Source organism: Mytilus californianus, unplaced genomic scaffold (assembly GCF_021869535.1).
Source record: "Mytilus californianus isolate M0D057914Y unplaced genomic scaffold, xbMytCali1.0.p SCAF_7, whole genome shotgun sequence".
NCBI lineage: Eukaryota > Metazoa > Mollusca > Bivalvia > Mytilida > Mytilidae > Mytilus > Mytilus californianus.
In genome coordinates, this window is record NW_026262723.1 from 48,686,392 (window position 1) to 48,742,681 (window position 56,290).

A 56,290-nucleotide genomic window follows, 5' to 3' on the forward strand; every position below is an offset into this window, starting at 1 on the left:
AAGCGACATCTTGCGAAACAAAATTTATACGCAAGAAATAAAAGTGGCGGAAGAAGAAAAAAAAAAAATATATATAAATCAATTGTTTTAAAAACAATTGTTAAACGGTCTTTCCCCTCCGAAACATGATTGGTTGGTTGGTTGGTCGATTGATTGATTGATTGATTGATTGATTGATTGATTGAAAGTTTGCATGACACTCTCTCTATGGGAGGCATCGGACTTGACGTTCATATTCTGACGAGGCTGCGTACTTGTATATCCCGCACTCCCAAACGGACAGCTTCAGGATTTCCTAATAAATAAAAGTCCTAACATCTTCTTTTTTTTCTAATTTTCTCTATTTGCTACGAGAACTGATACTTCATGGTTTCTTTTATGTGTTGTGTGTACATTTTGTTTCAACTTGTAGGAAGAAAAAAAATGAGTAACATTTTGTCTTGGAAGTTTCACTTTCCATATTTGGATATGGATCTCGAATGTTTTATTCTAATTTTAGGTCTGCGCACATGATGTTTTAAAGTCACGTGACGCTCGAATATATATGTCTGGAGTTAGAATATTAATTTCTTTTCAGGGGAGACCGTTGAACAGAGCACATGTGTATTGATCAGAGAAACACGATAACTATTGTTTTTATTTTGTACGGGTCATTGATGTCGGATCACGCATACATATTACGTACACATGTTTACGGGAGCACAGATTTGTATTTTAATGCATGTTTAGAAATTTGATTGTAGGATTTCAGTAATACATTGATTTTAATTTCGCAATCAAGCGGACCGCACGTGTCTCATCGATTAATTTCAGAAAATACATGAATTGGAGCAGATTTTTGCAGGGATGGATTTCTATTTCAGAAAGAAATCTGTACATAAGAAGGATAAGCATTTTACAGTATAATGTACGGGACTTAAAGCGATCTTCTTTTCTTTGAAATGGGATAACTTAAAAAAAAATCAGTTGAAAAAAAGGGGGGGAGGAGTGTAGTGGTAGACTGTGGTTCATTATTGAGATAAGAAACATTTACAACATGATAGCTGCAAAGTTTGAAGTTTTGATAAGTAATTTGTTGATTCGACCATAACAGGGACATTGACCCTGCAATAAAATGACGCGTACCATTTCGACCAAAAATTTCTAGTAAACACATGTCGCGACAAACTTTTTGGTTAAATTGTTTTGTCGATATCTATAACTCTTTCTAGGAAGAAGCGATATGAACTTAATGTAAAAAATCACAACATGACCTTGACCTTTGACCTTGACCTAGTTTTCTATTCTTTAGGACCAAGGACCTCAAATCAACAGACCCTAGGTCTCTATCACTTATGGTTTACCAGTTACAAATGCATATCACTTATTTCAAATGCATTAGGGAAAATAACTCTCATATGGAGTCTTCGTATCGCTTCCGTCAAAATTGGACAAAAAATCCTGAGGATATAGCAAGCCATTTGGTAAAATAAATTTGTCGCTTTCTTTTACGGTTACGGAGGAGATGCAGTCACAAGGAAAACAGTGTTCAGGGAGATAACTCCTACAAAGAAAATTGTTCGGCTTAGAATGGGTGAAAATAAAAAGCGCATAAACTGTATGATACTATATAAGAAATATCTAAGCGACATCTTGCGAAACAAAAATTTTACGCGAGAACAAAATTAGGCGGAAGAAAAAAAAAATAATAATAATAATAATAATCAGAACAAATACAATAGGTCTTTCCACAGAAAAGTGGAAAGACCTAAAAAAATAATAATCAGAACAAATACAATAGGTCTTTCCACCGAAAAGTGGAAAGACCTAATAAGCAGAACAAATACAATAGGTCTTTCCACCGAAAAGTGGAAAGACCTAATAATGGCATAATCGTTTTATAATAGTGCAATATTATCATCTTATTAAGCATTAATTCTCATAAAATAACACAAGTTTACAATTATAATAATATCAACAGTTTAATTAAATTTGTTTAATATTATAAAGTAACACTATAATTAATAACGACATATTTGTTATATAATACTCCTATATTTTCATCTTTTAAGGCATTAATTATCGTAAAATAACACAAGTTTACATCGAAATTAATAATAACGCTTGACCGATAGACGCTTCTGTAGGTACCTCTATCAAAATATATGTGATTAAAATAAGTAATAAAATTGTATGTATTTATACAAATTATAAAATACATTTACACCATGATTACATTGGAAGTATAAGGATACCCTACATTTATCATGATAATCATGATCATCATAAACGTAGTCAAATTTCAGAATGACTACCTCCCCCTTTTAACCCCTGGTAAATTACTGAAATATATCGTTTTGCATTAATCATAAAATCATTGTGAAATTATATTAATTGTATGCTTAACTTCTATTAGTGGTGTCCAAACAATAATATTTTAAGAAAAAAAATAACCTAACAGTCATATAAGTTATTTTCCTGCTACATGTATAAGTTTAAATAATTTCATTTCACTATTTTTTTTTTAACTTTGCAAGATTAATAAATTATTGTTTTCCAAATTAATATATGTATTCAAAAATTTGTATAGTACGACTATACAAATCGTTGATATCTTCTTATTGTGAACTATAAAAAAGGCAAAATGTTCAACAGTGTATTCAAAAAAATACAAACCATTTAAATTATACTTTCCTGCGGTTTTACATAATTAATTTCTAGCTGTTATTTAACTTAACTTTATTAATAAAGTAACATGATATTAATTTTCAATTTAAAATCGGTTAATGTACAAAGGGAAGCAACTTTAGTTGTTCTACATGGGGCAAAAATTGGCAGGTTAATGGTGCAAAATCAGCAGGTGAGTGATTTAGACCCGTCTCGATTTCAGTGCATCAAGAACCTCTCTTTTAGAAATGTTAAAATCTAGTTCATTAAATTATATACATTTCTCTGTTTCAGCTAGTAATTTATCTAGATCCTGGTTATTTATGTTTTATGCGTTATTTAATTCCCTGAAATAGTTCAACCATTCTTCAGCTGATATCTTTGTCCGACTCTTGTGACTGTCCTCTAGAATCTCCCCCATCACTTAAAAATGTATTCAGAAGTTTCCAATAAGCTTTTAGATTATTATCTTTTAAAGTATCAAGCTGATTTACTAGATTTTGACTATAGAGTCGTATCGTGGTTTTCCGAGATTTTCTATAATGCTTTACTGTAAAGCACTAAAACAAGATGATCTTATATACACCTTATCGCTATTCCCGCTTGACCCGAGAATCTGTCCCGCTCGAACTTTTGACGTCATACAACAATCACTTTTCCATTGTGGCGTCAGACATTTTCTATTATGACGTCAAAATTTTACGGGAACTTGTGTGATGTCCAGTAATGGCGGACAAATAGCGATAAGGTGTATACAGTGATATATGGATCTTTATTTAATTTTTTAAAACAAATTTTCTTTATCAATAAGTTGCTTTTTAAGGACTGATAGAGATTGATTTTCCCAATTAGGTTTTTTTTTTTGTTATTTGATAAATCAAATCGTCTATTTTCAGGTCTATTCAGATCTACTTTCAGGTCTTTAGTGTAACCCAATGTCTAAAATAATGTATGCAAACTGTATCACGTCCACGTCTTTTGTTTGAATATTAGGAACCAGATTAGCTAAGTTTTTGTTAAAAATAATAAAAATGCCCGTAGAAATACTCTTGTATTTGGTGTTGCAAGAAGATCTGGCATACCTGCGTAAGAGAACAACATGTCTTCAATCATTATGTTATTTTAGTTTTCAAAATTTTTAAAACACTGAACCTTTAATATAATTTTCGATACTCCTCAAATAAGATTGCTACAATAATGAAAAGTCCAGAAAGATTAATCTTCCGATTACTGTTGTCATTATAAAGATACGCCCATTTTCGTCGTAGTTAGCCAATCAAGCTTTTGGTTTTTGCTGACGTTCACGTCAATTTCAATCATTACCCACACTCCCCTGTCATAACATCAACACAAACAACGGTAGAATCAAAACAAGTTGAAATTGGCCATGGATAACTTAAGAGAACATGTCATGGTGAATCATTTTGTATCAGCTACGGGTTGTCACGCAGAGCAAGCTAAACAATGTCTGGCAGCATCCAATTGGCAGTTTCAGGTACTTGTTATTGAAAAAAGTCAATTTATCAACATGGCGCATGTGTTTACTTTTCTGTTACCGGTGTGGTACAGTTCTGGTTTCGGTTTGTGAAATCGCTGACTGGAAGACTGTCGAATTAATGTATTAAACCATATTTATTTCTTTTTCAGACTGCCTTAAGTTTATTTTTTCAAGAATCATCAATACCCACATGTCGAACGTGCAATGGAAATCACACACAGAACGCAAACTATCCAGTAAGTTATCAGACCACCATTTTGATGACATCATTACCCATTTCTAATGTTTACCAAAATCAAAACAAAATTTTACGCGTTATATTTAATGATAAACAAAAAGACATCATCTGACTTGAATACGGAGAGTTTTATATTAGTTTCCTCTTTGATTTAATTATACGTACAGGTGAAAAATTGAACAATTATCCATATAATTTGTGTAATTGATTCTCAGGTCATACTGTTATTCAGTGATTGACCTACTTTCGGGAAATGGAAACTCCAACTAGAACAACAGTTTTTTCTATGACAACCCCATACTTTTAAGTTGTGTCAAATTTTTGAAATATATAATTGTTCAAGTTAATTTTGTCTAGAAAAGTAGAACACTGAAAGTCAAAAACAAATGATATTTTTTTTTTGTAAACAAATATTACATAATATTGTTTTAACTTTTACCTGAGCACACACCTACTCAGTGTTAATAATTTGCATTTTTAACAAACAAGGAAATATATTGAATAATTGAAGATTTTGTTCAGCAGTGATATGAATTTAACACATCATTCATGCTGTCAGGTATTTTTGAAAAGATGAATATAATTATAATTGTTTAAGGAATGACTGTCATGACTGTTATATTATTTCTGTCTATGAAGAAATTACATCAAAAATGTGGTGCACACTGGTTCTTTAAAAGTGTACACCAAATTTTTGAGGTTATTTCAGAAAAAAATATTACAGTCATTCCTTATAATTAGTCCCCTACCGACGAAGTCGAACGGGAATTTAGGTCTGTCCATCAGTCAGTCCGGCAAATCAGTTTTCCACAGTTTTTCTTCGTGCATAAAGATATTGATTTGACATTTGGTATATAGTTTTATCATGACAAGTTACAAATCAAGTTCGAATTTTGTTCTGGTCTGATGATTTTGTCCAGAGTTATGGTCCATGAACTTAGTAAATTCACTCAAATATTCAGTTTTCCGCACTTTTTTTCGTCATGCTTGTTTTGTGCAGAGTTATGGTCCTTGGACTTAATAATTCATGAAAATAATCAGTTTTCCACACTTTATTTGGTCATACTTGAAGATATTGACTTGATATTTGTTACATAGTTTACACCATGATAAGTTATAGATCAAGTTAGCATTTTGTTCCAGTACAATGAATTTTTAACTGGTAGGGGACTATGTATTGCCATTCAATACTCTCAGAATTCTTGTTTAATGTTACATGAACATTCCATTCTTAAGGAGTAAATCAGGAAAAAAAGTTGATAACGTCATGGTCACATGACAAAATTGTGTCTATGAGTTGATAGACAAAAAACTCAGCCAATCAGAAGACGTGTTACATCAAAAATTTAGTTATTTTAATATATATTGTATGTAGCTGCAATGGAATGTTTATTGGTACCAACAGTGTAAGACCCTCATTGGTAGTCAAGGTTGTAACCCCCCCCACCCCCCCCGCGTCGGAATGTTTATTGTTAGTAATTGATTTATTTAAGGAAAAAAAGCATATCCTTAATAAAAATAGATATTTTTATCAAAAAATCCTTTATGCTTATAATTATACTGTCCTTAAATAGATTAAAGTAAGTTTATGACATTCAATTTAGTAAATCCAATAAAGTAAGTTTATGACATTCAAATAAAATAACAATTACAAGTATGTGGTGTATGCACAAGTCAATAATAAAGAGTCCCCTGAATTCTGTTCTAATGATCTAGGATATGTTGTACTGGGTTTTAATTGCCTCTTTTCAAAAAAGCCTAATTTGCTTATTCTGGTGATAAATGTTTTACTTTAGTATGTTTGGTAAACTTTTTGTCTCACTTTGACGGAGTCAAAAAGTGAGACATAGGTATGCTGTTTCCTGCTTCAGCGGCGTCAACAATGTATTAGTTTGTGATTAGGTCTAGTTTAGCAAGAAATCTTCAATTGCATATAAATTCAAATCATACAACCAATTTCAAGTTCTTTGACTACATTTATTCTGTTTCAGAAACCTATAATGTGTCAAATATTTAATTACAATCCAAATTCAGACCTGCATCAAGCTTGAATATTGTGTCCATTTTTGCCCCAACTGTTCAGGGTTTGACCTCTGCGGTCGTATCCAGCCGTGCTCGGCGAAGCAGTTTATTGGCCTATATCTCTAAAACTAAAGCATTTAGAGCAAATCTGACATGGGATAAAAAATCTGACATGGGATAAAACGGCTGATATTTTTGTTCGAGCAAATTGTATTTGTTTAATTGTTTAACATTTCATACCGATATAACATGTTACTTTTATTATTCTTCCCTTAGTTTATTTATTATGTATTTACATTGTATCATAGGTCAAATTTATTTGTTCAGTGTATGTTCAATGGTGTTAATATGTCCTTTGATTGAGTTAAGCTATTTCAGTTGATATTTTATAGTGTGTCTTTCTGTGATGTGATGTTACACTATTGTTTCAGAAAAAGGGTGAAGGTTTGGTACCATTAAAACGTTTAAACCCGCTGCATTTGTTTGCACCTGTCCTAAGTCAGGAATCTTATGTTCAGTAGTTGTTGTTTGTTGATGTGGTTCATAAGTGTTTCTCGTTTCTCGTTTTTATACGCCCGTTTACGGGACGTATTATGGTATACCGTTGTCTGTCCGTCCGTCTGTCCGTCGTCAACATGTCGGACATTTACTCAAAAATGCTTTAACCAATTTGCATGAAACTTTGGTGAATTGTTTATATCTATTGACGTGAGCTCCCTTTCGTTTTTTATAAAATTTAGATTTTACGTTTCCAAGTTATGGGGTTTTATTCATTAAAAAAAGGTGGATTTTCCAGTTTTCGGACAATAAGTCAAGAATGCTTTCACCAACTTGCAAGAAATTGTGGTGAATTGTTTATATCTATTGACATGAGCTCCCTTTCGATTTTTATAAATTTAAGATTTTACGTTTCCGAGTAACAGGGTTTTATTCATAAAAAAAGGGGGGATTTTCCAGTTTTCGGACAAAAACTCAAAAATGCTTTCAGCAATTCTTATGAAACTTTGGTGAATTGTTTGTATGTATTGATGTAAGCTCCCTTTAGAATTTTATAAATTTTACATTTTACATTTCTCAGTTATGGGGTTTTATTCATTAAAAAAAGGGGTGATTTTCCAGTTTTCGGACAATAACTCAAAAATTCTGTCACCAATTCTCATGAAACTTTGGTGAATTGTTTATATCTATTGATGTAAGCTCCCTTTTTATTTTCATAAATTTCTAATATGACATTGAGAATTAATTGAACTTTATTTGTTTATAGTCTGACAACAGATTTACTAAGTATTGCACAACAGCAAGAAATCTTTAATTGAATATAAATTCAATTCATATAACCAATTTCAAGTTCTTTGACTACATTTATTCAGAAACCTATAATATGTCAAATATTTAATTACAATCCAAATTCAGACCTGAATCAAGCTTGAATATTGTGTCCATTTTTGCCCCAACTGTTCAGGGTTGGACCTTTGCGGGCGTGTCTAGCTGCGCTCAGCGAAGCAGTTTATTTATATAGATTAGACCATTGGTTTTTCCCGTTTGAATGGTTTTACACTAGTTATTTTGGGGACCCTTTATAGCTTACTGTTCGGTGTGAGCCAAGGCTCCATGTTGTGACCTATAATGGTTTACTTTTATAAATTTTGACTTGGATGGAGAGTTGTCTCATTGGCACTCATACCACATCTTCTTATATCTAATCATCAGTTGCCCTGAAACTTTCAGACGAAATCAGACAACCCGTTGTTGAGTTGCTGCCCCTGAATTGGTAATTTTAAGTAAAATTTTTTCAGTTTTTATACGACCGCAAAAAAAATTTTGTGGTCGTATATTGGTATGACGTTGGCGTCTTCGTCGTCGTCGTCCGAAGACACATTGGTTTTCGCACTCTAACTTTAGTTTAAGTGAATGGATCTCTATGAAATTTTACCACAAGGTTCAATACCACAAAAGGAAGGTTGGGATTGATTTTGGGGGTTATGGTACCAACAGTAAAGCAAAAAGGGGCCAAAAATAAGCATTTTTGTAACTTCCAGACATAACTTGTGTGTTAGTGTATGGATATCTCTGACATTGTACCACAAGGTTCCATATCACAAAAGGAATGCTGGGATTGATTTTGGGGTAATTGCCTCAAAATTTTAGGAAATAGGGGCCAAAAAAGGGGCAAAAAACAAGCATTTTTCTAGTTTCATGACAATAACTTGTGTGTAAGTGTATGGATCTTTCTGAAATTGTACTACAAGGTTCCATATCACAAAGGGAAAGCTGGAATTGAGTTTCGGGGTAATTGCCGAAACATTTTGGAATTTGGGGCCAAAAAAGGGGCCAAAAATAAGCATTTTTCTAGTTTCCAGACAATAACTTGTGTTCAAGTGTATGGATCTCTCTGAAATTGTACTGCAAGGTACCATACCACATAGGGAAGGCTGGGATTGATGATGGGGGTAATTGCCTCAATATGTTAGGAATTAGGGGCCAAAAAGGGGCAAAAAACAAGCATTTTTCTAGTTTCAGGACAATAACTTGTGTGTAAGTGTATGGATCTTTCTGAAATTGTACTACAAGGTTCCATATCACAAAGGGAAAGCTGGGTTTGAGTTTGGGGGTAATTGCCCTTAACGTTTAGGAATTTGGGGCCAAAAAGGGGCCAAAAAACACATTTTTCTAGTTTCCAGACAATAACTTGTGTTCAAGTGTATGGATCTCTCTGAAATTGTACTGCAAGGTACCATACCACAAAGGGAAGGCTGGGATTGAGTTTGGGGATGATGAATCATAAGGGGGTTCAAAAAATTTTGGGGGGTGATTTTTTTTTTTTTCCTTTTTTTTTCTTTTAAAATTTTCCATTTTAAGTTGGTTATTTCTGATTTATATTTAAAAGCAAATAATAATGATATGGTAGGAGATACACACCAAACAGGATGTGTAAATTATTATATAATAAGTATTGTGCAATAGCAAGAAATTTTCAATTGCACAGTATTGCACAATAGCAAGAAATCTTCAATTGCACAGTATTGCGCAATAGCAAGAAATCTTCAATTGCACAGTATTGCGCAATAGCAAGAAATCTCCAATAGCACAATATTGTGCAATAGCAAGAAATTGTCAATTGTACAGTATTGCGCAATAGCAAGAAATATTTAATTGCACAGTAATTGCTTATTTCTTGACCAATTTCAATGGGGTTTTATTCTTGAATTCTTGGGGTTCTTTAATATGCTGAATCTAACCGTGTATTTAGTTTTTGGATTTTGGGCCCCGTTTTTAAATTGGTCCACATTGAGGTCCAAAGGGTCCAAAATTAAACTTTGTTTGATTTCATCAAAAATTAAATTATTGGGGTTCTTTGATATGCCGAATCTAACCGTGTATTTAGATTCTTAATTTTTGGTTCCGTTTTCAAATTGGTCTACATTAAGGTCCAAAGGGTCCAAAATTAAACTTAATTTGATTTTAACAAAAATTGAATTCTTAGGGTTCTTTGATATGCTGAATCTAAACATGTATTTAGATTTTTGATTATGGGCCCAGTTTTCAAGTTGGTCCAAATCGGGGTCCAAAATTAAACTTTGTTTGATTTCAACAAAAATTGAATATATAGGGGTTCTTTGATATGCTGAATCTAACCATGTATTTTGATTTTTGGGCCCCGTTATCAACTTTGTCCACATTGAGGTCAAAAGGGTCCAAAATTAAACTTTGTTTGATTTCATCAAAAATTGAATTCTTGGGGTTCTTTGATATGCTGAATCTAACCATGTATTTAGATTTTGGATATTGGACCATAATAGGTGAATGTCCAATTTAAAATTTTTAAGTTCTTAGACCACATTCATTCTGTGTCAGAAACCTATGCTGTGTCAAATATTTAATCACAATCCAAATGCAAAGCTGTATCAAGCTTGAATGTTGTGTCCATACTTGCCCCAACTGTTCAGGGTTCGACCTCTGCGGTCGTATCAAGCTGCGCCCTGCGAAGCATTTTATTGGTTATTATCTTGAATATTATTATAGATAGAGATAAACTGTAAACAGCAATAATGTTCAGCAAAAGTAAGATCTACAAATAAGTCAAACATGACCAAAATTATCAATTGACCCCTTAAGGAGTTATTGCTATTTAAATTTATAGTCAATTTTTAACAATTTTTCGTAAATTTTTGTAATCTTTTACAAAAATCTTCTCCTTTGAAACTTCTTTGCCAAATTTAATCACACTTGGCCACAATCATCATTAGGGTATCTAGTTAAAAAAATGTGTCCGATGACCCCACCTGCCAACCAACATGCATATGGCCTACATGGCTAAAAATAGAACATAGGGGTAAAATGCAAGTTTTGTCTATTATTTTGAAAACCATTATAAAGAGAAAATCTGACTAGAGCAAAAATGTTTCGAATGTTGAGCTCTACCAATTGTCTGTACATGTCAAAACTGTCAGATGACTTCTTATAGGAGTTATTGCCTTTAAATGACAAATTTTACCATTTTTTGTCTCGCCTTGAAGGAGTCAAAAAGCGAGACATAGGTATGCTGTTTCTGGCATTAGCGGCGGTTACGCCAACAATGTATTAGTTTATGATTAGGTCTAGTTTATGGCGAACCACTAGTGGTAGGTCAATGATATTTGGTTATGCTGTTGTATTAGCATTGGCACATCTCATTATTTTTCATTTTTTATACGTTTATGGGTCGTATTATGGTATACTGTTGTCCGTCAGTCCGTCCGTTGTCCACATGTCGGACAATAACTCAAAAACGCTGTAACCAATTTGCATGAAACTTTGGTGAATTGTTTATATCTATTGACGTAAGCTCCCTTTCATTTTTTTTTTAATTTTAGATTTTACCTTTCCGAGTTATGGGGGTTTTATTCATTAAAAAAGGGGGATTTTCCAGTTTTCGGACAATAACTCAAAAACGCTTTCACCAATTTGCAAGAAACTTTGGTGAATTGTTTATAACTATTGACATGACCTCCCTTTTGATTTTTATAAATTGTAGATTTTATGTTTCGGAGTTATGAGGTTTTATTCTTAAAAAAAGGGGGGATTTTCCAGTTTTCGGACAATAATTCAAAAATACTTCACCAATTTGCAAGAAACTTAAATGAATTGTTTATAACTATTGACATGAGCTCCCTTTCAATTTTTATAAATTTTAGATTTTACGTTTCCAAGTTATCAGTCAGGGGATTTACTTAAATGAGTGATTTTCTTAATCACTGATTCAAGTAACATTATGTCCATAAAGGTTGGAAGTAAGAGTTGTCTTTCTTTAATAATCACCTATTTAAGTAGTACAAATTAATTACTAGACTAAGTGATTTAATTTTATTGTAGCTTTAAATATAGAATACTAATGATCCAGGGACTAATTATGTTCTTAAAATTATCAGAACCAACATCTGTGTTGATAGGATGACCGGGTCATGTCAGTTGATGACCTTGTACTAAATCTAGGATAATGACATAATATTAAACTGTTATCACAAAGATATGTCTAGCCTTTTTGTAATTTTGATAATGCAAATGTTGAAATTAAAATAGCAATACTTTAACATGTAAGTTATGCAAATATTCAAAGTCGATGAACCATGACCGAAGGTACATGGCTAAACAATCTCCATGGAATGAGACGTGCCAATGCTTATACAACTGCATACCAAATACCATTGACTTATCATAAGTCGTTCCCTTTAAACAAACCTAAACACAAACATTAACTTGTAAACTATGTAAAAGTTTCAAAGTCAATGAACCATGATCAGGGGTGGGGCTATATAATCTCCATGGAAACAATACTTGCAAATGCCAATAAATTTGCATACCAAATATCATTGACTTGACATTAGCAGTTCATCTTAAACTGATCTAATCACAAACTAATACATGTAAACTAAGCAAATATTTCGAAGTAAATAGACCATGACTGAGGGGGTGGGGCCAAATATTCTCCATGGAAATGAGATCTGCCAATGCTTATACAACTGCATACCAAATATCATTGACCTACCACTAGTGGTTCCCCATAAATTGACCTAATCACATACATGTAAACTATGAAAAGTTTCAAAGTCAATAGACCTTGACTGAGGGGGTGGGGCCAAATAATCTCCATGGTAATGAGATATGCTAATGTTAATACATCTGCATACCAAATATCATTGACATACCACTAGTGGTTCACCATGAACTAAACCTTATCACAAACTAATACATTGTTGCCGCCAAAGCCGGAAAAAGCATACCTATGTCTTGCTATTTGACTCCGTCAAGGCGAGACAAAAATCACTTGTTTAAGTATCATACCTCAATTTCCTTCCAAAAAATCACTTTTTTAAGTATCATTATTTTAATAACCCCTACTAATTTCAACACCCCCGTACAGTGAAATTTTGATCGCGAACAGTAGAATTTTATTACATAATCTATAAGATGAAACCTTGAATTTTGCAGGAAAAATACTCCCACTGCTGGGAAAAATCTGTTAAGAAAGTATCAGTTCATTATGTGAAGCCATTTTTATAGCATTTTTTCAACTAAAATAGAATTTGCAGCTAAATGATTGCATCAAAGGCATAAACCTTGCTGCTTAAAAGAAGCAAAAGTTCATTTTTTTCAATTTTGCTAATGAAAAGATATTATCTAAACTTATGTGTTTAAAATTTTGGTAAAACTTCAAAATCACAATTTGTGACAAAACTTCGAATTTGCTACTTAAATAAGTGATTTAAAAATCACTTATTTCAATAAGTCCCCTGACTGGTTATTGGGTTTTATTCATAAAAAGGAGTGATTTTCCAATTTTTAGACAATATCCTTAAAGTGCTTTGAGCAGTTTTCGTGAAACTTTGGTGACTGGTTTATATCTGATATAACTGGCGTCCACAAATATTCACTCTGTGGTTAAAGTTTTTGAAATTTTAATAACTTTCTTAAACTATCCTGGATTTCTACCAAACTTGGACAGAAGCTTGTTTATGATCATAAGATAGTATCCAGAAGTAAATTTTGTAAAAATAAAATTCCATTTTTTCCTTATTTTACTTATAAATGGACTTAGTTTTTCTGCCGGTAAATATTACATTCACTCTGTGGTTAAAGTTTTTAAAATTTTAATAACTTTCTTAAACTATCCTGGGTTTGTACCAAACTTGGACAGAAGCTTGTTTATGATCATAAGAGTTTCTAGAAGCAAATTTATTAAAAAGAAATTAATTTTTTTTCCTTATTTTACTTTAAAATGGACTTAGATTTTCTGCCAGGATACAACACATTCACTCTGTGGTTAAAGTTTTTAAAATTTCAATAACTTTCTTATACTATTTTGGATTTGTACCAAACTTGGACAGAAGCTTGTTTATGATCAAAAGCTAGTATCTAAAAGGAAATTTTGTAAAAAAATAAATCTATTTTTTCCGTATTTTACTTTTAAATGGACTTAGATTTTCTGCCAGGAAACAACATATTCACTCTGTGGTTAAAGTTTTTAAAATTTTAATAACTTTCTTATACTATTTTGGATTTGTACCAAACTTGGACAGAAGCTTGTTTATGATCAAATGCTAGTACCTAGAAGGAAATTTTGTTTTCTTCCAGTTAACATTACATTCAGTCTGCAGTTAAAGTTTTTAAACATTTATTAGATTCATAAACTATCCTGGAATTTTACCAAACTTGGACAGAAGCTTCTTACAATCAAAAGATAGTATCAAGAGGAATATTTTTATTGATTTACTTCCTCATTTTTGTTTAGCCTGCGATTAACAGAAAAAGTAGACGAGACACTGGGTTCCGCGGAACCCTTACGAATTTTTGGAGTTATTGCCCTTTAAAGACGATTTTTACTTTATTTTTTTTGCATTTTGCCATATATGATAGAAAATTATAATAGATAAAAATACACTTTAAATCACAAAAATTCGTAAGGGTTCCGCGGAACCCAGTGTCTCGCCTACTTTTTCTGTTAATCGCAGGCGCAACAAAAATGAGGAAGTAAATCAATAAATATATTCCTCTTGATACTATCTTTTGATTGTAAGAAGCTTCTGTCCAAGTTTGGTAAAAACCCAGGATAGTTTATGAATCTAATAAATGTTTAAAAACTTTAACTGCAGACTGAATGTAATGTTAACTGGAAGAAAACAAAATTTCCTTCTAGATACTAGCATTTGATCATAAACAAGCTTCTGACCAAGTTTGGTACAAATCCAAAATAGTATAAGAAAGTTATTAAAATTTTAAAAACTTTAACCACAGAGTGAATGTGTTGTTTCCTGGCAGAAAATCTAAGTCCATTAAAAGTAAAATACGGAAAAAATGGATTTATTTTTTTACAAAATTTCCTTCTAGATACTAGCTTTAGATCATTAACAAGCTTCTGTCCAAGTTTGGTACAAATCCAAAATAGTAAAAGAAAGTTATTAAAATTTTAAAAACTTTAACCACAGAGTGAATGTGTTGTTTCCTGGCAGAAAATCTAAGTCCATTTAAAAGTAAAATAAGGAAAAAATGGATTTTTTTTTTTACAAAATTTACTTCTGGATACTATCTTATGATCATAAACAAGCTTCTGTCCAAGTTTGGTAGAAACCCAGGATAGTTTAAGAAAGTTATTAAAATTTTAAAAACTTTAACCACAGAGTGAATGTAATATTTCTGGCAGAAAAACTAAGTCCATTTATAAGTAAAATACGGAAAAAATGGAATTTTATTTTTACAAAATTAACTTCTGGATACTATCTTATGATCATAAACAAGCTTCTGTCCACGTTTGGTAGAAATCCAGGATAGTTTAAGAAAGTTATTAAAATTTCAAAAACTTTAACCACAGAGTGAATATTTGTGGACGCCGCCGACGACGACGCCGACGGAATGTAGGATCGCTATGTCTCGCTTTTTCGACTAAAGTCGAAGGCTCGACAAAAATGATCAGCAAGTCAAGATCTACTAACAAGTCAAATATTCACTCTGTGGTTAAAGTTTTTAAAATTTTAATAACTTTCTTAAAATATCCGGGATTCTACCAAACTTGGACAGAAGCTTGTTTATGATCATAAGATAGTATCCAGAAGTAAATTTTGTAAAAAAAAAATCCTGTTTATCCGTATTTTACTTATATATGGACTTAGTTTTTCTACCAGTTAACATTATATTCACTCTGTGGTTAAAGTTTTAAAAATTTTAATTACTTTCTTAAACTATCCTGGATTTGTACCAAACTTGGACAGAAGCTTGTTTATGATCAATAGCTAGTATCTAGAAGGAAATTTTGTAAAAATTTATTTCCTGTTTTTCCGAATGTTACTTATAAATGGACTTAGTTTTTCTTCCAGTTAACAAATATATCGGTCTGCAGTTAAAAATTTTAAAACATTTATTAGATTCATAAACCATCCTGGATTTTTACCAAACTTGGACAGAACCTTCTTACAATCAAAAGATAGTATCAAGAGGAAAATTTTTAATAATTTTTTCCCCATTTTTGTTGAGCCTGCGACTTTTGTGACTGTCGCAAAAGCGAGACATAGCGATCCTACATTCCATCATCATCTGAATTAAGGGATAAATCATCAAGCAATGTAAAAATTATCCTCTTTATCATTTGTTCATTCATTATAAATTTATGTTTCAACTCTTTTATAAATCTATAGATTTGATTGCATACTGTATTCATTTTTTACAAGCACAACTTTTTTCATACATTTCAAACTTTTTTTTTGGATTAACTGTTAATCTATTATGTGCATTCCCCTATCACACTGAAAACATATACAACAGCAAAAGAAGGCAAGACACTGGGTTCTGCGGAACCATTACAAATTTTTATCCTCTTTTGTGTTTTGAGCAAAAACTAATGAAGATAGAGAGAAACTAAATAGGCTCAATTATCAGCCATACAATTCAACAAAACAGATTTTTTCATGAATTCTATTCCTGTCTACAATGTTGGAGAGTGTCCTTTGTTGAATATGCACAGAGACCAAGGTGAGCGACACAGGCTCTTTAGAGCCTTTAGTTTTAGTTATTGCCCTTGTACCTTAGATAGGTACAATATGTGCAAAGCGGGGGACATTGGAACCCTGTTCTTTTATTAATAATACATTTACAAAAAAAACCCGAAAATTTCATACTTAATAATTTGAGGTCGAGTACAAAATTTTGTGACATGTTTGTGCTTTAGATGTTTTTATATGACTGCAAAATTGTTGTATAATGTTATGACGTTGTCAGCATCGATTTCGTTGTTGTCCAAAAACATTTTGGTTTCAAGACAATAACTTGAGTATAAGTGTATGAATCTCTATGAAATTGTACTTCATGGTTCTCCAAAAGGAAGGTTGGGATTGATTTTGGGGGTAATTGTCCTAGCTGTTAAGGAATAAGGGGCCAAAAAACAAGCATTTTGGGGGGATTTTGGGCCCAGTTCTCAAGTTGGTCCAAATCGGGTCGAAAGTTAAACAAATGTGTGATTTCAACAAAAATGAATTTATGGGAATCTTTGATTTGCTGAATTTAACTGTGTTTAGATTTTGGATTTTTGGTCCCATTATCAATTTGGTCCACTTTGAATTCATCAAAAATTGAATTCTTGGGGTTCTTTGATATGCTGAATCTAACCATGTATTTAGATTTTGGATATTGGACCATAAAAGGTAAATGTCTAATTTTAAATTCTTAAGTTCTTAGACTACATTCATTCTGTGTAGGAAACCTACATGTATGCTACATGTGCTATGTCAAATATTTAATCAAAATCAAAATTCAGAGCTGTATTCCACAATAAATAGAAATTGTTAATTTGTTAGTAGATTCATAGTTAAAATATATATAGCATCAAATTCTGATTTTAGAAATTATGTTTAAATATAGTTTGAAATTACTGTTCATTATTATATGTATTAGATATTATGAAAAATGATTAAAAAGTACGTTTTATAGATTTTTTTTAAGACATTGTATTAGTGATGAATGATATTTTTATACGACCGCAAAAATTAATTTTTTTTTGGTCGTATATTGTTATCACGTTGTCGTCGTCGTCAGCTTCGTCCTAAGACAGATGGTTTCCGGATAATAACTTTAGTATAAGTAAATAGAAATCAATAAAATTTTAACACAAGGTTTATAACCACTAAAGGAAGGTTGGGATTGATTTTGGGGGTTATGGTCCTAACTGTTTAGGAATAAGGGGCCAAAAAAGGGGCCCAAATAAGCATTTTTGTAGTTTCCAGACAATAACTTGTGTTAAAGTGTATGAATCTCTCTGAAATTATACCACAAACTTCCATACAACAAAGGGATGGTTAGGATTGACTTTGGGGGGTTAATGCTCAAACCATTTAGTAATTAGGGGCAAAAGAAGGGGAAAAACAAGGGTTTTTTCTGGTTAAAGGACAATTGAGACAATTTAAAAGCAGTGTAAGGGAGGTAATCTAATTCAAATTAAAGAACACTGTTTATTACCTCCCTAACACTGCTTGTAAATTATGTATTAAGAAATGATGATTGTCTTGAGGTGATTAGCTGTCAATTTATTTTTAGCAGTTACTATTAATTAATATTAATTTTAGCCATGACTATGTATGTCATTTTATATTTTAAAACTTTTATGATGTATTTAAATGGGTAATTTTGGTTGCATACTGCATTAGAAATTTCAATTGAGATACTGACCATATCTTGAGGGAAAGAATTTTTTTGGGGAGTAAGGTAAAGGGGGGAGGTGAAAAAAATTGGAGGGGGGGACAATTTTTCTCATTTCAGATTTCAGAAATTAAAAGAAAATTTCTTCAAATATTTTTTTTTGGGGGTTAATATTCAACAGCATAGTGTATTGCACAAAAGCAAAAAACCGGGGTAAAATAAAAAAATTTTGGTAGGGGGGTGGGGGTCAATTCGCAACAGCATAGTGTATTGCACAAAAGCAATAAATTGAATATAAATTCAAATCATATAATATATTTTGAAGTTCTTTGACTACAGTTATTCTGTGTCAGAAACCTGTATTATGTGTCAAAAATTTAGTTACAATCCAAATTCAGACCTGTATGAAGCGTGAATATTGTGTCCATTTTGGCCCAACTTTTCAGGGTTGGACATCTGCGGTCGTATCCAGCTGCGCTCAGCGAAGCAATTTATTTTCATTTGTCACCCTAATTTTCATACCAAACATAGGGAAAAACAACAAAAGCAAAGTAAGATGTGGGGGACCTTATTCAACCTACAAAATGACAGACAGACATAATACCAAGTTTCAGCTTTATGTACTACAGTACACAGTACATTGGTTCTCCAAGGAGTTTGAGTTCATTTGCCGTAAAATAATATAATTATTTGTAATAAAGGTCATTTATTCAAAATACCATAAAATCATAATAATCTGAATAACATAATCAATTATGCAATTTATGCAATGATCAAAATCTGAATAAATTTCAAAAAAGTTGCAAAGGTGGCGAATAAAAACCTCTAGTACAAACATGACAAAGAAATTGAAAGAATACAATATATATATAATGAAAAATAAAAAAACAGCAACATACAAATATGATTAAAACCTTATTTTTGGAAGGTGTGGGAGATTGGGTTATTAAATTTTTGGCTTTCTTTCTTGAAATTACAAAATGGCAACTGTCAGCTTTCAAAACAAAATCATAAATGACCAAGCGTCTCCCTCCCATACATGATGCTATCATGCCCGTTTTCCTGATTGGTCAGTCTAAGTCTAAGTATATTAAGCCAATTGCAACTAATATGGACCATGATCATGAGATGACTATGCTGACCTTGACTGCATGTAATTAGGAAATTGCATAATCCCCAGACAGTGGGTGTGATCTTTTCCGCAAGTTTGTTGTTTGTTGTTTGGTAATAAATTAATAATAAGATCCATTTTGTAACATCTGGTGATCCGTTTATTTGGCAATCGCCAATGGCAGTCAGCAGGGTTTTAGAACATCAGTTGTTCGACCTGCTAGTCAAATGCATTTTGATAAAATATACTTTTTCACTTTTTTGGTCTTTTGGAAAATGTTGTTTGTGCTGTATTTAGACCCCTCTACCAAGAAATTTGTTTTGCATGCACACGTATAAAAATTGCGGTTTTTATCCAATGCAATCATAGGTTAGAACATTGTTTTCAATTTAGACTTGTATGTACATAATATATATATTTATTTTTTTGATGAAGTGAACCCCTTTAAAAACTAAGCTAATATTGTCCATTAATAAATCAATAATGACGACTTCAGTATGTATACTAAAGAAATTTATCCTGTTGAACATTAAATAAAGCTAAAATAAATTAAATAAAGCTAATACTAACAATGACCACTGCCCTTTCCTCGATCTTGATATCTATATCATTAATGGAAAGCTTAATACTAAAATATATGATAAAAGATGATTTTTCATTTCCCATCGTTAATTATCCCTTTTTAAATGGTGACGTTCCCTTGTCACCATCTTACGATGTTTATATATCTCAACTTGTACGATTCGCTTGTGTATGTAACAATGTTTTAGATTTTAACGAGAGAAATTTATGTATTACTGAAAAATTATTACACCAGGGTTTTCGATATCACAAACTAGTCAAAACATTTACTAAATTTTATCATCGGTATAAGGACATCATTCGTAAATATAGCTCAACATGCAGACTTCTTGTACGTTCAGGTATTTCACATCCAATTTTTTATGGAAATATTCTTTATAAAGCACAAAAATGTCAGTATTCACCTCTGAAGATAACAAAACCTTTAAATAGACTTATTAAGAAGGGATATAGTTACGATACTGTTGTCAGGTCATTAAAGATTGCATATTTTGGCGTTAATATTGATTCACTTATAGGGTCTTTGCATCGGCACTAAACACTTTTATTTTAAAAAAACCAGTTGTTGGCATGACATGGGTTATGTTCTTCTCATATATGTTATGATGGTATGATACTAAACCCCTAACGGGAAGGATTGTGCCTGATATTCATATGATGAAGACATTATCTTTCAATCAGTTTAATTGAAGTCTGGAGCTGGCATGTCAGTTAACTGCTAGTAGTCTGTTGTTATTTATGTATTATTGTCATTTTGTTTATTTTCTTTGAATACATCTTCTGACATCAGACTCGGACTTCTCTTGAACTGAATTTTAATGTGCGTATTGTTATGCATTTACTTTTCTACATTGGCTAGAGGTATAGGGGGAGGGTTGAGATCTCATAAACATGTTTAACCCCGCCGCATTTTTGCGCCTGTCCCAAGTCAGGAGCCTCTAGCCTTTGTTAGTCTTGTATTATTTTTAATTTTAGTTTCTTGTGTACAATTTGGAGTTTAGTATGGCGTTCATTATCACTGAACTAGTATATATATTTGTTTAGGGGCCAGCTGAAGGACGCCTCCGGGTGCGGGAATTTCTCGCTGCATTGAAGACCTGTTGGTGACCTTCTGCTGTTGTCTGTTCTATGGTCGAGTTGTTGTCTCTTTGACACATTCCCCATTTCCATTCTCAATTTTAAATATAAATCTAATTCTTAGTGTAATTGGATATGCTGAATCTAACCTGTATTTAGATATTGGATATTGGACCATTATAGGTAAAAGTCTAATTATACCCCACGCAACGAGTTGCGGAGGGTATAATCTTTTTGACCCGTCCGTCTGTCCGTCCGTCCGTCTGTCCGTCCGTCCGTCTGTCCGTCAGTTCTGTTTCTTGTCATCTCAACTCCTCTCAAACCACACAACAGAATTTCACGAAACCTTTTTAGATAATAAGGACATACTATGTAGTTGAGCATATCGACAGGAAGTTATGATTCAATTTTTATACGACCGCAAAAAATTTTTTGTGGTCGTATATTGGTATGACGTTGGCGTCGTCGTCGTCCGGCGTCGTCGTCGTCCGGCGTCGTCGTCGTCCGGCATCGGCGTCGTCTGGCGTCGTCCGAAGACACATTGGTTTTCGCACTCTAACTTTAGTTTAAGTGAATGGATCTTTATGAAATTTTACCACAAGGTTCAATACCACAAAAGGAAGGTTGGGATTGATTTATGGGGTTATGGTAATAACAGTAAAGGAATTAGGGGCCAAAAAGGGGCCAAAAATAAGCATTTTTGTAACTTCCAGACATAACTTGTGTGTTAGTGTATGGATCTCTCTGACATTGTACCACAAGGTTCCATATCACTAAAGGAATGCTGGGATTGATTTTGGGGGTAATTGCCTCCAAATTTTAGGAATTAGGGGCCAAAAAAGGGGCAAAAAACAAGCATTTTTCTAGTTTCATGACAATAACTTGTGTGTAAGTGTATGGATCTTTCTGAAATTGTACTACAAGGTTCCATATCACAAAGGGAAAGCTGGGTTTGAGTTTGGGGGTAATTGCCCTAAACGTTTAGGAATTTGGGGCCAAAAAGGGGCCAAAACACACATTTTTTTCTAGTTTCCAGACAATAACTTGTGTTCAAGTGTATGGATCTCTCTGAAATTGTACTGCAAGGTACCATACCACAAAGGGAAGGCTGGGATTGAGTTTGGGGGTGATGAATCATAATGGGGGTTCAAAAAATTTTGGGGGGGGATTTATTTTTTTTTCCTTTTTTTTCTTTTTTTCCTTTTTTGTTTCTTTTAAAATTTTCCATTTTAAGTTGGTTATTTCTGATTTATATTTAAAATCAAATAATAATGATATGGTAGGAGATACACACCAAACAGGATGTGTAAATTATTATATAATAAGTATTGTGCAATAGCAAGAAATTTTCAATTGCACAGTATTGCACAATAGCAAGAAATCTTCAATTGCACAGTATTGCGCAATAGCAAGAAATCTTCAATTGCACAGTATTGCGCAATAGCAAGAAATATCCAATAGCACAATATTGCGCAATAGCAAGAAATTGTCAGTTGTACAGTATTGCGCAATAGCAAGAAATATTTAATAGCACAGGATTGTGCAAAAGAAGATACTTCCTATAAATTGCTTATTTCTTGACCAATTTCAATGGGGTTTTATTCTTGATTTCATGGGGTTCTTTAATATGCTGAATCTAACCGTGTATTTAGTTTTTGGATTTTGGGCCCCGTTTTTAAATTGGTCCACATTGAGGTCCAAAGGGTCCAAAATTAAACTTTGTTTGATTTCATCAAAAATTGAATTATTGGGGTTCTTTGATATGCCGAATCTAACTGTGTATTTAGATTCTTAAATTTTGGTTCCGTTTTCAAATTGGTCTACATTAAGGTCCAAAGGGTCCAAAATTAAACTTAGTTTGATTTTAACAAAAATTGAATTCTTAGGGTTCTTTGATATGCTGAATCTAAACATGTATTTAGATTTTTGATTATGGGCCCAGTTTTCAAGTTGGTCCAAATCGGGGTCCAAAATTAAACTTTGTTTGATTTCAACAAAAATTGAATATATGGGGTTCTTTGATATGCTGAATCAAACCATGTATTTAGATTTTTGATTTTTGGGCCCCGTTATCAACTTTGTCCACATTGAGGTCAAAAGGGTCCAAAATTAAACTTTGTTTGATTTAATCAAAAATTGAATTATTGGGGTTCTTTGATATGCCGAATCTAACCGTGTATTTAGATTCTTAATTTTTGGTTCCGTTTTCAAATTGGTCTACATTAAGGTCCAAAGGGTCCAAAATTAAACTTAGTTTGATTTTAACAAAAATTGAATTCTTAGGGTTCTTTGATATGCTGAATCTAAACATGTATTTAGATTTTTGATTATGGGCCCAGTTTTCAAGTTGGTCCAAATCGGGGTCCAAAATTAAACTTTGTTTGATTTCAACAAAAATTGAATATATGGGGTTCTTTGATATGCTGAATCTAACCATGTATTTAGATTTTTGATTTTTGGGCCCCGTTATCAACTTTGTCCACATTGAGGTCAAAAGGGTCCAAAATTAAACTTTGTTTGATTTCATCAAAAATTGAATTATTGGGGTTCTTTGATATGCCGAATCTAACCGTTTATTTAGATTCTTAATTTTTGGTTCCGTTTTCAAATTGGTCTACATTAAGGTCCAAAGGGTCCAAAATTAAACTTAGTTTGATTTTAACAAAAATTGAATTCTTAGGGTTCTTTGATATGCTGAATCTAAACATGTATTTAGATTTTTGATTATGGGCCCAGTTTTCAAGTTGGTCCAAATCGGGGTCCAAAATTAAACTTTGTTTAATTTCAACAAAAATTGAATATATGGGGTTCTTTGATATGCTGAATCTAACCATGTATTTAGATTTTTGATTTTTGGGCCCTGTTATCAACTTTGTCCACATTGAGGTCAAAAGGGTCCAAAATTAAACTTTGTTTGATTTCATCAAAAATTGAATTATTGGGGTTCTTTGATATGCCGAATCTAACCGTGTATTTAGATTCTTAATTTTTGGTTCCGTTTTCAAATTGGTCTACATTAAGGTCCAAAGGGTCCAAAATTAAACTTAGTTTGATTTTAACAAAAATTGAATTCTTAGGGTTCTTTGATATGCTGAATCTAAACATGTATTTAGATTTTTGATTATGGGCCCAGTTTTCAAGTTGGTCCAAATCGGGGTCCAAAATTAAACTTTGTTTGATTTCAACAAAAATTGAATATATGGGGTTCTTTGATATGCTGAATCTAACCATGTATTTAGATTTTTGATTTTTGGGCCCCGTTATCAACTTTGTACACATTGTGGTCAAAAGGGTCCAAAATTAAACTTTGTTTGATTTCATCAAAAATTGAATTCTTGGGGTTCTTTGATATGCTGAATCTAACCATGTATTTAGATTTTGGATATTGGACCATAATAGGTGAATGTCCAATTTAAAATTTTTAAGTTCTTAGACCACATTCAATCTGTGTCAGAAACCTATGCTGTGTCAAATATTTAATCACAATCCAAATCCAAAGCTGTATCAAGCTTGAATGTTGTGTCCATACTTCCCCCAACTGTTCAGGGTTCGACCTCTGCGGTCGTATCAAGCTGCGCCCTGCGGAGCATTTTATTTTTCTAGGAGTTACGCCCCTTTGAACTTATTTACTTTAATGTACTACTGCAACAGTTTGTCATCTCAACTTCTCTGAAACCAAACAACAAAATTTCATGAAACTTTGTAGATAATAAGGACATACTATGTAGATGTGCATATCGACAGGAAATTACGATTCAGTTTTTTTTCCAGGAGTTACGCCCCTTTGAACTTATTTGCCCAATATACTACTGCAACCTTTTGTCATCGCAACTCCTCTCAAACCACACAATAGAATTTCATGAAACCTTTTCAGATAATAAGGACATACTACATAGATGTGCATATCGACAGGAAATTACGATTCAGTTTTTTTTCTAGGAGTTACGCCCCTTTGAACTTATTTGCTTCAATAAACCTCTGCAACAATTTGTCATCCCAACTCCTCTGAAACCACACAACAGAATTTCATGAAACTTTGTAGATAATAAGGACATACTAGGTAGATGTGCCTATCGACAGGAAATTATGATTTAATTTGTTTTTCTTACTGTTATTTTATTTCGCCAGTGACAATGTGGGGACGTGGGGTATGTGAGTGCGCTCACTAAGGTTCTTTAATTTCAAATTTTTCAGTTCTTTGACCACAATTATTCTGTGTCAGAAACCTATGCTGTGTCAAATATTTAATCACAATCCAAATTCAGAGCTGTATCAAGCTTGAATGTAGTGTCCATACTTGTATACTCCTAACTCTTCAGGGTTCACCCTTTGTGGTTAAATCAAGCTGCACCCGCGTAGTATTTTATTATAATTACCACAGCTGGCAGCAATTATTACAGATTTTCTTTTTTAAATACTAGTAAGACATCATGTTATAGTACACTAAAAATCCTTTTTTAAACAAAATTAACGGTTCAAAAAATACTATAGTCATACAAAATATTTGCAAGGGTTTTTAGTTTCAAAATTGATCTTATGAATGGATCTGCAACTGCAGATAATAAAAATAACACTTTATACATTTTGTGTGTCCAAAGCACCTTTCTTGATTTATCTTCATCAGCAACGCTCAAATCCTAGTGTTCTCCCTACAAATTAAAATTTCATATAGCATCCTGGAAAACGGGGAAATTTATAATACCATCTAATTTCTAATGCATAAAGAATCAATTTCTGATGCCCTTGTTTTTAGTCCCCTACTGACGAAGTCCGTCCGTACGTCCCAAAATTGGTTTCCGTTCTCTAACTTTAGTTTTCCTCAACCAAATGGTATTAAACATATATACACAATGCTTATTACAACAAGACACAGATCAAGTTTGAATTTTGGTGGCATCACTTTTACTGTTCTAGAGTTATGCCCCTTTATAAATTGAAAAATTGCTGAATTTTTTGTTTCAGTTCTCCAACTTTAGTTTGCCTCAACCAAATGTTATGTAACTTATACACAATGCTTATCACCACAAAACACAGATCAAGTTTGAATTTTGGTGGCATCACTTTTTCCATTCTAGAGTTATGCTCCTTTAACAATGGAAACATTGCTGAATTTTTCGTTTCCGTTCTCTTACTTAAGTTTGCCTCAACCAAATGTTGTGAAACTTATACACAATGCTTATTATCACAAAACACAGATCAAGTTTGAATTTTGGTGGAGTCACTTTAACCTTTTTAGAGTTATGCCCATTTACAAATGGAAAAATGCTTATTACCACAAGGCACAGATTGAGGTTGAATTTCGGTGGCGTCACGTCTACTGCTCTAGAGTGATGCCCCTTTACAAATGGAAAAATTGCCGGTTTCCGTTCTCTTACTTAAGTTTGCCTCAACCAAATGTTATGAAACTTATACATAATGGTTATTACCAGAAAACTCAGATCAAGTACAAATTTGGGTAGCGTCACTTTTACCGTTCTTGAGTTATGTCCCTTTAAACATTGTATGCAATTGGGGGCATCATCTGTGTCCATAGGGACACATTCCCGATTTATTTCTTTATGCTTGAAGGTATTGATTTGATATTTGGTGTATTGTTTTATCATCACAAGTTTCAGATCAAGTTCGAATTTTGTTCCGGTCTGATGATTTTGTGCAGAGTATCGTCCTTGGACTTAGAAATTTCCCTCAAATAATCAGTTTTCCACACTTTTTTTTGTCATGCTTGAAGATATTGATTTGATGATTGGTATATAGTTTATTCATGAAAAATTACAGATCAAGTTCGAATTTTGTTCCAGTCTGATGATTTTTTCCAGGAGTTACGCCCCTTTGAACTTATTTGCCCAATATACTACTGCAACCTTTTGTCATCGCAACTCCTCTCAAACCACACAATAGAATTTCATGAAACCTTTTCAGATAATAAGGACATACTACATAGATGTGCATATCGACAGGAAATTACGATTCAGTTTTTTTTCTAGGAGTTACGCCCCTTTGAACTTATTTGCTTCAATAAACCTCTGCATCAATTTGTCATCCCAACTCCTCTGAAACCACACAACAGAATTTCATGAAACTTTGTAGATAATAAGGACATACTAGGTAGATGTGCCTATCGACAGGAAATTATGATTTAATTTGTTTTTCTTACTGTTATTTTATTTCGCCAGTGACAATGTGGGGACGTGGGGTATGTGAGTGCGCTCACTAAGGTTCTTTAATTTCAAATTTTTCAGTTCTTTGACCACAATTATTCTGTGTCAGAAACCTATGCTGTGTCAAATATTTAATCACAATCCAAATTCAGAGCTGTATCAAGCTTGAATGTAGTGTCCATACTTGTATACTCCTAACTCTTCAGGGTTCACCCTTTGTGGTTAAATCAAGCTGCACCCGCGTAGTATTTTATTATAATTACCACAGCTGGCAGCAATTATTACAGATTTTCTTTTTTAAATACTAGTAAGACATCATGTTATAGTACACTAAAAATCCTTTTTTAAACAAAATTAACGGTTCAAAAAATACTATAGTCATACAAAATATTTGCAAGGGTTTTTAGTTTCAAAATTGATCTTATGAATGGATCTGCAACTGCAGATAATAAAAATAACACTTTATACATTTTGTGTGTCCAAAGCACCTTTCTTGATTTATCTTCATCAGCAACGCTCAAATCCTAGTGTTCTCCCTACAAATTAAAATTTCATATAGCATCCTGGAAAACGGGGAAATTTATAATACCATCTAATTTCTAATGCATAAAGAATCAATTTCTGATGCCCTTGTTTTTAGTCCCCTACTGACGAAGTCCGTCCGTACGTCCCAAAATTGGTTTCCGTTCTCTAACTTTAGTTTTCCTCAACCAAATGGTATTAAACATATATACACAATGCTTATTACAACAAGACACAGATCAAGTTTGAATTTTGGTGGCATCACTTTTACTGTTCTAGAGTTATGCCCCTTTATAGATTGAAAAATTGCTGAATTTTTTGTTTCAGTTCTCCAACTTTAGTTTGCCTCAACCAAATGTTATGTAACTTATACACAATGCTTATCACCACAAAACACAGATCAAGTTTGAATTTTGGTGGCATCACTTTTTCCATTCTAGAGTTATGCTCCTTTAACAATGGAAAAATTGCTGAATTTTTCGTTTCCGTTCTCTTACTTAAGTTTGCCTCAACCAAATGTTGTGAAACTTATACACAATGCTTATTATCACAAAACACAGATCAAGTTTGAATTTTGGTGGAGTCACTTTAACCTTTTTAGAGTTATGCCCATTTACAAATGGAAAAATGCTTATTACCACAAGGCACAGATTGAGGTTGAATTTCGGTGGCGTCACGTCTACTGCTCTAGAGTGATGCCCCTTTACAAATGGAAAAATTGCCGGTTTCCGTTCTCTTACTTAAGTTTGCCTCAACCAAATGTTATGAAACTTATACATAATGGTTATTACCAGAAAACTCAGATCAAGTACAAATTTGGGTAGCGTCACTTTTACCGTTCTTGAGTTATGTCCCTTTAAACATTGTATGCAATTGGGGGCATCATCTGTGTCCATAGGGACACATTCCCGATTTATTTCTTTATGCTTGAAGGTATTGATTTGATATTTGGTGTATTGTTTTATCATCACAAGTTTCAGATCAAGTTCGAATTTTGTTCCGGTCTGATGATTTTGTGCAGAGTATCATCCTTGGACTTAGAAATTTCCCTCAAATAATCAGTTTTCCACACTTTTTTTTGTCATGCTTGAAGATATTGATTTGATGATTGGTATATAGTTTATTCATGAAAAATTACAGATCAAGTTCGAATTTTGTTCCAGTCTGATGATTTTGTGCAGAGTTATGGCCCTTGGACTTAGAAAATTCACTCAAATAATTAGTTTTCCACACTTTTTTTTGTCATGCTTGAAGATATTGATTTAATAATTGGTATATAGTTTTATCATGACAAGTTACAGATCGAGTTCAAATTTTTTTCCAGTCTGATGATTTTGTGCAGAGTCACTTAAATAATCAAATAATGGTCCAAATTGGGGTCCAGAATTGAACTTTGTTTGATTTCATCAAGAATTTGATTGTTTGGGTTTGTTTAAAGGGAACGACTTACAATAAGTCAATGGTATTTGGAGATTGTTAAGCCATGTACCTTTAGTCATGGTTCATCAACTTTGAATATTTGCATAACTTACATGTCAAAATATTGCTATATTAATTTCAACATTTGCATTATCAAAATTACAAAAAGGCGAGACATATCTCTGTGATAACAGTTTATTTGTCTTGCAACAGTAAATTGTTTTTGTTACATATTGAGGCATGTTTGTCTTTTTTTGCAGTAGCAAATTACTGCATCATTTTGAGAATCTAAAATTGATTTAAACCTGGTAAGTAAAAAATGATTGTTTTTATACGACCGCAAAAAAATCGTATATTGGTATGACGTTGGCGTAGTCGTCGTCGTCCGACGTCATTGTTGTCCCAAGACACATTGGTTTTCGCACTCTTAACTTAAGTTTAAGTGAATGGATCTCTATGAAATTTTACCATAAGGTTCAATACCACATAAGGAAGGTTAAGATTGATTTTGGGGGTTAAGGTACCAACAGTTAAGGAATTAGGGGCCAAAAACAAGCATTTTTCTAGTTTCCAGACAATAACTTGTGTTCAAGTGTATGGATCTCTCTAAAATTGTACTGCAAGGTACCATACAACAAAGGGAATGTTGGGATTGATTTTGGGGGTAATTGCCTCAAAATTTAAGGAATTAGGGGCAAAAAAGGGGCAAAGAACAAGCATTTTTCTAGTTTCAGGACAATAACTTGTGTGTAACATGTGTAAGTGTATGGATCTTTATGAAATTGTACTACAAGGTTCCATTTCACAAAGGGAAAGCTGGGTTTGAATTTGGGGGTAATTGCCCTAAAGGTTTAGGAATTTGGGGCCAAAAGGGGGCCAAAAAAACAAGCATTTTTCTAGTTTCCAGACAATAACGTGTGTGTAAGTGTATGGATCTCTCTGAAATTGTAATGCAAGGTACCATACCACAAAGGGAAGGCTGGGATTGAGTTTTGGGGTGATGAATCATAAGGGGGTTCAAAAAATTTGGGGGATGGATTTTTTTCCCTTCTTTTTTCTTTAAAATTTTCCATTTTAAATTGGTTATTTCTGATTTATATATAAAAGCAAATAATAATGATATGGTTTGAATAGGTAAATAAAAAAATTTTAAGTTCTTAGACCACATTCATTCTGTGTCAGAAACCTATGCTGTGTCAAATATTTAATCACAATCCAAATTCAGTGCTGTATCAAGCTTGAATGTTGTGTCCATACTTGCCCCAACTGTTCAGGGTTCGACCTCTGCGGTACTATCAAGCGGGGTCAGCAGAGCATTTTATTTTATTATATTCAAATTTTTGTAAATAAAAAGTTTTACAATTTTCTATTGCAGTTATGTGCACCTGCCAATACTCCAGCAACACCTCCAAATTTCCCAGATGCATTATTGGCATTGTCCAAATTATCAACCAGTTCTTCACAGTATGCCACATCGCCCAAGCAAGTTGCCAATTCACCAAAAGGAATTGAAATGGAAGTTCAGCGATAAATCAGTTTTTTTGTCATTGCCAGTCTTTGGTGTCTGAGGAAAATATAATGGATGAAATGTTTATTGTGCATATAATATTATTATGACAAAGAATATTCTTGTCAAAACAATATGTGATTACTAGAGATGCTAAAGTTGGATAAATATGATTCATTGCAAATTTTTCCTCACCGAAGTCACAATCCTGTTTGAATGTTGTTTATCAAAGTGCTTTATTGTCTTAGTTTTTGGTGTATGTGGCCATTATGATAAGGACTATGATCTCTTATGTGGCTGTCCTGTGGTAGAGGCCAGGAATTTTGTTGCTTGACTTGAGATGCTATAGTTTAGTTTAGTATTTTTGTTATGTTAGATCTACATGTCTTTCTATCATCCCATAAACTTTATTTATGTAGAGTTATAGACAATTTTGCATTAATAATTAAGAATACTTTGAAATTTGTTTTAGTTGAGAATTCTGCTTATGCAAACGATCAAAGAACAACAACAAAAAACAATGGCTGCTCTTTTTTTTTTTCATGTTTATTTTTGTTTCTATTATGAAGAAGAGGTATAAAAAAAGTTGTGCTTAGATTTTATAATTTGGCATGTTGCTTCTTCAGAAAGAAAACACTCTCTTCAAATACTGCCACTATAGGAAGCATCATTATGTTGTAATAATGAATTAATTCAACTTATAGTCAAATTCATAGTTTTGTAAGATAACCTTGTTAATATTTGATATTGTCTCTCTTTCATCTTTTAATGTAACTATCTACCACAATTTTTCAGGAATAGTTGCATTTTCCATCCCCCACTATTTTTACACATTTTGCGTAAATATGACATTTTGTATATATACATACTTTTTGGTTTATTTTGTACAGTTATAGTATTGTAATAGTTGTGAGATGTTAATCTTGCAGCTCAAGTTCCAGGTAAATAAATTGTTGAATAAAGTCTTACTCAGGAACTTGATAAGAAAAACAATTGTATTCATTGCTTTCTTTTTTTGTCATGTGTGATGTGTTGCAGGGAACAAAGAAATACCAGACTGCACTCTTACAGTCTTGTCAGAATTTTGTCAAACTTTTATCAGCTAGAACTTGGACATATTCAGAAATCAGTGCCAATCAACTATTTATATACGACTGCAAAAAAATTTTTGGGATCGTATAATGGTATGATGTCATTGTCGTCTGCGTCGTCGTCCGAAGACACATTGGTTTCCAGACAATAACTTTAGTTTAAGTGAATGGATCTCTTTGAAATTTTTTAAGAAGATTCAATACCACAAAAGGAAGATTGGGATTGATTGGTTTCCGGACAATAACTTTAGTAAATGTTATTAGAAATCTATGAAATTTAAATACAAGGTTTATAACCACAAAAGAAAGGTTGAGATTGATTTTGGGGATGATGGTCCCAACTGTTTAGGAATAAGGGGCCCAAAAAAAGCATTTTTCTAGTTTCAGGATAATAACTATATGTATAAGTATTTCGATTGCTCTGAAATTGTACCACAATGTTTAATACCACAAGTAGAAGGTTGGGATTCATTTTAGGGGTTATGGGGCCAACAGTTTAGGAATTAAGGGCCAAAAACAAGCATTTTCTAGTTTCCAGACAATAACTTGTGTGTAAGTGTATGGATCCCTCTGACATTGTACCACACGGTTCCATATAACAAAGGGAAGGCTTTGATTGAGTTTGGGTTAAATTGCCCGAAACATGTAGGAATTAGGGGCCAAAAACAAGCATTTTTCTAGTTTCCAGACAATAACTTGTGTTTAAGTGTATGGATCTCTCTGAAATTGTACTACAATGTTCCATACTACAAAGGAAAGGCTGGGATTGAGTTTTGAATTTTTGAATAGTTTCAAGAAGAAATCTTCAATAGCACAGTATTGCGCAATAGATTTTTAAGATCTTTGACCACATTTATTTTGTGTCAGAAACCTATATTATGTCAAAAATTTGATCACAATCCAAATTCAGACAGTATCAAGCTTGAATATTGTGTCCAAATTTGCCCAAACTGTTCAGGGTTCGACCTCTGCGGTCAAATCGGGCTGCGCTCAGCGAAGCATTTTATTTTTAAAGTTATGCCTCTCTAACTGAACATATTAATTGTATGGAAAATTGCATTGTAAGCACTTTCACATGTACAACCTAGGGATTGCTTTTCCGGCGACAGCTGCGGCGGTGGCGTCAGCAATTGTCAAGTTTTCTGCTTAATTTAGTTTCATAGGAACTACTTGTGATAAATTATTGATATCTAATTGTCCCCCATGCAACGCATTGCAGGGGACATAGAAATACTGGGTGTCTGTCTGTTCCGTCCGGTCTTGTTAGCGCTATCATGTGTACAATTCTTGCCAGATTTTTTATGGAACTTATATCATAGGTTTATATCAGAATGTCTTATAAGAGTTCGAAAATCAGTCCTGATCAATTATTTTTTAAAGAGTTATGCCCCTTGGATACATTTATTATATAGAAAATTGCATCGTTTGTGCTCTCATTTGTTCAATTCTTGCCAGATTTTTATGAAACTTACAAATGAATATCATAGGTTCGTATTAGCAATGTCTTGGAAGAGTTCAAAAATCAGTCACAATCAATTATTTTTAAAAGACTTATGCCCTTGGAAACATTAGTTATATGGAAAATTTCACCATTAGAGCTTTGATTTGTTCAATTTTTGCCCGATTTTTATGCAACTTATATCATAGGTTTATATCAGCAATGTCTTGGATGAGTTCGAAAATCGGTCCTTATCCATTATTTTTATACGACCGCATAAATTTTGCGGTTGTATATTGGTATCATGTCAGCATCGTCCGAAGACATTTGGTTTCCGGATAATAACTTTAGTAAATATTTATAGAAATCTATGAAATTTAAATACAAGGTTTATAACCACAAAAGGAAGGTTAAGATTGATTTTGGAGGTTATGGTCCTAACAGTTCAGGAATTAGGGGCCAAAAAGGGCCAAAAACAAGCATTTTCTAGTTTCCAGACAACAACTTGTGTGTAAGTGTATGGATCTCTCTGACATTGTACCAAACGATTCCATATAACAAAGGGAAGGCTGTGATTGAGTTTGGGGTTAATTGCCCCAAACATGTAGGAATTAGGGGCCAAAAAATGGCCAAAAACAAGCTTTTTTCTAGTTTCCAGACAATAACTTGTGTGTAAGTGTATGGATCTCTCTGACATTGTACCACACGGTTCCATATAACAAAGGGAAGGCTGTGATTGGGTTTGGGTTTAATTGCCCCAAACATGTAGGAATAAGGGGCCAAAAACAAGCATTTTCTAGTTTCCAGACAATAACTTGTGTTTAAGTGTATGGATCTCTCTGAAATTGTACTGCAATGTTCCATACTACAAAGGAAAGGCTGGGATTGAGTTTTGGGGTTATTGCTCCTAGGGGGGTTCAAAAAGTTGGCGGGGGGATTTTTTTTAAGGGATTCATATTTTTTTTTTTTGAAAAGTTTCAAGAAGAGATCTTCAATAGCACAGTATTGGGCAATAGATGTTTGTCTCGCCTTGACGGAGTCAAAAAGCGAGACATAGGTATGCCGTTTTCTGGCGACAGTGGCGATGGCGTCAACAATGTATTAGTTTGTGATTAGGTCTAGTTCATGGTGATCCACTAGTGGTAGGTCAATGATATTTGGTATGCAGTTGTATTAGCCTGGCACATCTCATTACCATGGAGATTATTTGGCCCCGCCCCCCTCAGTCAAGGTCTGTTGACTTTGAAACTTTTCATAGTTTACATGTATTAGTTTGTGATTAGGTCAATTTATGGGGAACCACTAGTGGTAGGTCAGTGATATTTGGTATGCAGTTGTATTAGCATTGGCACATCTCATTACCATGGAGATTTTTTGGCCCCGCCCCCTCAGTCAAGGTCTATTGACTTTGAAACTTTTCATAGTTAACATGTATTAGTTTGTGATTAGGTCAATTTATGGGGAACCACTAGAGGTAGGTCAATGATATTTGGTATGCAGTTGTATAAGCATTGGCATATCTCATTTCCATGGAGATTATTTGGCTCCACCCCCTTAGTCATGGTCTATAGACTTTGAAAATTTTGCTAAGTTAACATGTATTAGTTTGTGATTAGGTCAGTTCAAGGGGAACCATTTGTGGAAGGCCAATGTTAATTTGTGTTCAGTTGTATCAGCATTAGCACATCTCATTTCCATGGAGAATATTTGGCCCCGCCCCATCAGTCATGGTCTATTGACTTTGAAACTTTTGCTTAGTTTACATGTATTAGTTTGTGATTAGATCAGTTTAAGATGAACTGCTAATGTTAAGTCAATGATATTTGGTATGCAAATGTATTGGCATTTGCAAATATCGTTTCCATGGAGATTATATAGCCCCACCCCTGATCATGATTCATTGACTTTGAAACTTTTACATAGTTTACAAGTTAATGTTTGTGTTTAGGTTTGTTTGAAGGGAACAACTTATAATAAGTCCGTGGTATTTGGTATGCAGTTGTATTAGCATTGGCACATCTCATTCCATGGAGATTGTTTAGCCATGTACCTTCAGTCATGGTTCATCGACTTTGAATATTTGCATAACTTACATGTTAAAGTATTGCTATTTTAATTTCAACATTTGCATTATCAAAATTACAAAAAGGCGAGACATATCTCTGTGATAACATTTTATTAAGATCTTTGACCACATTTATTTTGTGTCAGAAACCTATATTATGTCAAAAATTTGATCACAATCCAAATTCAGACAGTATCAAGCTTGAATATTGTGTCAAAATTTGCCCAAACTGTTCAGGGTTCGACCTCTGCGGTCATATCAGGCTGCGCTTAGCGAAGCATTTTATTTTTAAAGTTATGCCCCTCTAACTGGACATATCAATTATATGGAAAATTGCATTGTAAGCACTTTCACATGTACAACCTAGGGATTGCTTTTCCGGCGACAGCTGCGGCGGTTGCGTCAACAATTGTCAAGTTTTCTGCTTAATTTAGTTCATAGGAACTACTTGTGATAAATTATTGATATTTAATTGTCCCCCACGCAACGCATTGCAGGGGACATAGAAATACCGGGTGTCTGTCTGTTCCGTCCGGTCTTGTTAGCGCTATCATGTGTACAATTCTTGCCAGATTTTTTATGGAACTTATATCATAGATTTATATCAGAATGTCTTATAAGAGTTCGAAAATCAGTCCTGATCAATTATTTTTTAAAGAGTTATGCCCCTTGGATACATTAATTATATAGAAAATTGCATCGTTTGATTTCTCATTTGTTCAATTCTTGCCAGATTTTTATGAAACTTACAAATGTATATCATAGGTTCATATTAGCAATGTCTTGGAAGAGTTCAAAAATCAGTCACAATCAATTATTTTTAAAAGACTTATGACCTTGGAAACATTAGTTATATGGAAAATTTCACCGTTAGCGCTCTGATTTGTTCAATTTTTGCCCGATTTTTATGCAACTTATATCATAGGTTTATATCAGCAATGTCTTGGATGAGTTCGAAAATCGGTCCTTATCAATTATTTTTATACGACCGCATAAATTTTGCGGTTGTATATTGGTATCACGTCGTGGTCGTCGTCAGCATCGTCCGAAGACATTTGGTTTCCGGACAATAACTTTAGTAAATGTTTATAGAAATCTATGAAATTTAAATACAAGGTTTATAACCACAAAAGTTAGGTTGAGATAGATTTTGGGGGTTATGGTCCTTACAGTTCGGGAATTAGGGGCCCAAAAAGGGCCAAAAACAAGCATTTTCTAGTTACCAGACAATAACTTGTGTGTAAGTGTATGGATCTCTCTGACATTGTACCACACGATTCCATGTAACAAAGGGAAGGCTGTGATTGAGTTTGGGGTTAATTGCCCCAAACATGTAGGAATTAAGGGCCAAAAACAAGCATTTTTCTAGTTTCCAGACAATAACTTGTGTGTAAGTGTATGGATCTCTCTGACATTGTACCACACGGTTCCATATAACAAAGGGAAGGCTGTGATTGAGTTTGGGGTTAATTGCCCCAAACATGTAGGAATTAGGGGCCAAAAAAGGTCCAAAAACAAGCATTTTCTAGTTTCCAGACAATAATTTGTGTTTAAGTGTATGGATCTCTCTGAAATTGTACTACAAAAGAGGGACAGTCAAACTCATAGATCGAAAACAAACAATGCCATGGCCAAAAATAAAAAGACAAACAGACAAATAATAGTACAGATGACACAACATAGAAAACTAAAGACTAAGCAACACGAACCCCACCAAAAACTGGGGGTGATCTCAGGTGCTCCGGAAGTGTAAGCAGATCCTGCTCCACATGTGGCACCCGTCGTGTTGCTTATGTTTTTACAAATCCGGTAAATAGTCTAATTCGGTAAGTCACATTCGTGAAAAGGAAAGGGTATTGTAGTTAAGACATAAGGAACATATCCGATATCATCTTTGAAACGGTTATTCCATAACGGTCAACCAACTCGTGATGGCGTCCGTAAAATTTACGAAGGGATGATCTCAACTTCACCATTTGGAACTCTTGGCTTAATAGCTTCCTTGTGAGCAGCAATTCTCTATCAAGGAAATCATGATAGGAAACACAAGCCCGGGAATATCGTATCAATTGGGAGATATATACTCCGTATGCAGGCGCTGCTGGAATGTTGCTACATAGAAATGGAAAGTTCACAATTGGGAAGCTGAAATCATCTCTTTTGTCGTAAAGTTTTGTTTTCAACCGACCCTCATTGTCAATTTCTAGATGTAAGTCAAGATATGAGGCAGACTTAACTGTATCTGTAGTATCCTTTATCTCTAGTTCGATGGGATAGATTCGTTCAACATAGTCACCAAATAACAATGTTCCATACTACAAAGGAAAGGCTGGGATTGAGTTTTTGGGTTATTGCTCCAAGGGGGGTTTCAAAAAGTTGGGGGGAGGATTTTTTTTTCCATTTTTTTTAAGGGATTCATATTTTTTTTTCAAAATTTTTCAAATTTTAAATTTTTGAAAAGTTTCAAGAAGAGATCTTCAATAGCACAGTATTGCGCAATAGATTTTTAAGATCTTTGACCACATTTATTTTGTGTCAGAAACCTACTGTAAATTCAGAAATTATTGCGTGCATTTATTATTGCGATTTTGTCATTTTAGACTAAAATGCGATTTTAATTTTTGCGATATTGAGAAAAATCCTGTTTAATTCATACAAAAAATTTCAAAATGCGAGTTTTAATTATTGCGATTATAACCCTGTCGCATTTTGCGCAATAATAAAAACATCGCAATAATTTCTGAATTTACAGTATATTATGTCAAAAATTTGATCACAATCCAAATTGAGACAGTATAAAGCTTGAATATTGTGTCAAAATTTGCCCAAACTGTTCAGGGTTCGACCTCTGCGGTCGTATCAGGCTGCGCTCAGCGTAGCATTTTATTTTTAAAGTTATGCCCCTCTAACTGGACATATTAATTATATGGAAATTTGCATTGTAAGCACTTTCACATGTACAACCTAGGGTTTGCCTTTCCGGCGACAGCTGCGGCGGTGGCGTCAACAATTGTCAAGTTTTCTTCTTAATTTAGTTTCAAAGGAACTACTTGTGATAAATTAGTGATATTTAATTGTCCCCCACGCAACGCATTTCAGGGGACATAGAAATACCGGGTGTCTGTCTGTTCCGTCCGGTCTTGTTAGCGCTATCATGTGTACAATTCTTGCCAGATTTTTTATGGAACTTATATCATAGGTTTATATCAGAATGTCTTATAAGAGTTCGAAAATCAGTCCTGATCAATTATTTTTTAAAGAGTTATGCCCCTTGGATACATTAATTATATAAAAAAATGCATCGTTTGCTTTCTCATTTGTTCAATTCTTGCCAGATTTTTATGAAACTTACAAATGTATATCATAGGTTCATATTAGCAATGTCTTGGAAGAGTTCAAAAATCAGTCACAATCAATTATTTTTAAAAGACTTATGACCTTGGAAACATTAGTTATATGGAAAATTTCACCGTTAGCGCTCTGATTTGTTCAATTTTTGCCCGATTTTTATGCAACTTATATTATAGGTTTATATCAGCAATGTCTTGGATGAGTTCGAAAATCGGTCCTTATCAATTATTTTTTTACGACCGCATAAATTTTGCGGTTGTATATTGGTATCACGTCGTGGTCGTCGTCAGCATCGTCCGAAGACATTTGGTTTCCGGACAATAACTTAAGTAAAATTGAGAATGGAAATGGGGAATGTGTCAAAGAGACAACAACCCGACCACAGAACAGACAACAGCAGAAGGCCACCAACAGGTCTTCAATGCAGCGAGAAATTCCCGCACCCGGAGGCGTCCTTCAGCTGGCCCCTAAACAAATATATATACTAGTTCAGTGATAATGAACGCCATACTAAACTCCAAATTGTACACAAGAAACTAAAATTAAAAATAATACAAGACTAACAAAGGCTAGAGGCTCCTGACTTGGGACAGGCGCAAAAATGCGGCGGGGTTAAACATGTTTATGAGATCTCAACCCTCCCCCTATATCTCTAGCCAATGTAGAAAAGTAAACGCATAACAATACGCACATTAAAATTCAGTTCAAGAGAAGTCCGAGTCTGAAGTCAGAAGATGTAACCAAAGAAAATAAACAAAATGACAATAATACATAAATAACAACAGACTACTAGCAGTTAACTGACATGCCAGCTCCAGACTTCAATTAAACTGATTGAAAGATTATGTCTTCATCATATGAATATCAGGCACAATCCTTCCCGTTAGGGGTTTAGTATCATACCATCATAACATATATGAGAAGAACATAACCCGTGTCATGCCAACAACTGGTTTTTAAATAAATGTGTTTAGTGCCGATGCAAAGACCCTATAAGTGAATCAATATTAACGCCAAAATATGCAATCTTTAATGACCTGACAACAGTATCGTAACTATATCCCTTCTTAATAAGTCTATTTAAAGGTTTTGTTAGTTTCAGAGGAGAATACTGACATTTTTGTGCTTTATAAAGAATATTTCCATAAAAAATTGGATGTGAAATACCTGAACGTATAAGAAGTCTGCATGTTGAGCTATATTTACGAATGATGTCCTTATACCGATGATAAAATTTAGTAAATGTTTTGACTAGTTTGTGATATCGAAAACCCTGGTGTAATAATTTTTCAGTAATACATAAATTTCTCTCGTTAAAATCTAAAAAATTGTTACATACACGAGCGAATCGTACAAGTTGAGATATATAAACACCGTAAGATGGTGACAAGGGAACGTCACCATCTAAAAATGGATAATTAACGATAGGAAATGAAAAATCATCTCTTTTATCATATATTTTAGTATTAAGCTTTCCGTTAATGATATAGATATCAAGATCGAGGAAAGGGCAGTGGTCATTGTTAGTATTAGCTTTATTTAAAGTAAGTTCAACAGGATAAATTTCTTTAGTATACATACTGAAGTCGTCATTATTGAGAGCCAAAATATCATCCAAATATCTAAAAGTATTATTAAATTTGTGTATCAGATGTTGTTTCGATGGGTCTTTACTGATTTTTGTCATAAATTGTAACTCATAGCAATACAAAAAAAGGTCCGCAATAAGTGGTGCACAGTTAGTCCCCATTGGAATTCCGATAACCTGACGATATACGGAATCTCCAAAGCGAACAAAAATGTTATATAGTAAAAATTCAAGGGCATATATAGTATCAAAGCATGTCCAATTGACATAGTTTTTTTGTTTATTGCTACTAAAAAATGACCTAAAAGAGTTTGAACATATATATTCACATTCTGACTTTTTAAATGCCCATTTAATTAGGTGTGTGATTTTTTTCTTAATGAGAATGTGAGGCAATGTGGTATATAGGGTAGAAAAATCAAAACTTTGAACAGATTCAAAATCACCAATATATGCATGCAATTTATCAAGTACTTCCAACGAGTTCTTGACACTCCAAAAGTAATTAATTCCACTATTTTCGAAGGCCTTATTTGAACAATTTATTATCAGGTTTTTGATTGTACCAAGTGTACTGGTAAGAAGAATAGAAAATTTAGTAGTGGAACAATGGCTTGAAGACGAAATGAATCTATATTTGTAAGGTGTTTTGTGTAGCTTCGGAAGCCAATACATAGTTAAGACTTTCATTGTATTTGGTTCTTGCTTGTAAAGCGGTAGTTAAAAGTTTATGTTTGTTACAGATGTCGTTTTCTGAAAATGGAGTCAGTTGGAATGTTGGTGAATTGGTGATTTCTTTTTTCAGAACCTCAATGTAAAATTTACGTCAAACAGTAATAATATTATTAGCAGCTTTATCGGCCGGGACAAAAACAAATTCCTTGGCTAGTTCTTTTAGTTTATGTTTGATACGATAAATAGGTTTATTGTGGTTATTGTTAAGAGTAAAATGTTCTTTAAAATGTTGAATACGTATATCAACTATGTTCATTACTGATTTAAAAAAAGAGTCCAAAGATTTTTTGTCAGCTTTTTCCCGTTTTATCCATTTCAAACAGTAAGTATGGAGTGAGTCGTGGATGATATTACGACACTCATTCCAATTAATAATTGACGGGGGACGATATTTAGGTCCTTTACTGAGGAATGATTTTAACTCTCGGTCTTGAACGATGTTAAGATCTCCTGTTATAACATGGGAAATGGGTCCATAAATGTATTCGGAATTACTGCAATTACATGAAGTAGGTGTATTTTCACTGATATTAACATCTTTACACAATTGGCTATAATTAAACACAAATTTCCGGGTAGATTTATAGAAATCTATGAAATTTAAATACAAGGTTTATAACCACAAAAGTTAGGTTGAGATTGATTTTGGGGGTTATGGTCCTAACAGTTCAGGAATTAGGGGCCCAAAAAGGGCCAAAAACAAGCATTTTCTAGTTTCCAGACAACAACTTGTGTGTAAGTGTATGGATCTCTCTGACATTGTACCACACGATTCCATGTAACAAAGGGGAGGCTGTGATTGAGTTTTGGGTTAATTGTCCCAAACATGTAGGAATTAAGGGCCAAAAACAAGCATTTTTTCTAGTTTCCAGACAATAACTTGTGTGTAAGTGTATGGATCTCTCTGACATTGTACCACACGGTTCCATATAACAAAGGGAAGGCTGTGATTGAGTTTGGGGTTAATTGCCTCAAATATGTAGGAATTAGGGGCCAACAAAGGTCCAAAAACAAGCATTTTCTAGTTTCCAGACAATAACTTGTGTTTAAGTGTATGGATCTCTCTGAAATTGTACTACAATGTTCCATACTACAAAGGAAAGGCTGGGATTGAGTTTGAGGTTATTGCTCCAAGGGGGGTTTCAAAAAGTTTGGGGGGGGGAGGATTTTTTTTTCCATTTTTTTTAAGGGATTCATATATTTTTTTCAAAATTTTTCAAATTTTGAATTTTTGAAAAGTTTCAAGAAGAGATCTTCAATAGCACAGTATTGCGCAATAGATTTTTAAGATCTTTGACCACATTTATTTTGTGTCAGAAACCTATATTATGTCAAAAATTTGATCACAATCCAAATTCAGACAGTATCAAGCTTGAATATTGTGTCAAAATTTGCCCAAACTGTTCAGGGTTCGACCTCTGCGGTCGTATCAGGCTGCGCTCAGCGTAGCATTTTATTTTTAAAGTTATGCCCCTCTAACTGGACATATTAATTATATGGAAATTTGCGTTGTAAGCACTTTCACATGTACAACCTATAGGGTTTGCCTTTCCGGCGACAGCTGCGGCGGTGGCGTCAATAATTGTCAAGTTTTCTGCTGAATTTAGTTTCAAAGGAACTACTTGTGATAAATTATTGATATTTAATTGTCTCCCACGCAACGCATTGCAGGGGACATAGAAATACCGGGTGTCTGTCTGTTCCGTCCGGTCTTGTTAGCGCTATCATGTGTACAATTCTTGCCAGATTTTTTATGGAACTTATATCATAGGTTTATATCAGAATGTCTTATAAGAGTTCGAAAATCAGTCCTGATCAATTATTTTTTAAAGAGTTATGCCCCTTGGATACATTAATTATATAAAAAAATGCATCGTTTGCTTTCTCATTTGTTCAATTCTTGCCAGATTTTTATGAAACTTACAAATGTATATCATAGGTTCATATTAGCAATGTCTTGGAAGAGTTCAAAAATCAGTCACAATCAATTATTTTTAAAAAACTTATGACCTTGGAAACATTAGTTATATGGAAAATTTCACCGTTAGCGCTCTGATTTGTTCAATTTTTGCCCGATTTTTATGCAACTTATATTATAGGTTTATATCAGCAATGTCTTGGATGAGTTCGAAAATCGGTCCTTATCAATTATTTTTATACGACCGCATAAATTTTGCGGTTGTATATTGGTATCACGTCGTGGTCGTCGTCAGCATCGTCCGAAGATATTTGATTTCCGGACAATAACTTTAGTAAATGTTTATAGGGGTTATGGTCCTTACAGTTTATGAATAAGGGGCCAAAAAGGGGCCAAATAAACATTTTTCTAGTTTCCAGACAATAACTTGTGGAACGGTGTATGGATCTCTCTGAAATTATACCACAAGTTTCCATACCGCAAAGGGATATTTTGGATTGCCTTTGGGGGGTTATGGCTCAAACCGTTTAGGAATTAGGGGCAAAAAAGGGGGAAAAACAAGGGTTTCCTGGTTAATGGACGATTAAAAAAAGTACAATGTTATGTTTGGATTACCTCCCTTACACTGCTTGAAAATTATGTATAAAGAAATGTTGTATTGTCTTGAGGTAATTAGCTGTCAATTTATTTTTAGAAGTTACTATTAATTTTAGCCATAATTATGTATGTCATTTTCTATTTTAAGACTTTTATGATGTATTTAAATGGGTAATTATGGTTTCAAACTCCATTGGAAATTTGAATTGAGATTATGACCATATCTTGAAGGAAAGAATATTTTTTTGTGAAAAAGGGGTGTTTGGACAAAAGGGGGGGGGGAGGTGAAAAAATGGGGGGGGGGGGGGGACAATTTTTTCTCATTTCAGATTCAGAAATTAAAAAGAAAATTTCAAATATTTTTTTTTGGGGGGGGGGGGGGGTCAATTAGCAACAGCATAGTGTATTTCAGAAAAGCAAAAAAAGGGGGTTAATTTTTAATTTTTTTTGGGGGGGGGGGGGGGGGTCAATTCGCAACAGCATAGTGTATTGCACAAAAGCAAAAAATTGAATATAAATTCAAATCATATAACCAATTCTAAGTTCTTTGACTACAGTTATTCTGTGTCAGAAACCTATTATGTGTCAAATATTTAATTACAATCCAAATTCAGACATGTATCAAGCGCGAATATTGTGTCAATTGTTGCCCCAACTGTTTAGGGTTAGACCTGTGCGGTCGTATCCAGCTGCGCTCGGCGAAGCAATTTATTTATAGAGTTATGCCTCTTGGAATCATTAAGTATAAGGAAAATTGCATTGTTAGTGCTGTCATTTGTTCAATTCTTGCCAGATTTTTCTGAAACTTAAATCATAGGTTTATATCAGCAATGTCTTTGCAATGTCTTTGATGAGTATGAAAATCAGTGCCGATCAAAAATTATAAAAGAGTTACCCCCTTGGAAATATTACTTATACGGAAAATTGCCTTATGAACGCTCTAATATGTACAACTCTTGACAGATTTTTATGAAATTTACATTATAGGTTTATATCCTAATGTCTATGACGAGTTCGAAAATCAGTGCCGATCAATTATTTTTAAGAGTAAAATTGATTATACGGAAAATTGTATTGTTAGCGCTCTCACAAGTTCAATTCTTGCCAGAATTTATGAAACTTGTATCATAGGTTTATATCAGCAATGTCTTTGACTTTCGAAAATACGTTCTGATCAAATATTTTTAAGGAGTTAGGCACTTTATAATTGAAATCACATTGCATTTGCTCTGAAGCCTTCATTTCTCTAAGATATTAATAAAAAGTCTTAAAGAAAAAAAAGTGCTTTTTTGTCTCGCCTGCGTCGCAGTATGTGAGACATAGGTATTACTATTATCAGGTGGCAGCGGCGGCGTAAACTATTTGTATAAAGCTTTATATTTCAGAAGGTTTCTAGAAGACCTGGATGCTTCATACCTTGTATGCAGATAACTTATGTTACAAAGTTTCCGTCTGTCATATGCCCATTGTCCTTGACCTCGTTTTCATGTTTCAGTGACTGCTTGAAAAAAATTTTACAGTTTTCTTGTCATGTGAATTTCTCACTTATTATGAGTAATAGGATAACTATATTTGGTATATGGGTTCCTTGCAACGTCTACATGTCAATCAGACAGGGTAAGAGTTGTCTCATTGGCACTCATACCACATCTTCTTATATCTATTAACCTGACCTTGACCTCAATTCATGGATCTGATCAAGGTTAAAGTTACGCGATTAGGTCCGTTTCTCATATACTACAAGAGAAGGTCAACTATATGTGGTGTATGGAATGATTGTAAAGGATACATGTCAGACTGTCAGGTTTCACCTGACCTTGACCTCATTTTCATGGTTCATTGGTCATTGTTATTGTTTTGTGTTTTGGGCTGTTTTTCAAGTACTGTAAGCAATAGGTCAACTATATTTGGTGTATGGAATGATTGTAAGGTGTACATGTCTGACTAGCTGGTGTCATCTGACCTTGACCTAATTTTAATGGTTCATTGGTCAATGATATGTCTTTGTGTTTTGGTCTTTTTTTCAAGGACTAATAGCAATAAGTCAACTATATTTGGTGTATGGAATGATTGTAAGGTGTACATGTCTGTCTAGCCGTTGTCATCTGACCTTGACCTAATTTTCATGGTTCATTGGGCAATGTTAACTTTTTGTGTTTTGGTCTGTTTTTCAAATACTAATAGCAATGGGTCAACTATAATTGGTGTATGGAATGATTGTAAGGTGTACCTGTCTGTCTAGCCAGTATCATCTGACCTTGACCTCATTTCCATGGTTCATTGGTTAACATTAAGTTTATGTGGTTTGGTTTTTCAATGGGTCAACTTTATTTGGTGTATGGAATAATTGTTAGGTGTACATGTCTGTGTGGCAATTTTTTTATCTGACCTTGACCTCATTGTCATGGATCTTTAAAAATGTTAAGTTTATGTGATATGTGTAGTAAAATCTTTATCTTTAAGACTTTCAATATGAAATCAATGGTCAGTAAAACAGGCGAGACATTTCAGCGTGTGCACTCTTTTTTAGTTATTGCCCTTGTACCTTGGATAGATAAAATATGTGCAACGCGGGGAACATTGGAACTCTGTTCTTTTATATGAAGTTGCATTACTATCAGTACATATCAGTTTTACGACTATTTTGAGGCCCTGTCCCGTATATCATGGTCCAGTGACTTTGAATAAATAAGCACTTTTGAATGTTAAGTTTTCTGCTTAAGTTTAAGTTTGATAGGATCTTCTTGTTATAGATCAATGAGGCCCTGGGGCTCTTCACAAAAAACTTACGACTGAAATTGATCATAAGTTATACTGAAATGTTCATGACTTACAACTGTTTTACTGGTAAATTTTTTGTTCCCCATGCAATGCGCTGCGGGGGACATAGAAATACCGGGCGTCCATCGGTCCGTCTGTCTTTGCGTCTGTCCATCCGGTCTTGTCAGCGCTCTCACATGTACAATTTTTTGCAGATTTTTATGAAACTTATTTCATAGGTTTATATCAGCAATGTCTCAGACGAGTTTGAAAATCAGTGCCGACCAATTATTTTTAAAAGAGTTCTGCCCCTTAGAAACATTAATTATATGAAAAATACCATCGTTAGAGCTCTCATGTGTACAATTCTTGCCAGATTTTTTATGAAACTTATATTGTAGGTTTACATCAGCAATGTATCGGACAAGTTCGAAAATCAGGAACAATTAATTATTATTAAAAGAGTTATGCCCTCAGAAATATTAAGTATATGAAAAATTGCATCGTAAGCGCTCTCATGTGTATAATTATTGCCAGATTTTTATGAAACTTATATTGTAGGTTTATATCAGTAATGTCTCGGACAAGTTCGAAAATCAGTGCGGATCAATTATTTTTAAGAGTTATGCCCCTCGTAAACATTAATTATATGAACAATTGCATTTAGCGCTCTCATTTGTACAATTCTTGCCAGATTTTTATGAAACTTATATCATAGTTTTATATCAGCAACATCTTTGATGAGTTCGAAAATCAGTGCCGATCAATTATTTTTAAAAGAATTATGCCTTTGGAAACATTAATTATATGGAAAGGTGAATCGTAAGTGCTCTTATGTGTACAATTTTATACGGAAGCAAGAAAACTCGCCCTATTGTCAATTCGCCCCACTTTTTCACCAACTCGCCCCACTTTTTATAAAATCGCCCCACTTTCTAAAATATCGCTCCACTCTGGTTAACCAACTCGCCCCACTAATGAAAAAGGGTAATATCCCGATAATATATAATATAGGTCTGCCAAATTCGCCACACTTATCAAAACTTATCTACACAGAATTTAAAAAATCAATTGTGATACTAATAAAAATCGAAAATTTAATATATTGATTATGATCGAAAGTAAATGATGCTTCATTTCTTAAAATAAAATAGTAGATACATTATTTATTAAGTCTCCCAAACGAAGTTTGGGAAGACTTATTGTTTTTGCTCAGTTCTTATTATGTCACCCGATCGACAATGTCGGGTGACATATTGCTTTTCCTCTGTTTCTTTGTTATGTTACCCGATCGACAATGTCGGGTGACATATTGCTTTTCCTCTGTTTCTTTGTTATTATGTCACCCGATCGACAATATCGGGTGACATATTGCTTTTCCTCCGTTTCTTTTTTTTAATTTTTATTATTATGTCACCCGATCGACAATGTCGGGTGACATATTGCTTTTCCTCTGTTTCTTTTTCCCTATTATTATTATTATGTCACCCGATCGACAATGTCGAGTGACATATTGCTTTTCCTCTGTTTCTTTTTCCCTATTATTATGTCACCCTGACGGAGGTCGGGTGATATATTGTTATTGTACGATTCTTTTTTTATTTGTATTATGGCACCCTCAACAGAGTTTGGGTGACGTATTGTTATTCTACGTTTCTTTTTATGGCACCTTCAACGGAGTTGGGGTGACATATTGTTATTGTTCCGTTCTTTTTTTCTTATTTTTATTCTTCCACACTTTTTGTCCAAGCTTTTTCTCAGAGTTGCATGGACCAATCTTAATGGAACTACGATAATATACTTGCGCATCACGTGACGCCACGTTCTTCCTCGCGCGTGGGTCTATTTTTAGATTATAAAGAATTCCCAAACTATGTATAGAACTCAAACTTATTCTACGGGAAGAGAAAAGGGGGGGGGGGGGGGATTAAAGACATGCCAATTCCAGCATGTATAATAGATGTGCCATTTGACTTTGGTACACTCAAAATAGTTGCTGCTACTGTGACAATGTCCAGTACAAGGTGACATCCTCCGCTATTGCTTGCAATAGCAAATCTAGTTAAGTCGCCAAAACGGAGTTTTGGGGACTTTATGTTTTTGTCCCGTTTCTTATTATTATGTCACCCGATCGACAATGTCGGGTGACATATTGCTTTTCCTCTGTTTCTTTTTCCCTATTATTATTATTATTATTTTTCTTCCACCTAATTTTGTCCGCCCGCTTTCTAAGAGCCAAAGGAACCAATCTGAATGATGGTTCACTATAACAAGGAACCCTGACTTTCCAGTTGCAGTGCAACTTTGGAACTAAAAAATGGCTGCCATCACCATGGAAACTGAAAAATGGTGAAAAAATACAATTTTGGAGTTTGGTGATTTATTTTAGAATGCTTCAACCCTAAATTATTAGATTTTAATACAATGTAGGTGCCCACTATATACTGGTTTTGGATGATTTTGGCAATCATTGGAACTACTATGTTGTCATGGAAACAACACCAAAAATTTCAAAAATATCAAAATGCTCCAAATTTCTTGAAACTTCACAGTAACGATGAGCAACATTGGTAGATGTGGAATTTGGCGTTGGAATTTCGAAAATGTCTGCCGTTACCATGGAAACAATGCAAATATGGTCAAAATGCTTCAAAAACCTTAAAGTGGCATTTACTTTCTTAAAACGGTAGGTCAAATCCATTGAAACTTTGATGGTATGTTCCCTCCCATGTACCAATGTGGCATCTGTCATTAAAATTTGGGAATGGTCTCTGTTACCATAGGAACCATCACAAATATCAAAAAATTTAAAAAAAATCAAAATGCTCCAAAATTGATGAAACTTAATAAGATTATTGACTGCCAAGTCTGGATGAGACTTTTGACTTCGGAATTGCAAAATAGCCACCGTTGCCATGGAAACTTCAAAAATGTCAAAAAATTTTCAAAATGCTTTGAACGTCATGAAAATTGATATTTTTGTTAGCTGCCAAGTATAGATGAGACTTTTGACTTTGAAATTATCAAAATGGCTGCCGTTGCCATGGAAACGTTAAGAATGCGAAATTTTTTAAAATGCTCTGAATGTACTGAAAATTTACAGAAAGATGTATAGCCATGCATATATATGCATTCACTGTTAACATTTCTTGAAATGGCTGCCGCTTATTGGCAATGGGGGAAGGGTGACATCTGCTATTGCTTGCAATGGCAATTCTAGTTATTATTATTATTATTATTATGGCACCCTCAACGGAGTTGGGGTGACGTATTGTTATTCTACATTTCTTTTTTTTCTTATTATGTCACCCGTACGACAATGTCGGGTGACATATTGCTTTTCCTCCGTTTCTTTATTATGGCACCCTCAACGGAGTTGGGGGTGACATATTGTTATTCTACGTTTCTTTTTTTTCTTATTTTTATTATTATGTCACCCTGACTGAGGTCGGGTGACATATTGTTATTTTTCGATTCTTATGGCACCCTCAACGGAATTGGGGTGACATACTGTTATTCTACGTTTCTTTTTTTTTTCTTATTTTTCTTCCACACATTTTGTCCGCGCGAGTTCTTGGAATCCAATGGACCAATGTTGATGGAACTCTACTATAATGAGGACCCCCATGTAAAGTTGTGCACCTTGCTACGGAATGGTAAAAAATGGCCGCCGTCTCCATGGAAACAGCAAAAATGCGAAAAAAATCAAAGTGTTCCAAACTGGAAGAAACTCCACAGGAACTGGCATGTGCTGATTTGCAGTTTGACTGCGGAATTTTCAATATGGCTGCCGTTCCCATGGAAACAGCTAAAATATCAAAAATTCTAACTCTTTCGTTATAAGACCCAACTGGATGAAACTTTATGAAAATGTTACCCAGTATGCTAAGATGTCAAGACAATATTTGGATAGTCCAAAATGGCCGCCGTTGTCATGGAAACTGGGGGTAAGTTTTACATTGACCCTATGGGAAAATGCATAAAATCAGCATTTTCTTAAAGAGTATTTCACCAAAGTCAATGAAACTGTATTGATATATAACATGACATGTGGCAATGAGATGTCTCTTCTAGAATTTTGGAATTATCCACTGTAACCAGGGAAACAGCAAAAATGTCCAAAATTTCAAAAAAATAAAAAAGCTGCAAACTGGATGAAACTTTACAGAAATGGTAACTGGCATAGGCAGAGTTGCATTTTGAAGTTGGAATTTTCAAAATGGCCGCCATAACCATGGAAACAGCAAAAATGTCCAAAATTTCAAAATGCTCCAAACTTAATGAAACTTTACAAAAATGATAATTTGCATGTGTAGATGCACTGTTTGACTTTGGAATTTTCTAAATGGATGCCGCTCGCCTGACAATGGGGGAAAGGGTGCCATCCGCTATTGCTTGCAATGGCAAATCTAGTTTTTATTATTTTTCTTCCACACATTTTGTCTGCGCGAGTTCTTGGAATCCAATGGACCAATGTTGATGGAACTCTACTATAATGAGGACCCCCATGTAAAGTTGTGCACCTTGCTATGGAATGGTAAAAAATGGCCGCCGTTTCCATGGAAACAGCAAAAATGCGAAAAAAATCAAAGTGTTCCAAACTGGAAGAAACTCCACAGGAATGTTAACTGGCATGTGCTGATTTGCAGTTTGACTTTGAAATTTTCAAAATGGCTGCCGTAACCATGGAAACAGCAAAAATGTCAAAATTTTCAAAATGCTTCAAACTTGATCAAACTTTACAAAAATGTTAATTGACATGTGTAAATGCACTCTTTGAGTTTAGAATTTTCAAAATGGCTGCCGTTACCCTGGCAATGGGGAAGGGTGCCATCCGTTATTGCTAGCAATTACAAATCTAGTTATGGCACCCTCAACGGAGTTGGGGTGACATACTGTTATTCTACGTTTCTTTTTTTTCTTATTTTTCTTCCACACATTTTGTCCGCGCGAGTTCTTGGAATCCAAAGGATCAATGTTGATGGAACTCTACTATAATGAGGACCCCCATGTAAAGTTGTGCACCTTGCTATGGAAGGATAAAAAATGGCCGCTGTAACCATGGAAACAGCAAAAATGTCCAAAAGTTCAAAATGCTCCAAACTTAATGAAACTTTACAAAAATGATAATTTGCATGTGTAGATGCACTCTTTGACTTTCGAATTTTCTAAATGGCTGCCGCTCGCCAGGCAATGGTGGAAGGGTGCCATCCGTTATTGCTAGCAATTACAAATCTAGTTTTTATTATTTTTCTTCCACACTTTTTGTCCGCGCGAGTTCTCAGAAATGAACGGACCAATGTTGATGGAACTCAACTATAATGAGGACCCCCATCTGAAGTTGTGCACCTTGGTATGGAATGGTAAAAAATGGCCGCCGTTTCCATGGAAACAGCAAAAATGCGAAAAAAATCAAAGTGTTCCAAACTGGAAGAAACTCCACAGGAATGGTAACTGGCATGTGCTGATTTGCAGTTTGACTTTGGAATTTTCAAAATGGCTGCCGTTACCATGGAAACAGCTAAAATATCAAAAATTCTAACTCTTTCATTATAAGAACCAACTGGATGAAACTTTTTGAAAATGTTACTCAGTATGCTAAGATGTCAAGACAATATTTGGATAGTCCAAAATGGCCGCCGTTGTCATGGAAACTGGGGGCAAGTTTAACATTGACCCTATGTGAAAATGCATAAAATCAGCATTTTCTTAAGAGTATTCCACCAAAGTCAATGAAATTGTATTGATATATAACATGACATGAGGCAATGAGATGTCTGCTTTTAGAATTTTGGAATTATCCACTGTAACCATGGAAACAGCAAAAATGTCAAAAAATTCCAAAAAAAAATGAAAATGGTGCAAACTGGATGAAACTTTACAGAAATAGTAACTGGCATGGGCAGAGTTGCATTTTGAAGTTGGAATTTTCAAAATGGCCGCTGTAACCATGGCATGTGCTGATTTGCAGTTTGACTTCGCATTTTCAAAATGGCTGCCGTTACCATGGAAACAGCTACAATATCAAAAATTCTAACATTTTGTTATAAGACCCATCTGGATGAAACTTTATGAAAATGTTACCCAGTATGCTAAGATGTCAAGACAATATTTGGATAGTCAAAAATGGCTGTCGTTGTCATGGAAACTGGGGGCAAGTTTTACATTGACCCTATGGGAAAATGCATAAAATCAGCATTTTCTTAAAGAGTATTTCATCAAAATCAATGAAACTGTATTGATATATAACATGACATGTGGCAATGAGATGTCTGCTTCTAGAATTTTCGATTTATCCACAGTAACCATGGAAACAGAAAAAATGTCCAAAATTCCAAAATTAATCAAAATGCTGCAAACTTGATAAAAGTTTACAGAAATGGTAACTGGCATTTTGAAGTTGGAATTTTCAAAATGGCCGCCGTAACCATGGAAACAGCAAAAATGTCCAAAATTTTAAAATGCTCCAAACTTCAAGAAACTTTACAAAAATGATAATTTGCATGTGTAGATGCACTCTTTGACTTTGGAATTTTCTAAATGGGTGCCGCTCGCCTGGCAATGGGGGGAAGGGTGCCATCCGCTATTGCTTGCAATGGCAAATCTAGTTTTTATTATTTTTCTTCCACACATTTTTGTCCGCGCGAGTTCTTGGAATCCAATTGACCAATGTTGATGGACCCCCATTTAAAGTTGTGCACCTTGCTATGGAATGGTAAAAAATGGCCGCCGTTTCCATGGAAACTACACAAACGTGAAAAAAATCCAGTTTTTGGTTTTGGTGAATTATTACGATATGCTTAAACTAAAAATCATGATATTTTAATACAATGTAGGTGCCCACTATATACTGGTTTTGGTATGATTTTGGCAATCATTGGAACTACTATGTTGCCATGGAAACTACACCAAAAATTTCAAAAATATCAAAATGCTTCAAATTTAATGAAACTTCATAGTAACGGTGAGCAACATTGGGAGATGTGAAATTTGGCATTGGAATTTCGAAAATGTCTGCCGTTACCATGGAAACAAGGCAAAAAGGTCAAAATGCTCCAAAAACTTAAGGGTTTGGTGAATAATGTGGGTATGCTATAACTCGAAATCATCAAATTTTTATACAATGTAGTTGTCCATTATATACAGGATTTAAATGATTTTCACAATCATTAGAACTTCTATGTTACCATGGATACAGCAGCAAAATTTTCAAAATTTTCAAAATGCTTCAAACTTAATGAAACTTCACAATAATGTTGACTGGCATGTGTAGAAGTGGTAACTGGTGTTGGAATTTCCAAAATAGTTGCCGTTGTCATGGAAACTGGGGGCAAGTTTAACATTGACCCTACGGGAAAATGCATAAAATCAAAGTGAATCAAACTGTATTGATATATAACATGACACGTGGCAATGAGATGTCTGCTTTTAGAATTTTGGAATTATCCACTGTAACCATGGATACAGCAAAAATGTCCAAAGTTTCAAAAAAATAAAAATGCTGCAAACTGGATGAAACTTTACAGAAATTGTGACTGGCATAAGCAGAGTTGCATTTTGAAGTTGGAATTTTCAAAATGGCCGCGGTAACCATGGAAACAGCAAAAATGTCTAAAAGTTCAAAATGCTCCAAACTTTATGAAACTTAAGAAAAATGATAATTTGCTTGTGTAGATGCACTCTTTGAATTTGGAATTTTCTAAATGGCTGCCGCTCGCCTGGCAATGGGGGAAGGGTGCCATCCGCAATTGCTTGCAATGGCAAATCTAGTTATTATTAATTTTCTTCCACTATTTTTGTCCGGGGCAATTCTCAGAATTGAATGGACCAAAGTTGATGGAACTATGGTATAATGTAGACCACCATGCAAAGTTGTCCCTCTGACTTTGGAATGTGCAAGATGGCCATGGTTACCATGGAAACTTCTAAAATGCGAAAAAATTTCAAAATTTTAAATCTTTCATTATAAGACCTACCTGGATGAAACTTTATGGAAATGTTACTTGGTAAGCCTAGATGTGCAGACAGTATTTAGAAATTCCAAAATGGCCGCCATTGTCATGGAAACAGGGCGAAAGTTTAACATTGACCCTATGGGAAAATACATTAAAGCTGCATTTTCTTAAAGAATATAACATAGAGATCAATGAAACTGTATGAATATGTAACATGCCATGTGCCAATGTGTCGTCTGCTTTTGGAATTTGGAAATGGCCATCGTTACCATGGAAACATAAAAAATTTCAAAAATTTCAAAATGCTCCAAATTTTCTCAAAATTTACCGTAATGGTAACTAGCATATGCAGATGCGATGTTCGACTTTTGAATATTCAAAATGGCTGCCATTATACTGGCAATGGGGGGACGAGGGTGCCATCCGTTATTGCTGGCAATTACAAATCTAGTTATAATTATTATTATTCCACCTTTTTTTGTCCGCCAGTTTTCTCATAGATTAATGGACCAATTATATTGAATGGATACCAAAATGAGCACCAACTCTAGTTATGCACGACACCTTTGGAATTTTTTAAATGGCCACCGTTACCATGGAAACCAAAGAAAGGAGAAAAAATAAAATTTTTGACTTTGTTGGATTATTTGGATATGCATAAACTTAGAATCATGATATTTTAATACAATATGGGTGCCCACTATATACTGGTTTTGGATGATTTTGGCAATCACTGGAACTACTATGTTGCCATGGAAACTACACCAAAAATTTCAAAAATATCAAAATGCTCAAAATTTAATGAAACTTCACAGTAATGATGAGCAACATTGGTAGATGTGGAATTTGGCGCTGGAATTTCAAAAATGTCTGCCGTTACCATGGAAACAATGCAAAACAGGTTAAAATGATCCAAAAACCTTAATGTAGCATTTCCTCTCTTAAAATGTTAGGTCAGATCCATTGAAACCTTGATGGTATGTTCCCTCCAATGTACCAATGTGGCATCTGTCATTAAAATTTTGGAAATGGTCTCTGTTACCATGGAAACCAGCAAAAATGTCAAAAATTTCAAAATGCTCCAAACTTTATGAATCTTAATATAAATGTTAACTGGCAAGTATAAATGAGACTTCTGGCTTTGGAATTTCCAAAATGGCCGCCGTTGCCATGGAAACAGCAAAAATGTGTAAAAATTTCAAATTGCTCCAAATGTTCTGAAAATTTACAGAAAGATGTAAAGCCATGCATATATGTCCATTCACTGTTTAAAATTTTCAAAATGGCTGCCGCTTAGAGACAATGGGGGGAAGGGTGACATCCGCTTTTGCTTGCAATGGCAAATCTAGTTACTAAGTCGCCAAAACGGAGTTTTGGGGACGTTATGTTTTTGTCCCGTTTCTTATTATTATTATTAAGTCGCCAAAACGGAGTTTTGGGGACTTTATGTTTTTTTCCCGTTTCTTATCATTATTATTATGGCACCCTCAACGGAGTTGGTGTGACATATTGTTATTCTACGTTTCTTTTTTTCTTATATTTATGGCACCCTCAACGGAGTTGGGGTGACATACTGTTATTCTACGTTTCTTTTTTTTCTTATTTTTCTTCCACACATTTTGTCCGCGCGAGATCTTGGAATCCAATGGACCAATGTTGATGGAACTCTACTATAATGAGGACCCCCATGTAAAGTTGTGCACCTTGCTATGGAATGGTAAAAAATGGCCGCCGTTTCCATGGAAACAGCAAAAATGCGAAAAAAAGTCAAAGTGTTCCAAATTGGAAGAAACTTCACAGGAATGGTTACTGGCATGTGCTGATTTGCAGTTTGACTTCGGAATTTTCAAAATGGCTGCCGTTACCATGGAAACAGCTGAAATATAAAAAATTCTAACTCTTTCGTTATAACACCCAACTGAATGAAACTTTATGAAACTGTTACCCAGTATGCTAAGATGTCAAGACAATATTTGGATAGTCCAAAATGGCCGCCGTTGTCATGGAAACTGTGGGCAAGTTTAACATTGACCCTATGTGAAAATGCATAAAATCAGCATTTCCTTAAAGAGTATTCCATCAAAGTCAATGAAATTGTATTGATATATAACATGACATGAGGCAATGAGATGTCTGCTTTTAGAATTTTGGAATTATCCACTGTAACCATGGAAACAGCAAAAATGTCCAAAATTTCCAAAAAAATGAAAATGATGCAAACTGGATGAAACTTTACAGAAATAGTAACTGGCATGGGCAGAGTTGCATTTTGAAGTTGGAATTTTCAAAATGGCCGCGGTAACCATGGAAACAGCAAAAATGTCTAAAAGTTCAAAATGTTCCAAACTTAATGA

General features: G+C 34.0%; 1 protein-coding gene and 1 long non-coding RNA gene across 2 annotated transcripts; one reads left to right on the forward strand and one right to left on the reverse strand.

Annotated features, from left to right (window-relative positions):
- The first annotated feature begins 3,919 nt into the window (after positions 1-3,919).
- On the forward strand, positions 3,920-31,436 carry LOC127709743 (UBA-like domain-containing protein 2-B). Its single transcript, XM_052215417.1, has 3 exons — positions 3,920-4,141; positions 4,294-4,380; positions 30,307-31,436. Exons 1-3 carry the CDS (start codon positions 4,034-4,036, stop codon positions 30,460-30,462), a joined length of 351 nt encoding a protein of 116 aa, XP_052071377.1. The 5' UTR covers positions 3,920-4,033; the 3' UTR covers positions 30,463-31,436.
- Positions 31,437-49,459: 18,023 nt separating this feature from the next.
- LOC127709779 (uncharacterized) lies at positions 49,460-52,718 on the reverse strand. The gene is made up of 2 exons (XR_007985761.1): positions 52,683-52,718; positions 49,460-49,623 (listed from the first exon to the last, which is right to left on the reverse strand). It is a non-coding gene; the product is annotated as an uncharacterized LOC127709779 (long non-coding RNA).
- Positions 52,719-56,290: the final 3,572 nt, after the last annotated feature.

Coding starts and splice junctions, on each gene's coding strand:
- LOC127709743 (XM_052215417.1), top strand. CDS start 4,034: ATGGATAACTTAAGAGAACATGTCATGGTGAATCATTTTGTATCAGCT. Junction 4,142..4,293: donor CATCCAATTGGCAGTTTCAG/GTACTTGTTATT, acceptor TTTCTTTTTCAG/ACTGCCTTAAGTTTATTTTT. Junction 4,381..30,306: donor CACAGAACGCAAACTATCCA/GTAAGTTATCAG, acceptor TTTCTATTGCAG/TTATGTGCACCTGCCAATAC.